Source organism: Diuraphis noxia, unplaced genomic scaffold, assembly GCF_037042655.1.
Source record: "Diuraphis noxia isolate RWA-SAM2 unplaced genomic scaffold, SU_Dnox_SAM2 contig0002, whole genome shotgun sequence".
Lineage (NCBI taxonomy): Eukaryota > Metazoa > Arthropoda > Insecta > Hemiptera > Aphididae > Diuraphis > Diuraphis noxia.
In genome coordinates this window covers 4,464,929-4,528,957 of record NW_028301712.1, presented here as the reverse complement: position 1 = coordinate 4,528,957, position 64,029 = coordinate 4,464,929, and the positions used below count along the sequence as shown (strand labels likewise).

General features: G+C 31.5%; 7 protein-coding genes and 2 pseudogenes across 7 annotated transcripts; 1 reads left to right on the top strand and 8 right to left on the bottom strand.

Moving 5' to 3' along the window:
* Positions 1 to 5,952: 5,952 nt before the first annotated feature.
* Positions 5,953 to 10,770, bottom strand: LOC149057952 (uncharacterized; annotated as a pseudogene).
* A 2,202-nt stretch (positions 10,771 to 12,972) lies between these two features.
* LOC149057951 (uncharacterized) lies at positions 12,973 to 13,866 on the bottom strand. Its single transcript, XM_089221560.1, has 2 exons — positions 13,819 to 13,866; positions 12,973 to 13,725 (listed from the first exon to the last, which is right to left on the bottom strand). Exons 1-2 carry the CDS (start codon positions 13,864 to 13,866, stop codon positions 12,973 to 12,975), a joined length of 801 nt encoding a protein of 266 aa, XP_089077686.1.
* A 2,514-nt stretch (positions 13,867 to 16,380) lies between these two features.
* On the bottom strand, positions 16,381 to 21,298 carry LOC149057950 (zinc finger MYM-type protein 1-like). The gene is made up of 6 exons (XM_089221554.1): positions 19,815 to 21,298; positions 19,136 to 19,685; positions 17,394 to 17,742; positions 17,061 to 17,321; positions 16,861 to 16,983; positions 16,381 to 16,466 (listed from the first exon to the last, which is right to left on the bottom strand). The coding sequence occupies exons 1-6, from the start codon at positions 21,296 to 21,298 to the stop codon at positions 16,381 to 16,383; spliced, it is 2,853 nt and encodes a 950-aa protein (XP_089077680.1).
* Positions 21,299 to 26,176: 4,878 nt separating this feature from the next.
* On the bottom strand, positions 26,177 to 27,239 carry LOC149057949 (uncharacterized). Its single transcript, XM_089221552.1, has 5 exons — positions 27,221 to 27,239; positions 27,033 to 27,161; positions 26,842 to 26,970; positions 26,358 to 26,779; positions 26,177 to 26,287 (listed from the first exon to the last, which is right to left on the bottom strand). The coding sequence occupies exons 1-5, from the start codon at positions 27,237 to 27,239 to the stop codon at positions 26,249 to 26,251; spliced, it is 738 nt and encodes a 245-aa protein (XP_089077678.1). The 3' UTR covers positions 26,177 to 26,248.
* Positions 27,240 to 28,337: 1,098 nt separating this feature from the next.
* Positions 28,338 to 29,141, bottom strand: LOC149057948 (uncharacterized). Its single transcript, XM_089221551.1, has 3 exons — positions 29,066 to 29,141; positions 28,507 to 29,002; positions 28,338 to 28,446 (listed from the first exon to the last, which is right to left on the bottom strand). Exons 1-3 carry the CDS (start codon positions 29,139 to 29,141, stop codon positions 28,338 to 28,340), a joined length of 681 nt encoding a protein of 226 aa, XP_089077677.1.
* A 7,772-nt stretch (positions 29,142 to 36,913) lies between these two features.
* LOC149057947 (uncharacterized) lies at positions 36,914 to 40,861 on the bottom strand (annotated as a pseudogene).
* A 717-nt stretch (positions 40,862 to 41,578) lies between these two features.
* LOC149057946 (histone-lysine N-methyltransferase Suv4-20-like) lies at positions 41,579 to 44,228 on the bottom strand. The gene is made up of 6 exons (XM_089221578.1): positions 44,170 to 44,228; positions 42,499 to 42,840; positions 42,170 to 42,430; positions 41,970 to 42,092; positions 41,782 to 41,901; positions 41,579 to 41,695 (listed from the first exon to the last, which is right to left on the bottom strand). Exons 2-6 carry the CDS (start codon positions 42,836 to 42,838, stop codon positions 41,607 to 41,609), a joined length of 933 nt encoding a protein of 310 aa, XP_089077704.1. The 5' UTR covers positions 42,839 to 42,840; positions 44,170 to 44,228; the 3' UTR covers positions 41,579 to 41,606.
* A 10,255-nt stretch (positions 44,229 to 54,483) lies between these two features.
* LOC149057945 (uncharacterized) lies at positions 54,484 to 56,232 on the bottom strand. Its single transcript, XM_089221550.1, has one exon. The coding sequence runs from the start codon at positions 56,230 to 56,232 to the stop codon at positions 54,484 to 54,486; it is 1,749 nt and encodes a 582-aa protein (XP_089077676.1).
* Positions 56,233 to 57,603: 1,371 nt separating this feature from the next.
* Positions 57,604 to 60,283, top strand: LOC149057944 (uncharacterized). Its single transcript, XM_089221549.1, has 4 exons — positions 57,604 to 58,206; positions 58,618 to 58,910; positions 59,211 to 59,946; positions 60,200 to 60,283. The coding sequence occupies exons 1-4, from the start codon at positions 57,604 to 57,606 to the stop codon at positions 60,281 to 60,283; spliced, it is 1,716 nt and encodes a 571-aa protein (XP_089077675.1).
* The last annotated feature ends 3,746 nt before the right edge of the window (positions 60,284 to 64,029 follow it).

Here is a 64,029-nt window from a genome sequence, read left to right as displayed (position 1 = left end):
CAACACGTGACCTAGAAACCTGAATAATTCCTAAGAATGCGGCCTGGCAAACTTGAACAGATTTCAAAGTTCCATTATCTTGGTGAAAAGGAACATAGTACTTAGTATGGAACTTTTTACTCGCGTGTTTATCATTTTTCGGGCGATGACGTTTCACCGGGCCGAACTTTGTAAATTTTAATATCAAAACATCTTGTTCAGTCTTAATATTTGATGCATAAAAATTGTAATGAAAGTTTTTTATATCGCGCATTCGTAAAGTTCGACACTGAAATCCATTCGTGTTATGTTCACAAACAGGAAATTTGGGCAGGCTTTTTGGTTTGTATCTGTAATTTATGTTAATATAAGTTCATAATATTATTATAATAGTTTATTATTTTAATCGCGACATCTGATTTAAAAACGATGATTTAACTTTAGTTTTAAAAAAATAATTGCATAATTTTTAGTTGGATGGCATAATAAATTATTTAAGCCTAATTAAATAAAAAAAAACTTGTTGATAGTAAAATAGATGAAAATATATAATAAAGATTTCCAGCACTACTATTTATCGATTTATGATAATATAATATTTTACCGTATTAGTAATACCAATGCTCAGCAGATTTACCTTACTATTTGGAGAAATATTAAGTAGGTACTAGCTTATAGTTACGTACTGGATGATACAAAAACCAAAAATACATAAAGTACTGTAGTACTTACCGAGCAACTTTAGCAATATTGCGTTTCCACTCATCTGGGTTTCCAACTTTCTTTCGTGCATGCAAAGGACTTTGCACAACCGCAGGATTCATTTCAATTAAATTTAAATCAATAATTTATGAAAATTATTACTTATTTTAAAAGTAACCTCACGTTTTTTAAATAATAATTATTGTAGTGTCTCATATGGCGTATAAAAATAATAATATCACTAATAGTAAAACTCTTTCACTTCTAAATTAAAATAAATGGAGATTGCTGTATTTGTCACGGTATTATTATTAAAACGGAGATTGCTGTTTCTGCCGTGGTATTATGATTGGAGATTGCTCTCTTTGCTGCGATCAGCTGGTATTAAAACATTTTATCTCGATGGGAGATTATATGTGATGAAAATCAGTGTTACCAATCGACGCAGAGTAAAAAATTGTATATGAATATTATCAAAACATTTATTTCAAAAAAAGTGGAGATTGCTGACTTTGCCACTTAGCGCCTCATATGTTTAATTGATGCAAATTAGGACATAATTTTTAGTTGTAATTCACAATATTATAACTTAAGAGTTAAAATTTAAATTATTTGATTTCTCTATTCAAGACAAGATACGAATATGGTAATATAATGATTTATTATTATTTAATATTTATGGTGATAAACTGATAAAGCCTATGATACCAATATTCAGTAACCTGTGCTACATTTTGTAACCATATTGGTAACTTAAGTTCTCTTCCGCCACAGATGAGAACAATTATAGCATGGCCCATCCATTTCTTTATTATCTATGGGTAAATGTTAACTTTTGTGTACACCAGATTACTGATTACCTATGAATACCAATGATTACCTTTGATTACCAATGATTACCAATGATTACCATTGATTAGCTATGATTACCAATAAAATCTAAATATTTTTAGGTCTCACATGTCTTCGGCCATCACTTAACACCAAATAAATCTATTCTTAGAGTAGGCAATACAATAATAAAATTTTCAAAAACAAAACCAAGATTATTCATAATAAATTAGTATTTAATTCAAAAAAATTATTTAAAATACCTAATTTTGAAAATACTTTGAGGCTCATAATATTTAAAAACATATTCAATACCTACATAAAAAAGTATTTGAATACACACACACATTATATAGGTACCTATGTACATTTATTATTTTATAAAATTTATACCCTCAATAATACCTATATTTTAAAATAATTAAAATATTTTTTAATATAAAATTACAATAAAGTACCTACCTACCTACCTACCTCGGTACCTACACATTAATATTATACATAATAAATAAATTAAAACAAAATATATTAAAATTAAGTATGTAAAAATTATTTTTTGTTTTTAATTAATATTATTTTTCATATATATCAATGTTTTTGGAAAAGACATACAATAATTTTCTATTGTCTTGCACAAGTATGGGTTCGGGAAGAACTGTTAAAACCATATCCATACTAATACACGAAGTGTCATTTTCTTTCATAGAGAAATGTTTGTTTGTTTTTTCATTTGCCATGCCTTGAACTTGTATGATACCTTCATCTTCATCAGTTTCTACTTGAATCACATAACAAACATACTGAAATTTTGTTTCTTCTCTACGAGGTTTTTTTATTGTATCCCATAAATCTTACTAATAAATAAACTCCTGGTTTAATGTCATTCCATGCCGGTTTTTTATATTCTTCTTCGGTGTTAGAAACTTGTAACTCTTTTGAATCCAACAAAACAACATCATTATTATCTGGTCCATTAACACATAGTTAATTTTAACTCCACATTAGAGTCTTCTGAATCTTGAAAAAATACTTAGGTCTTTTGTTTTTTGCTCGGTTTTTTGTAAATGGATTTAGATTTATCTTTGTGTGAGGGTACTTTTTGCTTATTTATTTTGTTTGTATTGTAGTTATTACCAGGCTTATTATTTATAAACCTTTGTAGCCGATCATTGCTTACTTTTTTATTTTTATTATCAAACAGCCAGCAAAGGCTAGATTTTTTTACTACTGTCATTGAATCTTCATCTAATGATACATTAATACTCTGTTGAAGAATTAATATTATCGCTGCCTAAATTTTTTTTCTGATTTAAATATAAAGGGTAAGAATTTGTCAGATATTGAAAAATCTTTTAAATTTAAAACACTACCAAAATCACCAAATTCTGATATATTACTTAAATCCTTAAATGTATCTTTCTGAAATGTCATAAACTAATATTGAAGCTGTCATGCTAACAGATGATGATAGATTTTCATCCATAAGTCCATCTAAATCTTCATTTACATTTTGAAGAACTGCATTTGATAAATACGGAGGTCTTAACAAACAATCTTCATATATTTGTATACCTTTTTTCCAGGGACTTTTTTTCCGTTTACCGAACAAACTTCCACAATCACTGAGCACAGTTGGAGTGACTTAACCGATTTTTTTAATAATCATACTATTTTTACAATATCGTGGTAGGTAATTATTATACTTTTTTCCGAGCTTTTTTCAGTATAAAAAAACTTTACAATTATCAATGATCAAAAACAACGGGAGAGTCGCTCTTTTTGTGCAGTAGGAGGTCGAGTGTACTCGTCTTTTCTGTGTTAAGTGGGGTGCGTGTATTAAATCTTAAAGCAATATAGTACATCATTTCTTCAATAAAACGATTTTGAGCGGAGCAACAGTAAAACGTGTTTTTCCTCATACATTATTGGAAAAACCTCGGTAAAAACTTTGAACCGAGGTTTGAACTTTAGAGAAAAATTACCTCTTTAAAGTACCATTTTGAGGTACATAGGGATCCAAATTGGTGATAGATAAAAGTTTCGGACCAAATCTACAACCCGAAAAAATGTTTCCAGACAAAAATAATAATAAGGTTAAGTGGGGTAAGTGTGACGCAAAAATGCAAAGTTCATATTAAATTTAACATAACTTTTTTGTTTTTAACTTATAATTTTTATTGTTTCATAATGTTATACCTTGAAATGTACACAATTGGAATGCATAGTCAGAAAAGTTATTTTATCACTCACTTTAGAATATATTTTTTAAACGTCACACTTGCCCCTTTCCATGGGGCAAGTGCAAGATCGGATTGTTTCTTCTATATTAATTAGATATAATGATATATGGGGCTAGTGAATAATAAATATTAAAATAAGCTTTAATTTGATTTTTGTTGCATTAAAATATCTTGATTCATTAAGAATTGACAGAGCATTATTTAAATTGAATTACTTACGCATATTGCACAGATCAACTAATTAAGTACTTACATATTATAAACAAATTAAAAAAATTAATTTTCAAATTAATTTAGAATTTATAATTGATACAACAAAATAAATAAGTACTTATACAATATTTTTCAACTTTTCTTAAAATTAGGCCTAATTAACAATTAATTAACAATGTTAATAGGAATACAAAATTAAGTTAAAATTTTTATTTCAGTGTTTAAACATAACATAAGAAAAAATAAGGTTAGCATATTATAATTATCAGTTAAACTTGTTCAGTCTTATAAGTTACTTATTATATTGACTTTTTTTAATAAGTACAACTTAACAATTGAAATGTAATAAGTAGGAATTTAGAATTAATACAACAAAGGAAATATACAATATTTTTAAACTTTTCTTAAAATTAGGCCTAATTAATTAACAATCTTATTAGCAATACAAAATTAAGTTAAAACTTATTTCAGAGTTCAAACATAATATAAGAATAAGTAAGGTTAGTTAAAGAAATAACCAAATATAGAAAATAGTGAGCAACAGAAGACTGACTTTATAAGGATGTGTTCCTATATAAGTATTAAGTTTTTTATAATTTAAAAGTTACTTAATTTTAAAAAAAATCTAAATTTTCATAAGTACTTAAGTAGGTACTTATTACATTTTAATTGTTAAGTTGTATTAAAAAAAGTCAATATAAAAAGTAAGATAAACATATAAGACTGAACAAGTTTAACTGATAATTATATACTGTATATAATTATAATTATATTATATATTATATATTATATATTATATATTATATATTATATATTATATATTATATACTATATATTATATAATTATAGATGGATAAAGGCTTTTTTAGGTAAACACCTAACTACTTCGGCAGTAATCAGGTCAAAACCTGGAGATTTTTTAAGGGAATATTTATTTATGAAAAATTTTATATCATTTGGTGTGAAATGTTTGATAGGATTAGATGGCAAGTAAGATGGGGAATTAAGAAAATTGTCCACAACACTAGTATTGGTTTGAGAGTAAATATCAGGGCAAGGTTGCTCAAAATTGAATCGTTTAGAACTTTAGTAGTGCTTGAGCAATGGTTGCATACAGGGTCATAACAACGGGGAAGTTTTAGGGGGTTCAAATCCCAGCCCCTTTATCAAAGTATAAAATATAAAAACGTCTAGTATCTTATAAAATTAAAAATTTTTAAATCATTTTTATTTTTTAACTTAATAAATACTTAATATAATATTATAATAAATTTATGATATAGTGCACATGGTGTATTGTTAGTGCCTGTAGTAGTGTAGTGCATCAGTATAGAAAAAATGTATGCAATTTTTATATAATAAACATAATTATATTTTAACATTGTTTTTTTATTTATTTACTTGCTAACATACATTTATATTATCATTTACAAGGTTAAATAAATATGTATGGGCTTATATCTATCTGAAATAGAAAAAACATGATGAATTAATACAATATATCTTAAAAATATAACAATTACATGGTAAATTATGGAATTCGTATTAAGTATACATAATAAAGGCCATAAAATAAAAATATAACAATATAATTTAAAAATCTAACAATTACATATAAACATTGCATTTACATGAATATTTACAAAGTATACAAAGAGTATAAAAATAATACAAGCTATAATATAATAATCTATCTTATACAACAATTACATTTACAAAGTATTTACATAAACAAATTAGTCGAGTGATATTTACAAGTTAACAAAATATACAATAACAACAAATATATACAAAGTATTTACAATTTATATATAAAATTATTTAGACATATGACAAAGAAGCTCTCTCATTAACTCTTTGTCAAAATCTGACCATTTCCTCCTTCTGTATCCACCTCATCATCAAGCTCGGGCCAATCAAGATCATCTTCCCTATACAATTAAAAATATTAGTACAATATTTTAAAAATATATATGTTTGTAATAACTTAGTCTATACTATAGTGACCATGGGCTAGTGTATTTTTTTATCTTGTAATACTATCCTCTTGTCATCGTAACTGTTATACGTCAATTTCTTAGTTTTTATGATCATGATTTGGTGGTTGAACGATCTAATTGAGACATTCTCTTTATACATCTTTACACCTTCTTCATCAAACAAACACTTCTTGTGGTCCTCTAGCGTCATATGGTTTTTAACCACATGTTATCGGATCCCCTTAGCCTTAATCCTCTCCCCTCCTACATTACTTTCATTCACCGGTCCGGCATAAACGTTGAAAGCATACGATTTTGCTCTCAATGCACAAAACTCTGTCACCACATTGCCATCAACTTCGTCGGAAAAGAATCCCGGACTCTTCTTCCTATTTGCCACATAACACGGATGGTCACTGGGGAGGTTAGCAGTGTCCATCCGGTCCAACAAGCTAGGGTTAGCAGCCAAGTCCACATAAAAGTCCTCAGTTTCAATATGATATACCAAAGAATCTAGAAAAATAATGATATTAATATATTATATACATGAGATTATTTTAATTATATTTACCTGTGTCAGTGTACATTAGCTTAATTTTGTCTCCATAGTGCATCTGCATCACATTATAGTGTTAATCGTACATTAAAGTTTTTGAAATGTCCAACACTGCAAATCCTGTAAAAAAAATGTGTTAATAAAATGTATGATAAAAATTTAAAAATATACTTACCAATATAGATAGGTTTATCAAATTTAATAATTTTGTTCTCCAGAGCGACAGCGTTCAGGTCCTCATTGTAATTAGTACAGTGTTTAAATGTACTCTTATTAATTAATTTCTGCAGCCTCCTCTCACATGCAGGGTTTGAAGTACTGGGTCCAGCCCATTAAAACCCAGTTAAAAACCCAGTAAAAAATTAACAAACTTTACATATTGCATATTTATTTTTTGTTTATTTTCAATAACAATACAAATATATGTAAGCAAAAACATTTAATATAATAATTTGAAATTTCATAAAATCTTAATAACAAACAAACAACAATATAAATTAACTATTAAGTACCTAATAATAAGAAAACAAATAATACATTTTTAACGTTTACTGATAAATGATAAATGATTGTGAGAATGTGGGGTTCTTGACACCCCACAAACCACCCACGGTTCCACGGGGCATGGAAACCGTGACCTGCCAGCCGTACCGCGTGGTAAGTCGTGAGACTTATGTCGGCAGAGCTGACAGGTTTTTTGAACACGCAGTGACAAATGAATGTCAAAGATTTATAATATAGTACAATATAGGTTACCCTGAATAATAATTTAAAATATGGCTTAGATTATGGTAATAAAGAATAATATATTTTAGTATAGGACATTTAAATAATAAATTTAAAACAATAAGACATATGTTAAGATAACTAAAAATAATTAATAACTTGTAGATATATTTAAGGCATTCATTCAAGGCTTGTGTCCCTTGTGTTTGCCTTACAATTTATTCAGACCAATTCATCTCCCATAAATAAATAATAAATAACTACATTACTATATTGAATAATATTATATTGATATCATTATTATTAATTTTATTTCTAATATCTTACTCTAATTAATATAACTATTGGCAGGAGCCTTAGTTATATTTATTAGCTGTATTATATTATTATCATTATTAATTTTATTTTCAATATCTCTCCCTCCATTTTCCTTTTCCTTTTTTTTTTTCTTTTCTTTTATTTTTGTGTTATTACAGTTCCTTATGAGTTATTTTTATTGTAGTTAAAAAAAATCAAAAATCTTTAGTCACAATTTATTTTTATACGTGTTTATAGTTCAAATTTTTACGAAATAACACTATTGGAGCAGGTTCGTCGTGACCCAACTATAAACTCAGAAACACATTTAGTATCTAGACGCAATAACAGATCAAGAACGGAAGTATACATAATACGTGATACTTTTAAAGATTATTTCACAACTGTTGGATCTATAAAATAAAAGTAAAAATTGTTAAATTTGACGTATAATATATAATTAATTACTTAAATTTGTATTTTATTTATTATCTATTTATCAAATTTAATTCAGATTTACCACCATCACGATAATAATAATAATAATAATAATAAACAATAATCTCAATAACAATATTTTATTAATTTTCAAATTAAATTTATGTACTTTTATTTTTATATTTACTTACTTTTTACCTGCATTTCTTTTTCAATCTCCTGCCACAATTACCTGCCACATTTTCCTGGTTATATCTCTATTATGGTGTTTTTTGCTAGTAGAATCCCATATAGGTTCTCTTTCAAAAACTAAACTAATTAGTCGTTCGCAATCAACCATTATTTCAAAATTCGAAGATACGTTTTTAAATTAAAAAATACTCAATGAAACACAAAAACTAGTGACGTACCGTCTTCTTACTAGTGTTTGATGTAAATGATGAATAATAATACTACAATAAAAATTGTTAAACTATATTGGTATTATTTCCGAACGATGCGCAGGAAATATCCATTTTCGGCTTCAAACGGCCGATAAAAACAAATAATATTGTTTTTGTCCGTTAACGGTCGTATATGGCCGAACTAATTAAAAACAAACCAATTATTGACATCAGCGCAAGAAGATTTGATATTTGGATATCAAATTTTCTAAATTAATTAATACAAATCAACCAATTAAAATTGGAATCAAAGATTAGTTAATTTACAAGTAGTTGATTTTTTACAGATGTTGTTGACCTACAAACAACATATTTAATTTCTATGAATAAAAAGTATATTTTAAGTTATTAAATGATATAATAATATATGTAAAATAAAAAATGAAAACAAATGTGTTTTTACCTGGTAAATTTAATGTTGGCACAGCATTTGCATTCAGCCTATGTAATCCCAAACTTCTATAGCAAGGTTCAAAATGTTTGTCACACATGACATAAGATTTATAAACATCATCAACAGTCTTGTTCAATAACTTATTGTTGCCAGACCTCTATACCCAAATGTTAAACCTAATCGTATCCTTAGGGAAACGATGTCGTCTTGTTACTTTATCAGTGTACGCGGAGTCACAATTTATAACAACACATGCAGTAGAAGGAATTTTAAAACAAATATTTAATATAAATTTATACAAACAAATAATAAATAAATTTATTTTTTATTATTTATTTGTTTTCATTTAAAATAGAAATGTATACATACATGTAAATTATTACAATATTTATACTTAATTATTTAATGTAATTGGCATTATATATAAATGATTGTCTCCGTAAGCTAGGCTTGTTGTGGAGTCAAGGTTCTTAAAAATATCTCGTACATTTACTAAATAATTCAATTAACACATTATAAGTTGATCATAGTTGATTAAGTGAAAATAAGCTATCATAAATATACATTTTTAAATATTTTAGAATTATATAATAAATATAACAATTTGACTGGAATACAGATATAAAAAAATTATCTATGTTAGTAATTAAATTTTTTCATTTACCATTTTCTTATAAAATCTAAAGATTCTAAACAAACCAACGTCAATATTTAATTCAATAGCCATCTTAATTCCAGCATTCAAGGGGTTTCTTTTTCCAAATTCCGTTCTACACTTAGGAATTAAATACATATTGGTTTGCTTAGCTCTTGTACAGTGGTTATGTTTAAATTTAAATTTTTGAACATAAACATAACAAGAAAAACATATTCGATAATATAATATGCTGTGCATATAATTGATTTAAATTTAAACGATTACATTCTTTATATAACAATACAGTGCTCATTCTATAGGTTTTTTAAAAAGATATTTTAATAAGAGAATTTATAGTGGTTTCAAGTGAATTTAGATGTATATTGTAGGCACCACCCCAACTCCTAATACCGTATGCATAAATTGACTGAGCCATAGCTATGAATACCATTCTCATTGTGATTGGTGATAGTATGTTGCTAATAGTTTTAAATTTATAGAACAACAGTCTGAGCTTTCTAGCTGTATTAATAATAATATGATTTTGCCATTTAAAATATCAATTATTAAATAAGTAATAATAGGTAAGTAGTAGGTAGGTACATACTTCGGATTTTGTTCTGTGGATATTGCAGACATTTATTTAAATGGCTACGAATTCTTTTTATTTTAGCACTTATTATTTCATTACAGTGTTAACACTTGCATTTTGAGTCATTGTCGATTTTTAAAACTTCAGACCACCCTGATGCAATTTTGCGTCCTTTCGACATAACGAATCAAGTGTGTTAAATTGAAGTACAATTGCCAAACGATAAATAAATCATAAATCGAAGGTAAAAACTAAAAAGTGAAAATAATTTAATAATATTGTTATTTGTTATCACTTGACACTTATCAGTTATAACGAAATTAATTCAATTACGTCAAGGGCCGTTCTCCGAAAAATGATAACAACCAAACATCCATTAATTATTACATTTTATTCCGACAGTCAGAGCGACCAACCGTATAATGAAGATGGGAATATAATAATATATTATATAATATTTGTATTTTTTGTCAAAACTAAATTAAAACGGTAAATTTATGTTTTGTAGGTTAGGTTTGTAGGGAACATATACCTAGTAAAAATGTAAAATAGTGTCAGGAAACGGAATTCATTTGATAATTTTTAAAACCCATTAAAACCCATTAAAACCCATTTAAACCCATTTAAACTCATTTAAACCCATTAAACCCATTAAACCCCATTTAAACCCAACCGGGTCGGGTTTTTAAACCCTGCTCACATGACACCAACTCCATTTTCATTTCTTTACGTTTAGACTGCATAGTTTTCCCTGTAAAAATAAAATGTTAGTAAAAATGTATAAATAGAATAAATGAAATGACATACCAAATACAGCGTTATTCATAAGCTTAAAAAAGTCTTTTTCAAAATCGTTCATCGCCTTCTCCTTATCTCGGTGTTCAGATCTATGCATTTAGCCAGCCAGTCCGACTGATTAAATTGAATCACTCTATGTACCTGTAAAAATAAAGTTTTTTATTAAAATCTTATAAAATATAAATATTTACCTTTTCAACTATTAAACCATTTTTAATCGCCTGTTGTAGGTTCCTGTAATGTACTATATAATTTTCTTTCTTTTCAAATGTCCCCATCAATTTCCTAACCTTTGACCCTCGCGGGACGTTCTGAGTCAGGAAAGGCAGGTCTTTATGTAGGCTATGCAGCTCTTTCGGGTAAGACACATCCACCTCATATACACGTCCTATGGGTGATGTATCTTCTAAATCATTCAACCCGTTTGATGTGGGTTCAACCTACTTGAATCCACCGTATGGCATGTACTGCGACATTGCCCACCCATAAAGGTTATTACCTATAAAGTTAAAAAAAGTTTAAGTTAAAAAAAAAATGTTAAAAAAATCTTACATTCCTGATATATAATCCATGATTTCTCTTTCGTCTCGTCGTAATCCGGGGTCTTGTCATTATTCGCCTTTGCATACCGTTTGCTCGCATGCACCAGCCCGCCGCGTATACCTAATATAAAAATATAAGATTATTATATACACATTTTAAAAACAAAAATAATATACTGACCATTCTCATACATTTACAACATATCGTATTCGCTCAGCAGCTCCAACTTTTGCCCCGTAAACTTCAACATGGCATCAAAACTTAAGCCGGGGGTGGTGAAGTAATGGGCTGCGTCTAAGTTGTATGCCCTCACACATACGTCTCTGAAGTTGTGGCGGTCCTGGACGGATCCCACAAAGGTGAGCGTGATGGTGGTTTAATAAAAAAAAAATAAGCACACGTTTTATTGGTCGCAGAGGTGCGATGATTAGTTTTATTTTTTACAAAAAAAAACTACTGCGACAAACAAAAGATAGAATGCGCGATAACAAAAAAAAAAATCACAATGTATTGTTTGGTGAGGTGTGTGTGACCCGGCGAGGACGGTGGGTGCGTGGTGTTTTGTCACTCGAAGCGCGGTCGTAGAAGTGAACTTACTATACTAAAGCCAACGAGAGAGTACTATTTCTTCGCGCATCCAAATGATCGAGCTCCGCGGTTTCGTACCCAAATTTCTCCCACTCTACCATCTAGTTGCCGCCGTAAATACCCCCACTCACTAAACGGCGGCTGTCGACTAATTCCACGGCCGCCGCCAACCACTGGTTGTATACACCGGCTCAAGTAACACACCACCCAAAAAAAATAACAGCTGGCGTCTGCCGTAGTGCCGAACCTATTATGTACCTAATACAGCAACAATACAAATAATGTGTGTGTAATATCAATATTTTAATTATGCAATTATTTATTTTAACAAAAATGTCCAATTGTGCATTACATAATTTTTATACACATAAAAAAATCATTAAATTACAAAAAAAAAAAATTATAATAAAAAAATATTTGAATGATAAAAAAGTCTGATTCCGAACAACTCGTATCACCTGTTATCGTCATGATATGACGTCCTTCTGCTTCGGGAAGTTCGTCAAATACTTCATCTGTTATATGTTCAATGTTCAAAAACTTTTCTTCCTCCTTGACGACATGTCCCACAAAATTCGTCCACATTTCCGCTGTCACATGTTCCACGCCTTTTTTTAATAACTCCAGTACATCCTTTATTTTAAACGTATTATTATGTGTCCGGACATAGCTTTTTACAGAAGACCACGCGAGCTCGATAGGGTTTAGCTCGCAGTGGTATGGGGGTAATCGCAATACGATTTTGCCATTGTCTTTTGCGTACTCGTCTATTACGTACTTGTCGTATTGGTTTTTTATTTTTTTAACTCTTATTATTAAATCATTTTTGACTATTGGATGGTTAACGATTTCACCTTTCATTTCAAGCCAATCGATAATATCTTTTTTTTTCCAAGACATAGTTGGTATTTTGCATTTCTTTACGGAGTGATACGAAGCATTATCCATCACTATGACGGCGTTTTCTTTTAATAGTGGAAGAATTCGTACAAACCATTCATAGAATGTATCGCCATTCATCTCGTCATGGTAGTCCGTAGAATTGGTCTTTGATTCGAAACACAAAAGACCCCCGGGACAAAACCATCTGTCGACCCGATGTGTAAGACGATGAGACGCTTACCTTTTCCCGAGGGTTCTTTTTGTCCTGTGGTTAGGCCCTTGAGGAATGCATCTCGAGATGAATTTATTGTGGTATCGGTCCACGTTCTACTGTGTGTCTCGCCTGCGTTGACCCACGTTTCGTCCAAATAATAAATTGGTCTGTTTTGCTCTCTATAATGCTTTATTTTGACCAAATAACTTCGGCGCCAAGTTATTAAATCTTCTCTTTCGAGTAGTGCACTATTACGTTTTTTTTTTACGTATTGAAATTGTAAATCTTTCAACACTTTTTGAAATGACGACCGCTTAATGTTTGGAAGTGTTTCGTCTTCATTAATGGCGATTAACATTTTATCGACTGTTGGTACTTCGCGGTTCCTCCAAAAATTGTGTATTTTCTGTCTTATTGCATTTTTATCGAATTCATCGATTTTTTCGATTATTGTAGGTCGAATTTTTTTCTTGTTCGGCGATGTAATTGTACCTTGATTCTTATACTCCGATAATATGTTTTGAACTGACCGCTGTCCAATACCCGAAGATTTTGAGATATCGACGATCATTTCTCTTAAGGTCATTCGAGGGCTGTCAGGATTTTCAAGCTGGTGTTTAACTATTTTCTTATATAAATTGACAATAACTTTCCTTTGACCAGTGCCGATGAACTAAAAAAAAAATTAAAATTTAAGAATTTAAGAATTTAAAAAATAGTATAAAAAATAAATAAAAAAATAAATAGTAAAAATACAAACACTTACTTTTCCACATGGATTTTTTTTGGAAGGAGACACAGCTGCGACATCCATATTGTACTTATTGTTATACGTAAAACTATTAAACAATTGTTAAGTAAAAAACGTAAAAAAAAGTTAAATAAAACCATATAAAACACCGGGGTGCGCGAAAAAACAAAAATGTTGTGTTTAAAATATCGGAGATGCTATTATAGTTCACGCTGTATACAAACACTGTCACCGTTTCCTGGTCGGCGGCGGCGACGTTGGTGGCAGCAGCGTCGGCGATGGTGGCGACATCGGTGTCTGCGGCCAGCGTTGACGGCGGCCAGCAGTTAGGGAGTTTTAGTGGTGGGAATGCGCGAGAACGGATGAGTTTTGGTCGCCGCCCAATAGTACTCTCTCGTTGGCTCGACTATACAAGCCGGTTCGCGGTACCGGCGGTCGACATTTCCAGGCGCGCTTATCGCGTGTCGGTGTCGGCCGTCGTCGATTGGCGGTTGACAGAGGAAATAGACGGCGCGGGTTTCCGCGCAAAGGCCGTTTGAATTCAAACGACTATTACGCGGGACCGCGTCAAAGTTTTCAAATACGTTCTCTAGCAGTAACACGTCGATTTTAAGGTATAAATCCGAATAATTTCCGAGCGTCGTTCATTTAAAGTGGTCCCAGACCAACTTAGCGTGCTCGAAATCTTCCTCATTTATCCCGGTCTCCGTCAACGTACTGTAAAAACTTATCTTGCTATGTAACCTCGTTTCCTCCAACCTTCCCCAATTATCGGTGTACTCGTACGGATACACGCCCTTACGTGTCACGAGCGGCATATCTTCCATGGCGGACACTAAGGCGGTTTCTCTGAAGTTCTTTAGACCCGGTGTTATGAGATTTTTGGCCAGAGTCTACAGTCCTGAAGCCATGAATCTGAATGTGTCAAAAAATCGCATGCTGAAGGTGTTTGACTCGTATTTTAGTGAAGGAAATACATTTTTCTTCACTGTTTGGTATTACTCTAAATAGCTTGGGTGTCGTGGCCTAGTTCCGTCACTATCAGGTGCGCGTCATAGTTGGATAAGTTGTTGAAAAATACGTGGACAAATTTAGGCTGTTGTAACACCAAGTTACACTTCGAACACAAAGTCTGCCTAAATTTTCCCGTCAGATGGTCATGATCCCTAACCTTAACGCCACCGGCTAAACTACATTTACATAAATTACACTTGGTACACTCTTGATGTGTTTTTTCTTCGTCCTCGCTCATAATAATCGTCATGTTCTCAATCATCAATTTCTCTATCTTCAACGCTAACTCAGTCACGGTTTCAACGAAATGTCTAGCCACATCCGTCTTGTTCTCGCTTCCTTTGTATAATATCGGTTCCGTTGGTATGTCGTACTCCTTTAATAAATCTATCGGCACGTCCTCGCTCGCCTTTACAATGAGTCCATAACTCATCGACTCATGTTTATGGATAATTGTCGTGTTTTTACTCTTCTCTTCATCCGTCTTCACCAACATTGCTTCGAAATCCGCGTAAATAACAAAAGGGCGTCTAACAGTTTTTTGCCACGCTTCAAATTGTAGGCTCTCACCCTCTTTCGGCATCTCTGGTAAAATCAGCTTATGTGCCCCCAAATAAGTTTATGATGAACTAATGCTGCCTGTCTGCTCAGCTTGAATTTATTCCGTCTATCATCGTAACTAGTAAAACATCGTTTACAGAACACGACACGTCCGTCATGTCCGGTTTTCTGCTTGCGCACGAGCCGTGAAAAATTGGAAATATATACGTAATGCGACCCGCTGTCGTCTGTCACCAGCAACAGGTCGAAATGATTATCCTTTTCCTCATCGGTTAAACGTAACGGGTACATCTCATACGTGGGGTACTTACGAGGCGGTTGAAACTTTTTTTCTGAGCCGTAAACATTAACGAACACGTTCGGATTATTTTTTTCAAATTTTACTATATCTGACATCGGGGTCGGGAATGATATACCATAGAAATTATATTTGTTTTCGTGTTGCCTGTAATTTTGTACATTTAGCTATTATTTTACAGAAATATATACGTTAACATGGATATTTACAAAGTATACATTAAAAAGTGAAAATATTACATTAATCTGATAAAATATATATATATTATTCTTTAGACTGAAAATAATAATGAAATTACTCTTTATATTGCATTGTTTAGCTTGTTATAAATAATTTATTCCTAAATAATAATAAGATGCTTTTAAAATATTGAAGATCTAAGATCTAATAAAATTCAATTAAAAATTATAGACATAGTCTTATCGAAAATAAAAACACTTGATGAAAAAATAATATAATAGGTATTAAAAAAAAAACATATTCATATTCTTATCTTTTTACAGGATAGTTTATTCATAATATATTTTACATCAGCCACAGTTTATTTTACAATTCATCTGAAAACACTTATAGTATCATTGTATCAAATATTTGATCATTTACCTCTATTAAACTGATATCTGAACTTATCTCCTCATAAATTTTACGTAACTCCTGTTCACCTATCCATACCTGTAAACGAGATCCACAAACTTCACATTTTTTTAATCTTTTAATAAATCTAATAACATTTCTTTATCTTTTACAACCATATGACTTTTTTTATTTTGAGATCTCATTTGCATTTTATCTAAATTATCACGAATGAAAGTCGTTTTACAACGGAAATAATTATTAATGCAGAAGTATTTTACTTTTTAATGTTATATATATTAAATAAATCACAATAATATGTATATTATATTAATTTCCACTATATTTTGTTCTGCTCGGTGTACTACTATAAGTTAAGCAAAATAAATATTAAAATTGTCAAATATAACACAATTATATTAGGATACCCACACTACCTTATTAATATAATTAAATATATATATTTACAAAATTATTTTATCAAAAAAAGCTCAGAAGTGTTTGTATTATTATAGTACTGGATTATTTTTGTTTTAGTATTAATATTTAAGTAAAACACTTTTAAAACAAAAATTAAAAAATGTTTTGTACATTTGTACTGAAAAACTTACAGTCTTTGACAGCATCTGTGACTTCATGACTACTGCTGGGTCCTGTGACCATAAGTAGCTCATCATCAACTTTCACACCATCATCACTGGAGGCATTGCATTGTGTTATCATTTCTTCAACCGCTAAAAAAAAAAAAATGTTATATATATTAAATAAATCACAATAATATGTATATTATATTAATTTCCACTATATTTACCGTCATGGACTGTGCAGCACACATTGCATAAACATTTTGCATTTTCGTCCCCAAAATATTCTGTACTATATTGAACTGTTATTTCTTCACCAGTTTTAATGTCATGGATAGCTTGTAAATAAATTTTACCTTGTTCTCGGGCTACGAATTTGCAGTTCGGAAAGCAGCTGTGGTTTACAAACGCTATTGGGCCCAGAAGTAGGTGCGGTTCTTCTTTTTTGTTTGACTTGGCTGAGTATATTATTGAGAAATCATTAACTCCTGTAATGAAAAGTAAAAATAATTAAGTACCTACTTTGAAAATGTTAAAATATTATAAACAATGTAACGTACCAGCTACGATGAGCTCTTTGGATACAGGAAAATGATGACCACCGACATCATACAGGACAGTCCCTTTCTTTATGTACCACTTACTTACCACCATGACTTGTTTATAAAGTTCATGATGTGGTAAATAATCGCACAATGAAAAATGTACTTTTGATTTTTTGGCAACAGCAGCCTCATACATGGCCTTGTGCATGGACCTAATACGGTTGTACATTGGTCTATCTTCAACATCACCTTCCTTAAGCACCATTTTGTGGGACTTTATGCCCAAAACACTATCCACATAAGTCTCAGTGCAAAAATCGTCGATGTTTGATAAGACAATCGACTTCTTCATGACTGGGTATACCTTTAAAAAAAAAAAAAATTAATTAAGTTGTTTGCATGCATATAAATGAGACGACGACGTTTGTACTTGAACGTATGAAAAATATAGTTGTAAACGTGTGTATTTAATATCGTTTCGGTGATTTAAATTAATATTAAAATATAATTTTATTCAGGTGTCATATATAAACAAATTGAAAATAGACGTAAATTGTACATTAAATATCGTTTTTCTGTAATTTACATCAATACGAAAATATTATTACGACCCTACAATCTACATAATTAAAAAAAATATTAAAACACGAAAAACGTGGTCGGTATCTGGTACAAAAAAAAATTATGGAAATTGTGTATTTTTGATCGGAAAAAAAAATTTGAATTTATCACGATATTGCATTATAGCCCTGCCGTGAATCGCGTGTGACAAAGTCGTGTACGACTTTCATAAATTCATATGAAGGAGGTGGTGTGTGCGCATATTAGACGAGACCACGAGGTTTGTACTTGAACGCAAAAATTAATTGAAAATATGCATAAAATATCGTATTATCAATTTAAATTAAAACTAAAATATTATAACGGCTCTGTATTATAATATTAAAATAAAATAAAACTCGAAACATGTGGTCGGTCTCCTGTATAGCAAAAACGTATGGCAATCATATATTTTAGAACGGAAAAAACTTACGATTTACCACGATATTGCATTACAATCCAGCGGTAAATCGTGTGTGCAAGTCGAGTACGATTTATATAAATGCAAATAAATTAATTGGTGTGTGCGCGCCATTGACGAGACCACGAGGTTTGTACTTGAACGCAAAAATTAATTGAAAATATGCATAAATTATTATGCATTTAATATCGTAATATCAATTTAAATTAAAACTAAAATATTATAACGGCTCTGTATTATAATATTAAAATGAAATAAAACTCGAAACATGTGGTCGGTCTCCTGTATAGCAAATTTTTAAACTGAAAAACTTACGATTTACCACGATATTGCAATACAGCCCTGCGGTAAATCCATAGGCGTGCGCAGACCTTGCTGGCAGGGGGGGCAGAATGTATAATATATTACACATTATTATATATTATTATATTATACAGTAGTGAATATTATACTATAATAAATTATATAGTATGTTATATACTATATAATATATAATTGAATATTATTTTGGTTATTAGTTAGGTAGTTCAATCAATATTAGAAATGGCAGTATTTTATTTTATATATCATTAATTATTTACAAATTTAATAAAATAATTGACACTTCAAAGTTTATTTTTAATGTATTAGTATACAAATTTAATATGAAATATAAATAAGTAAGTCTTACCTCTTTATTTCTTTAGAGTACCATTCTTCTTTCAGAAGGAATTAATATTTTAAATTGTTCTATTACTTCGTCAATGTTAATATTATAGGCTAATTCCTGTTCAATTGACATGGTGAGTAGTCCATCTAGTCGATCTTGATGCATGGTACTACGTAATTTTGTTTTAATTAAGCTTAATTTTGAGAATGCCCTTTCACAAGAACAACTAGTCACAGGAATAGTAACAAATATTTTTAGCATTTTTAATATATTATTGAATATAGTTTCCCTTCCACTGCCAAACTCTGTTAACCATTTTATCCACGTGTCACAATTTTTTATATTATTTTTGGGTACATTATCTGTATGTTTAAGTAGACTTATTTCACTTTTTAACATTTCTGCTTCCAAACCAAAAGCATCAGTTAAAATGGTGATATCGTTGTCGTCAACATTTAATTCTAGTACATTGGAAATACTCTTTATCATATTCAAAGTTTCCTGGCTAAATCTCAAATTAATACCATTAATCATTTGGTCTAATGTTGCATTATAAACTGTAATCTTCATTTCTTCCTCTTTAGTATCCATGAAATGTTGGGTATTAGAAAAACAATCAACTTTACTCGAAACTTTTCTTTTTTTAACTGGTGGTATTACAATTTGATTTTCTTCACATAATTTAAATACTTTTTTGTAAATATTATTGAAATTAGATTCAGTATTTCTCATAGTTTTCAGTGTCTTTTTCAATGATTCAACTAACTGAACTGCTGTTAATAAATTAATATCAGATTTTTGCAAATATGAACTCACTTTTAATATTGAACATAATATAGGCTCCAGCATTTCCAACGCAAAAACAAACTCGAAAGTTTTCATTTGGTAAATAATCCCCAAACCTTTAGCACGAATATCAGCTTGTCTAGTGGATTCTGAAATTTCATTAATGGCAATAAGTAGAGCTGAGTAATTTACTTTGACCGCACTAACGGCTTCGTAGCGACAAGCCCATCGTGTTGTAGAAACTGACTTCAACGTTTTTAATTTTATGTTAACTGAATTGGCAATTTTCTCCAATACTGCATGTCTAACGCAGCTGCCTTCAATAAAATTATAAATGAGCTGGATATTTCCAAAAAAATCAAACGTTGTTCGATTATTTCTCCCAACAGAATCGACTAGAACGAGGTTCAAGCAATGCCCATAGCAATGAACAAAAAATGTGTTTGAGTTTTTCTCTTTGAATTTTGCTTGTACTCCGTTAGTACACCCTGACATAGTTGACGCTCCATCGAAACAAACGGAAACTATATTTTCCCATTTAATACTATATTCTTGAATAATATCATGTAATGAACTAAAAATACTTTGTGCATCTACTGATGTTATTCGTTTTAAACAAATAAATTGTTCTACAGTACAGTTTGTATGTTTGTTAAAATAACGTATCACAATAGACAATTGCTCGTGGTGGCCTATGTCACTCGTCTCGTCTGCTATTAAAGATACTTTTTCATTAAGTATTGCATCTTTTAATTGCCTTTTGATAACCTGGTTAATAGATGAAATTAGATCGTTCTGTATATGATTGCTTGTATATATTGCATTTTTTGGTCCTGATAAAAAATGTTCATTAAAAATTGGATCATATTTACGCAAGAGACATACTATATCTAAGAATAAACCTTTATGAACATCATTTTTACTTTCTGTATGTCCTCGGAATGGCTTACCACCAATACCTAAACAAACAGTGATATCAATTAATCGTCTCATAATCTCTCTATTTTTTTGTCGAGTTAATTCCTTCACACTGTTAATATTTTTTCTCTGGTCATCTATAACTTCATCAATAGGCTTTGAATTTAAAAAATTTGTCAGTGATGTTGAACTATTTAAATGATTTTTGGATTTTTCATGTGCACTAAATTTGGAGGTAGAGGCTTTCCAATTTTTAAATCCGATTTTTGAATATACCAATTCTGATTGTCCAATATTAAGTCCCGTTGATCCGCTAAACATCCGACAAGGGAAGCAAAACGCTAAATCATCCTTTGGGCTATACTCTAACCAAGTAAACTGTTGGTACCATGACTTCTGAAAACTACGTTTTACGCCACTAAAACTGGTTCTCGGAAAAATGTCCAATACAGGTTGAAATGGGCCTTTTAAAAGTCTTTGTCTAAATTCAATCTGATTTTTAGGAATAGAATTTTTAGGATCTTCAGGATGTATATCAGGGACCATTTTATTATGACCTATGGGCAATAGGTATAAATGAGATTTTATCTTTAAAAAATTGTACTAATATGTAATAAATAAATAATAACAATAAACAAAAAATTTACAAAACTAAACATTTAATATTGATTATCTGACAACACGACAAAGCTAACAAAAAATATCTATTAAGCAACTAAACAAAAAAAAACATATAACTATTAACTACATAACAAAAAAAAAATGCTAGCTTATTACAAGCACCATTGTCCATTAACTTTACTTACATATTTGAAATATTTATAAAATTCTATACTTACCTAAGTTTTTAGGAATGTTTAATCAAAAAGTATATAGTGAACATTTCTATATTATATATTAGTAAGACACATTGCTTATAATGTAATAAAATAAATAACATAAAAAATTAAACCCAATCAGTTAACACAACACATTTATTTAAATAACCACACAATTTTAAAATATAAAACAAATACCTAATGAATCATTGGAATTTTTCATCAGTGATGAAATTCCCTCAGGCATTGGCTATTCTGAATGTTTTGATATATTGTCCTCATGTAATGGAACTGGTAGATCATCTGGATTTGGAACAGCTTTGTCTGATAGAAGCATAAATAAATGTAATTTAGTAAGGATCTAATGAGTAATGGCTAATGTAAAATTGTATGCACCTATTGTACCTATCCAGAACTTACATAAAAAACTAATGAGTGTTCTTGTAACAAATTAAAACTTAATAATTTACAAAACTATATTATTATATAATATAATTTGTATTAAGTAGGTATTTATAATATACCATATTATAGCATTACCTATGTATATTTTACAATGTTACTAATTACTATTAGCTGACATAAAAGCCATTCAATAATAATAAATAATTTATATACTTACTAACTAAAAATTTTCTAATGTCCATGTTTCACAATTTGACAAACACCAATTCATCAAACATCAAATATTAATACAACGGTCTTGGATTAATACTATCAAAAAGTCACGTTATCGTAATTAAAAACAAATGAACATTAAAATTGATAATAGAATATATTGGCGTGATTTCGGCAAGGTTTATAGATAATATTATCTATAAACCTTGACCACCACGGTATAAACATGACCGTGATTACCGCGTATCTATTAACACACATTATCAACGCGGTATCGCTTGTGGTTTTAACAAAGTTGGACTTTTGACAACACAAAATTATCGTGCACCATAAATGCTTAAAATGTATTCATTGTAATATAAAATTAAATTATAATGTTTTTTTTTTAAACTATATTTGGGAGATAAAATTTAGCCCGCAGGAGGGGCAGCTGCCCACCCTGCCCCCCTCGTGCGCACGCCTATGGGTAAATCGCGTGTGACAAAGTGGTGTACGAATTTTAGAAATGCAAATAAATTAAGTGATGTGTGCGCGCGTACAATTTAATAATTTATATTACCTTCGTGATGCAAGTGCAGAACTGAAAAATAAGCTTAGGTACCTTCACGAATAACGGCCGTAGGCAAAGTGAATTGTTATCCCGAACGTCGACAGTAACCACCACCGATTACGGCGAGCATTAGGCGAGGTGGTGGTCGGGGTACCAGTGCGTCGGCAACAGCCGAATGCAATCTGGATTTCCAACACGCAATCCTTAAAATAGACGTATAATTCGAGATAAAGACACTGCAAGCCGACGGTTATCGATGATCGTTATCGACTATCATAAATGTTATAACGAACGACAATGCAAGCTTGCAAACCGAATACACAATAGTCTCCATTTCATCAAAATAATATACCGATTACAATTTATAATATTTAACTTAAATATATGGTTATTTGTTATATCGGTACCCCCGAACTACAGGATAGCCGGGCCCGGAATGTTACAAGCAAGCTGGGTCCGGTGACTCTTTATGTGAATGTAACGTAATCGGATGGGTGACCGATTACTACATTTTATATTTTTGTACTTTTTACCACATGATTGCAGTCATAAGTCCTGGACACCGTAATTCTGAAGTCTTATTTTTAAAACTTGTACACCTAGTAGCCAACGACTATACCTATCTAACGATGTGTTTTTCATAACGATAGTACAAGAATTGGATTTATGGTGAATTATCAAAGCAGACGTACGACAAATAGATATGTGCCCAATACTGGGGTATTCTAATTATTTTATGATATCCGTGTATAATCGTTCTTGTTAGTTTGAAAATCGTTATAAATCATGGTTTTCGACTTAGGGTTATTAAAGTGGTATCAGTACATTGCTACGCACTTCTACTATCGACCTATAGGGGGTTTCAAAGACGACAAGTCCAAATTACGGCCACCCGGGAAGTAAGTTTGTGATTTACCGCTGGTTTGCATTGCAATCTGGTGGCAAATCCGATATGTCCCAGTTCAAAAAATCGTTATAAATCATGGTTTTCGACTTAGGGTTATGAAAACGGTATGAGTGCATTCCTCGTCACCTTTACTATCACCCCTTAGTGGTTTTGAAAACGACAAGTCCAAATAACGGCCGCCCGGGAGGTAAGTTTGTGATTTACCGCTCGGTCGCAACCAAAAAAATCATTCTTTCAGTTATAAGTCCTGGACACCGTAATTCTGAAGTCGTATTTTTGAAACTTGTACACCTAGTAGCCAACGACTATACCTATCTAACGATGTGTTTTTCATAACGATAGTACAATAAGTTTTGCAATCACCAGCAATCACCTGGTTGTTTTGCAATCACCAGCAATCACCTGGTTGTTTTGCAATCACCAGCAATCACCTGGTTGTTTTGCAATCACCGGCAATCACCTGGTTGTTTTGCAATCACCTGGTTGTTTTGCAATCACCAGCAATCACCAGCAATCACCTGGTTGTGTTGCAATCACCTTGCAATCACCTGGTTGTTTTGCAATCACCAGCAATCACCTGGTTGTTTTGCAATCACCGGCAATCACCTGGTTGTTTTGCAATCACCGGCAATCACCTGGTTGTTTTGCAATCACCTGGTTGTTTTGCAATCACCAGCAATCACCAGCAATCACCTGGTTGTGTTGCAATCACCTTGCAATCACCAGCAATCACCTGGTTGTTTTGCAATCACCAGCAATCACCTGGTTGTTTTGCAATCACCGGCAATCACCTGGTTGTTTTGCAATCACCTGGTTGTTTTGCAATCACCAGCAATCACCTGGTTGTGTTGCAATCACCAGCAATCACCTGGTTGTGTTGCAATCACCTTGCAATCACCAACAATCACCTGGTTGTTTTGGAATCACCAGCAATCACCTGGTTGTTTTGCAATCACCGGCAATCACCGGCAATCACCAGCAATCACCAGCAATCACCTGGTTGTTTTGCAATCACCTGGTTGTTTTGCAATCACCTGGTTGTTTGCAATCACCTGGTTTGTTGCCGATCGCCGAGCAATCACACGGACGTCATGCAAATCTAATATGAATTAATTAATTAAAAATCGAATAATTGTGATATCGACATGAAACTTGTACCATTGTATTATACACATCTCCAGCTACCATACCTGCTATTTTCGTGTATAACACTTTAAAATCTCGTTGTCCAGTAGCGGACGGCTGGATTGTTGCCGATCGCCGGGCAATCACACGGACGTCATGCAAATCTAATATGAATTAATTAATTTAAAATCGAATAATTGTGATATCGACATGAAACTTGTACCATTGTATTATACACATCTCCAGCTACCATACCTGCTATTTTCGTGTATAACACTTTAAAATCTCGTTGTCCAGTAGCGGACGGCTGGATTGTTGCCGATCGCCGGGCAATCACACGGACGTCATGCAAATCTAATATGAATGAATTAATTAAAAATCGAATAATTGTGATATCGACATGAAACTTGTACCATTGTATTAAACACATCTCCAGCTACCATACCTGCTATTTTTGTGTATAACACTTTAAAATCTCGTTGTCCAGTAGCGGACGGCTGGATTGTTGCCGATCGCCGGGCAATCACACGGACGTCATGCAAATCTAATATGAATTAATTAATTAAAAATCGAATAATTGTGATATCGACATGAAACTTGTACCATTAGATTACATACATTCCAGACTACCATACCTGCTATTTTCGTGTATAACACTTTAAAATCTCGTTGTCCAGTAGCGGATGGCTGGAGTGTGGTAATCACTCCCTTATCACTTAACAATTACAAAGTTATCCCTAAAAACGTATTCACAGGATAGCAGACTACCAACCCGTTGCAGGGATGTATTTCTTCGATCTACTTGACCCTTTTTTTTTTATTTATATTAGGCAATTTTTCAGTTTGCATTGAGATATGTATTATGTATTAATGTACCTAGGGAACGTTCAATGGTAAACTATTCATACATTTTTTAGATAATCTGAGACTTTAATTTTACTTAACTATTATTTTTGTAATATTGCCATTACAAAATGGTATTTATATATTTTTAATAGAATGCATTTAAGATGATTTGTTTGTCAATATTGCAATTCCCCAATGATGTAATTACATCAACAAGCTTATATTATAATAATAGAAGTTTTTGTTGTAGAATGTAATGCGCTGATGCATTAATTTTTTTATTCATAAAAAATTGTAATACAATTAAGCATTTAATCAATAAACAACTTTATGTATGTAACATTTATTTGAATATGTTTATAATCACACAAATAACAATTATATCACAAGTCTATGGGAAACATTATAAAATGTGTACAAGAGGAGGAACATGAACAATATATAATAAATAAAGAACACAGTGAAATAAATGAACTAGCATCAATAACACAATTCATATATAAATTTGATTATTATAACATAATTTATAAAGAAAACTAATTGTAATTAAATTGTCAAATGCCTTGCAAACATTGATGAAACTTGAGTTTTGGAACAGAACACAGTACCGACAATTTTTGGTGTTTTTTCTCTCAAACTGTTGTCACCGAGGACCATACTAACAGGTATTGCTATAAAATAAAAATTATGATTTAAATAATTTAAATATAAATAATATAGTATTAATAGTGCATTTCTTACCTTAAAGCAATCATGCTTGATTGAATGTCTTTTTAGCCAACTTTTGTACTTGATAGTAATGGGACAATTAGGGCACGGATACATTTTGCCATTGTTATCACTATCTTGATCAACATCTCCTTCTTCTGGTTTTTTGTGGTTATTCTCAAACTCATCACATGACTCGTCATGTCTGCTGGTATCAGATTCAGACAAATTATCTGGTTGCTGTGCAGCAGCATTAGTTGAACGACACTTATTTATAAGGGTTTTAAGTTTTTTTCTTTTCCGTGAAGCATTTGTGGTGTCCGGTTCATTTGAATGAATGGTTGTTGTTGATGTGCAAACATTGACGATCGGTCGTGTAGGTGGTTGGTGGTCGTCTGACGCGTCTTGTACTATTTTAGCAGCACTCTCGGGCGGCGTCTTACTAACGTGTGTCACTATAAACAAAATTAAGTTTAAATAATTTAATTATTCCATTTATAAAACATGCATTACTTACACTGACCAATGACATCTCCCACATCCTGAGTACTTTCGACGATCGGTTGTACAGGTGGTTGGTGGACGTCTGACGCGTCTTGCACTATTTTAGCAGCACTCTCGGGCGGCGTCTTACTAACGTGTGTCACTATAAACAAAATTAAGTTTAAATAATTTAATTATTCCATTTATAGAACATGCATTACTTACACTGACCAATGATATCTCCCACATCCTGAGTACTTTCGACGATCGGTTGTACAGGTGGTTGGTGGACGTCTGACGCGTCTTGCACTATTTTAGCAGCACTCTCGGGCGGCGTCTTACTAACGTGTGTCACTATAAAATAAAATGAAGTTTAAATAATTTAATTATTCCATTTATAAAACATGCATTACTTACACTGACCAATGACATCTCCCACATCCCGAGTACTTTCGACGATCGGTTGTACAGGTGGTTGGTGGTCGTCTGACGCGTCTTGCACTATTTCAGCTTCAGCAGTACTCTCGGGCGACATCGGGGAAACGGGGTTGCCAAAGAAGTTGCAATCTAAAAAAAAAAAAAAACATTTTTATATATTGCATTTATTAGTCATTCAAACTAATAAGTTACCAGTTTCACTTTCAGGTGTTGCTACAGTTATTTGTGTGTCGTCTGAATATGTACTGTTCGCCTCTGAAATTAAAATATAAAAAAAGAAAATTAAAATTAATCAAGTGCTTATGACTCTATAATATACAAAATTCAAAAAACTCACTTCTATTGTCGAAACAAGTTACACAATTACAAAGCGTGTTGTTGTTTTCGAAGTAGTGTCGACCATAAAAAACTGTGATTTCTTCACCTGGATTAATTTGTCTTGTTGCTACAACTCCTGTCAGTTTTTTATTTATGCATTTTAACACTGCATTTGATCGGCATGCGTGGTTACAAAATGCAGCTGGCCCAAGGAAAAGCATATCCTTTTTAAGTCTATTGCTGTATATTAGAGAAAAGTCATTTTCCCCTGGATATATGTATTCATTTTGAATAACGTATGTTGCACCAGCCAATCCCGGTATGATAGTGCCTATTATCAAAAATTACAAGATGGTGTAAATTAAACTATTAAATTTTTTTTTTTTATTTATTTGAAGAAATCTACAATTAGACCCAATATTTCAAACCTAACTCAATTTGGTCGAAAATGGAAATAGGCAGTTTTGGAAAATAACCCCTCAATTATGGAATGTGTATGATAATAATATTGATAACTCTGTGGCTATTGTTCCCATACGCTGATAAAGAATGTTGATAACGATAAGTGTTGTCGCATGCTCGCTATGTGTTGGTTACGAGTCGGGCGAACTCGGTGGTGGTCGGTGGGGGAGGGGTAACGTCGCACACGTAACGAGTTGGGCGGTGGTGGTAGGATGTACATAAACAAATTAGTCGAGTAATATTTACAAGTTAACAAAATATACAATAACAACAAATATATACAAAGTGTTTACAATTTATATATAAAATTATTTAGAGATTACAAAGAAGTTCTCTCATCAGATCTTTTTCTTCATCGTTCCATTTTCGTCCTTCTGCATCCACCTCATCATCAAGCTCCGGCCAATCAAGTTCATCTTGCCTATAAAATTATAAATATTAGTAAAATATTAAAAATATATATATGATTGTAATAACTTACTCTATACTGTAGTGACCATGGGCTAATGTGCTTATTTTATCTTCTAATACTACCCTCTTGTCGTCATAGCTGTTGTACGTTAATTTCCTAGTTTTTATTGTCATAATCTGGTGCTTGAATGACCGTATCGACACATTATCTCTATACAACTCCAGTCCAACTTCTCCAAACAAACACTTCTTGTGGTCCTCTACCGTCATATGGTTTTTAACCACATGAGCTCTAATACCCTTTGCTTTGATTTTTTCCACTCCAACTCTGTCCTCCTGTCCAGTATACACGTTGAAAGCGTACAACTTGGCTCTCAACGCACAAAACTCTGTAATAATATTGGAGTCGACTTCATCAGAAAAGAGTCCCGGTTCCTTCTTTCTCTCTGCTATGTAACATGGATGGTCACTGGGCAGGTTAGCAGTGTCCATCCGGTCCAACAAGTTATGGTTGGCAGCCAAGTCTGCATAAAAGTCCTTAGTACTAATATGATATATCAACGAATCTGTAAAAATAATGATATTCAATTAATATATTATATACATGAGATTAGTTAAAGTAAATTTACCTGTATCAGTATACATAAGTTTGATTCTGTCCCCATAGTGGCGCTGCATCACATTATAATGATAGTCATACATCATTGTTTTTGATATGTCCAGTACTGCAAATCCTATTAACATGGTTTAAAAATGTTTATTAAAATATAATAAAATAAACTGAGTTGTATATGAGTAAAATACTTACCAATATAGATTGGTTTAAAGAAATCTATGATTTTATTCTCCAATGTTACAGCAGTTATATTTTTATATAAATACTCACTCAAGACCAAATCATTCAACACTTTTTTTAGCAAAGGTTTGTCTATAAAACTATACCTCAAAACACACATTACAATCCGCACATGATCAAAAATGTTTGATAACTAAAATTAATGCCATTAATAAATTTCAAACAATTATATGTAATAAATTTTAAATATTTTTAGGGCATACTGTGAGTTTGGTCTCTATAGTCATTAAACAAGCCAAAACCAAAAGATTATTCATTTGGATGTTGGTTGGTGAGTATAATTGCATCACAGACTTATCATCAATTAATATATTGTGAAACATGATTGTAGATGAATGGATTCTATTTATTTTAAAATTCATATTTTACATTATTTATTTTAATTAGTTAAGTGATGTTGGAATAAATGTTTACCGTTTTGTTTCATATGCCATATCAATGATTTTGTACTGCCACCATGAATCCAATTCATCCACAAATTGTGTAAAAAATTTGTCTAATGCATAAATGTTATTATGATTGACAAATTCTAAGAAATTTATAATTGTCCTGCTGTTCTTGTCAATTATACCATAAGCTATATCTTGGAATTTATTAAAATTGACCAAGACAATATATAATTTCATCAAATATATTTTTTGTTGAAATAGAGATTTTATTATAATTTTATCACATATTTGGACACTGAAAATTGAAATGTTAATGTTGTATTACTCATTACTAAGTTATGGTATACTATTTTACTTACTCATCAACATTTTGCTGTAGGTTATTGTAGAGCATCGCATCGGTTATTAAAAAGTCAAGGGACTGTATGTTGTGGATGAATTGAAGGCTGTTGTTGATTTCAAAATCTTTTGGAGACGGAGTATTTGGCATGTTTTTAAAAAATTGACTAGGCATTGTATATTTATAATTATATTCTAACTGTATATTAATTTTTTGCTTTGATTGAACTAAATAATTTGAAAAATGTTGTATTGTATGACTTTTTAAAATTTCAATGGTCTTTTTCCTATAAGAAGCTATTTTTTTCCCCTAATTTTTTGCTGAACGTTTCAGATACATAATTTGTAGAAATATTATTTACTGCAGCCGAAGTTGCCTTTACAATGTCGTTTTCAAGGTTTTTTGTTTGTATATACTCCACAACTTTATTAATATCTGTATATCTCGATAGAACCTGTAATTAGTTAATGTATAAGTTTTGTGTGATTGTATTATTGTATAAGTGTGTTTTGTGTGATTTTATTATTGTATAAGTGTGTTTTGTGTGATTGTATTATTAGCCTAAGTGTTTATTGCACAACACTGCAGCCAAGCCACATAAATATTTTATAATGTAAAAATTATTACATACGTTAATTTGAGAATTTAGCATGAATTGTATTGCACCCAAGTTAATAATCAAAAATTCATTGAAATCCTCTAAATTAATACATGCCCCATAGCTGCATATATAATTCATCAAGCAAACACTTGTTGTTGCCCCTCCTACAGTGAATTTTTGAACTGCCGATGCAATCATCATTACTAAATCCTTTTAAAATAAATTTGATTTTATATAAATAAATGAATATTATAATATAATTCTAGACAGCATTTGCAAAATTGCTATTTTTTAATGTAAGAATATAATGCATTGTTTACTTTTCGACAGCGTACTCTAATTGATGGGCATAGAGGTTCGGTACAATGTTGACGAAAAATGTGATATAGCAATGAAAATTCTAAAATAAATTAACCTAACCATACAAAATGGGCATGGTATCATCAGTCGATGTTCATGTGACTTATGTTCTGTATAATTTATTTTTTGTATAATATTCGATTTGTCTATAACTAAAAAAATACAAATATTATGTCTTTCGAAGTTGAAATAAAATGAGTTCTATTAGATTAGGTCCGGGTGAGTCTATATAATGTGCCGGATGAGTAATATATACTTAACCGAATGAGTACAGGGTGTAACAGAAAGAAATTAAAAAAAATTTAAAAATATTAATTAGAACAAAAGTTATTCTAAAAGTCAGTTCTTTCTGTTACACCCTGTATATTTGAGTATCAAAATAATTTTAGTTTCCATTGGGGTGGGTTGTAAAAATTATATTTTTTAAACATTTTTTATCATAATAAAAAACTTAAAAAATTATAAGGATAAAAAATGTTTAAAAATATAATTTTTACAACCCACCCCTACACCTAACTACTGATTAAAGAAAAATTTTAAAATTATATCTGTGAAATTGTAACAACTAACTCCGCTCTCCCTTACCTGTTCCATAGGATTCTTCGAAAAAATCAATGGGTTCTATAGATTAAAAATGAAATACTTACCATCACCAAATGTAGGAAAACTTTGAATATTGCCATTCATCACCTCGACGCCACGACGTTGTAATACTTGATGGCTGTTAGCCAAGCTACAAATAAACTCCGACCGTTTGGACACCATCACGACAGACGACAAACAAGATTATTAAATCGGAGAATCTCGGGTGAACGTTAAATGTGAAACAAAGAATGCACCATAGACCAATTAAATAAGGCAGAAAAAAGCGTTGTGAAAACTCCGTGGAAATCTACATCGGTGACGATGAGGATTTCGCGAAATCATAAATCGCGTTCGGCGAATTCCCTCGCTCGTTAAACTACCCCACCCAACAACATCACAGATATGTGATTACTATTTCCCATGAACTTTGATAGCAAAAACCTGGCCAAGTTCAAAAATTCGTATAAAATCAGGGTTTTGACATAGAGTCATGAAAATGATATGAGTGCATTCCTATGCACTTCTACTATTGTTCTATAGTGTTTATAAACCGTACAAGCCCAAATTACGACCACGCGGGTGGTAAGTTTGTTATTTACCGCTGGGATGCATTGAAATCTAGAGGCAATCCGGGTATGGCCAAGTTCAAAAATTCGTATAAAATCAGGGTTTTGACTTAGAGTCATGAAAATGATATGAGTGCATTCCTCGTTACCTCCACTATCATCCCTTAGTGTTTGTGAGAACAACAAGTCCAAATATCGGCCGTCCGGCAGGTAAGTACGGGATTTATCCCAGAATTGCAGATCGAAAAGTTCGTTTTTCAGTTATAAGTTCTAATATTGTAATCTAATTCATCTGATATTGTAATTACCATGACAACTGGGTTTGTTGATGAACCGCGAACATTCATTATAATTTTTAATTTTTATGATAGGTAAAATTTTTTAAAATTTTAACACTGAATAACACAAATAAACAAAAATGAATAGGAGTAATGGACACTTTAAACATTTAGTTGCACTGGTCGTGCGAGAAATTGTTGCAAGAACCAAAGACAAACTCGTTAACGAGGTATCAGCTGAAGACTTTTACCATTACGCAGACATTTTGCGACACAGCAAAGGGCTCTCATCTGCGGTTCGAGAAGTCTTCGACATTTTGTTTGGTAACCCACCAAAAAATCAATCTGTTCGTGATTTTGTTGGTTCGTGGATCATATCTATAAGTTCTGGCCGCCGTGATTCTCAGTCCTTATTTTTGAAACTTCTACACCGAGTAGCCAACGCTTTTAATGCATTTCCGAAGAAGCTGTTAAGTTTTTCTCTATTTCTGATAGTTTTGTATGGTTTGGTTTGGCAAAGTTTTGTCTCACCAATGTTACAGAAGATTTCTCAATGTCAGCCACACTGGTTGATGCTTCTAAATCTAAAAAAAAATGTATTATATGTAATGTACATGACGCCACGACATGACAAAAAAAATAGATCATACATTCGTATAGTATTTTATATTTACCTTCAGGCAGTGAAATCAGCTCAACCAAAATATGTGTAGTAGGGCGAATTGAAGATATCCTTTGATGTCCACAGTACACACATTTCTCTTCAGATTCTTTGAGATATTCGTTCAATTCTACTTGGATAGAAAACTCGTCGTTAAATTTATTCAACGACATCATAGTAGAAGTTGTCTCAAGATTTTTGACAGAACAAAAATTATTTTGGCATCTGCTGTTTCTGATAAATGATGGCATGTCTGCCATTAATTTACTGGCCGTCGATGCTGCTGTGTCAGTCATGTCAATACATTTTAGCCCATCAACTAGATATTTTACTTTATCGCCAAAAAACTGCAAAACTAGTAATAATCTTTCGTAGTAAATATCCTTAAAATCATTTTGTGAAATCATCTTTAATATTAACTTTGCAGTTGTATTAGATGATGACTTATTGATAATGATATTTTTGAATTTTAAACTATCGGCAGCTGATGATGCTAAAATTGATAACATAGAATCTACCGAACAAGTGTTACTTAATACCGTATTTCCTACTCCGGGAACCATAATCGCCCTGTTATTAAAACATTTCCATTCTTTAATAGAAATATTGGAGTGATTGAACCTTTTTTATTAAAATCGACATACTCGAAACCTGTCTGTGAAACAAGATATGAATGTGAAGATCTCTTTTTTTTTGATAACTGTTTTTTTTTCCATACTTCTGTTGCATTATTTTCCATCTTTTACGACTTTTTTCTATGACAGTCCTTACATATTCTTTTCTGTCCATAATCTTCATTACCATCTGATATTGCAACTGAACATCCGAAAATAGGAAGGGATTTTTTACAAAACATGCATTTATATAATTCTGTAGGATATTCTTTATTCGTATAATCACTACATGTTTGATTTTCGTTCAATAATATGTCTTGTACAATTGGCTTCTTATAATTTTTTTTTTTTGTTTATTTTTTCAATATTTCTACTTTCATCGATTTCAATATCAGATGCATTTATATTTTTAGAGATCACTAAGATTTCATCTTGAAACTCATCATTTATTTCTCTTTCTGCAGTTCTTTGAATGTCTTGAAATATATTATCATCATAATGTACAAATACTAGGCTATCATTGGTTTTTTGAACATGATCAGGTTCATTTTCAAATGAAATACTGTCTTCTCGAGTGTCACATTGTAATGATGTATGATCATCTATAGAATACTGATCAATCATTACCTCTTGTTCTGTAGGTAAAATATGTTGAACACAATTATTTTCATATGCAATAGTTGACCTATCTAGAATAACTGGATTATGAACTGTTTCATTTTCAGTTGAAATACCATCTACCCAATCTTGATTATCCGCTTGTATCAACAAATGGTCACCTTTATAATACATTAATAATTTTTCCAAGAACAAGTCAATTCTTAAGGGTAAAGATTCATTTTTAAAAAGTCTATTCTTCAACTGATTGAAGTTTCCTTCTATTCTACTACTAGAAGCAGTCTCTGTTCCATATCCAAAAATATCCCTCATAATTCCAGACCAACATGGGAAGAATTTCATGGTATTAACTATACACTTCTCTAAGCTTGGAAGAAACTGTGCATTATCAAACTGACCAATTATATCTTGAGTATTTTCTCTGGCTTTGTCTGCTATTGATTGAGCCCATTGCTTAAAGGAATCCAATGAAGTAGAAGCTGTGTAATTATCATCACCATATCCATCATCATTTGTTTGGCGGTATTCAGTATCTATCTGTTCTACAAATTCCAAATAGTGTTTTTTATTTGAAATGAGTTTTGAAAGGAATTTCTTTTTTTCAGCACATGGAGTATTGGCAACTGAATTACAAGCTTCTGACAAAATCGGGCCATCAAATTTGCTTAAAATGATCGTAAAAATAACTCCTAATATTTTCTCGGCTTCATAAATACATGTACAAAGAATAAGAAGTCCCATCCCCCTTATAATTAACTCTTTAGTTCTAACAAATTTGGAGTCTTTAACTTCTTTCCATTGTGAAATAAGATGTACAAAGTGATTGACATCGTTTCTTATGAAGCAGGTCGGAAGCTCTTCTTCTTTTTTTAATACAACAATTGAATAACAAACTTGAAGATACTGCTCGAGGGATTTATACTGAGTGAAGGTTTGAGTTAAAGCTGACATTAAAGCAAGTGACTGGTCACATATAACGACCTTTGGGGATTTAACTCCACAACGTAGCCATCTGTTAAGCCATGTACTTATAGACAAGGTGTCATGGCGTTCGGAGAGCATGGACATAACAGTAAAGGTATGTTGATCGATACTCATTACACCTTCATATAGAAAAATTGGACCACTACGTATATTTTCATTTCTTTTAATTTTTCTTACACAACCACCTGTGGCATCAAATGGAATCGTAATGATCTTTTCTTTTCTAGAATAATCCTTGTAAATTTGAAGCTGTAAGTTACTCCAAAAATAAACAAACGTTTTATCATAACCAATGTCATGAATTGTGTTTAGAAAATCTTTTAGATATTTCATTTTATTTAAGGCAACTATTAGATCTGAATCAAGTCTATTACTAACTAATGCTCTGTGTTTTGCTACACGCAATGCTCCTAAGTTAGGTATTTGGGCAGGGATAGCATCACCTAAAATATATTATCGTTTCAATACAACTAATTTATCGGTCAGCATAATTAAAATTCAAGGAATACAAGCAACACATTTTAATGGGGTTTGAGATGTTATGAGTTTTTATGAGTTAATGGCAACTTTAGATACTGAACAAATAAACTATGTATTATGTAATATGTACGTACATGACGTCTATAAACATGACCCACCCACTTTATATGATACGATCCTAATCAATACCAAAAGTTAACTAATAGTTAGCAAATATTAGCAAATTTATTGCAGAAGTTAGCAAATAATTTTTGTAGAAATTTCAATTTTTGTTAGGTAAGGAAAGTTCTGGTATGCTTTAACCCTTTTTCCAAACGTTTCAGAACAATCAACGGTAGTTAGAAAATAATAAGTAAATACTAGTAAATCTGTTTTTGAAATTTTTATTTTTCCCGAGTTTAGGGAGGTGTACAAATGTTTAAATTAGTATTACAAATGTGTACAAATGAAATAACAATCGTTGGTACAAGTTTGGAGTCGGTAGGTGCAATACAAGCCGATGGCGGTACTGGGCTAACGTTACGCCAGTACCGCCACGGGAAAACGGATTTTCCCGAGTTTGGGGAGGCGTACAAATGTTTAAATCATTATTACAAATGTGTACAAATGAAATAACAATCGTTGGTACAAGTTTGGAGTCGGTAGGTGCTATACAAGCCGATGGCGGTACTGGGGTAACGTTACGCCAGTACCGCCACGGGAAAACGGATTTTCCCGAGTTTAGGGAGGTGTACAAATGTTTAAATTAGTATTACAAATGTGTACAAATGAAATAACAATTGATGGAATTTTTTTGACCTGTATTTATACTTTGGTGGTACTGGGGTAACGGACCTGACCAAAAGTTGAAGTTTTATGGAGGTGAATTTCAAGCACGCATCGAAGCTTAATCCAGGAGCCGTGTAATAAAAAGCCGCATCAAGGCTATACGTTGCCAGACAAACATCTCTAAAGTTTTCGAATATATCCGCCAGCAGTAATACATCTATTTTCAAATATAGATCGCTATATTCTCCCAGCGTTTTGCAGTTGAAATGGTTCCATACTGTGACTGCGTGTTCGTATTCCTTTTCTTTAATATTTTCCTCGGTTAGCGTGCTGTAGAATAACTCTTTTGGTGGTAGTGATGCTTCATTCAATTTCCTTCAACTATCTGTATACTCGTACGGGTACACCCCCTTCCGCGTCGCTAGAGCCATATCATCACGGGAAAAATGTTTTGAAGTTTCTCTAAACTTGTCTAATCCAGGTGTCATTAAATTTTTCGAGAGAGAGGATAAGCTTGAAGCTATGAATCTAAAAGTGTCTATAAATCGAAGGGTAAATTTGTTTGAAATATGTTTACTAAATGAGATAAATTTCTCCTCGCTGTTAGGAATCAGTGTTGTACTGCGTTCATCATATCCCAGCTCTACGGAAATGAAGTGTGCGTCATAATTACTTAAATTGTGTAGGAAACAAGGTACAAAATTTGGTGTTTGTAATGTTAGGTTACATCTGTTGCAGATAGTTTGACGATAGTGACCGGATGAGTGACAGTGTTCTCGTACTTTTCCATTTAAAATTGTATACTCTTTTTTACACAAATCGTATGCTGTACTCCTATTATACTCGTTTTGTTGTTCCTCACTCATTATTATTGTCCTGTTAGTCTTTAAAAGGTTTTCAATTTTTCTGGATAAATCTACAACTGTCTCAACAAAATGTTTTGCCACCTCCGTATGCGTCTCTGAACCTCGATGAATAATTACTGATGTAGGTATGCCATGTTTTTCAAGCAGTTCGCTAGGTACATTTTCCGCCGCTTTCACATATACACCGTAACTCATAGGTTCATGCCTATGTATTACTGTCGTGCTTTTTCCCTTCTTCTTATCCGTCTTCATCAGGATTGCTTCAAAATCCGCGTAAATTACTATGGGATGACGCTGTGTCTTACCCCAACCTTCATACTCCAAAATACTCCCCTCTGCCGGCATCACTGGTAATATTGGTTTGTGTTCACCGCATATCTTCTTATGCTGATCCAAAGCCTCCTGTCCACTCAACTTATATTTATGACGCCTGTCATCAAAACAGTAAAACACCTTTTACAAAATACTAATATGTGCAGTTTTCTGTTTACGTATAAGTCTTGAAAAATTCGAAATGTAGGTATAATGCGAGTTGTCACCGTCAGTTACCAACAACAGGTCGAAATGGTCCGGTTTCTCTTCATTCACCACACGCAACGAGTAGACCTCATAGGTTGGATATTTTCTAGGAGGCTGAAACTTTTTTTCTAAGCCGTAAACATTAACGGATACGTTAGGATTATTTTTTTCAAATTTCGATATATCCGACATAGGCGTTGAGCACGAAATGCCATCGAAGTTATATTTGTTCTCGTGTTGAGTATAATTTTGCCCAACACGATATAACGGTGGTCCTGTCACATGTCTCACTAGTATTGCCCACTTAAAACATTCTTGATCACTGTTTTGGGGGTTTATTGTAGCTCGCATTCTGTCAATGAATTCCGGCAATTGTATTTATGATGACCCGCCCATGGGTATATATTTATATACCCCCACCAACAGCCCGTCTATGGACTCTATAGTAAATCCACTACCACGGGATTTATACTCTTCCGCCTCGGTCATTAGCTTCATATACGCCCTCTCCAATAACTCGATAATATTACTCTCAATAAAAATTTCAGTCGCTGAGGTCTTAAACGCCCGATTCTTCGAGGAGTTTGCCACATGCGGACGGCTGTATGTTGCTTCGAGTTTTTGGTTGAATTTAATGGGGTATTTCTGTACGGAGGTCTTTAATAAATTTTCAAGATCAGGCATTAGAAATCGAAGGAACTCATGATATGCTTGAAAGTTGTCTAAATTTTTGGCATAGTACCAAACTATGTTGCGGTGTGCAACCGACGAAATTTCAACAAATCCAGGTGACTTTACCATTTCCATCCTAGCTTTCTTTGCCCTAGCAGCTGATACGGTGTTGGCGGTCGAAACACGTTTACCGTTAGCTCCCGTAGTTGTATAAGAATCTTTAAAAATAAAAAAAACCTAATATCAATATCTAATAAAATAAATTTAATGGAGAATCTATTAAAAATCTAATCAACCCGTGACTGAAAAAATAAAATCTAAGCAACTTATAAAATAATATCTGTCTTTTAAAAGTTAAAATCTATTTATCCCACATTGAATAAAAATAATTTAATGTCATGAAGTTTAAAAATCTAAATCTAAAGATATAGATATAATATATAATATATACATCTTAAAAAGATCTAAGTAATTGATAAATATTGAGTGTTGTACGGTAATTTGATGTTTGTATTTTTAAAAATCTATTTAACTATAATACTTGTTGGTATATCTTTTAAAATGTAACTAAAATCAACGGGTTTTTTAAAAATCTAATAAATTCTAATAAATAAAATAAACTAACCTGTATCCTCAAATTCGTCCATGGCTTGTATACACATATCGTCTTCGGTTAACATGCTCGAACCACCGGCCGGGACATCAGGCACAAATATCTGTGGCGTGATTTGTATCTGTGGAGCGGTACGAGGTGCGAACTGAATCACGCTTGTTCGTGCTGGCTGTTCAATGATCCGCGTAGCCAGTCTCAAATGAGCCGAAACGTTTTCGATACCTTAGGAAAAAATAATAAATTAATATTATATAAGATAGAAATAAAACTTAAAGTTTGATATACATACCATGAGCGTTAGTAGTATCTTTTAGCCGATTCAAAAACCGCATCCCACCTCCCGCATCCCGCATCCCGCTCCCGCGCACGTGCGAGTCATATATTACCGTTATCACTTATTATGTTATCACACGTTATCATATTATTGTTATCACTTATCATGTTACCAATTATCATATATATCCGTGTAATTGATATATGACGGGAAAAAAAACTACAAAATAACTAATCGAGGATCGAACCCTTGACCCCCATCTTATAACATAGACGCTTTAACCCACTAGGCCACATGATCACTTATAACCTTGGCGTTATTTTCACTCAAATAACTAGACGAGATTTAAAAATAAAAATATATTTATTATATTATAAGTTTTAGTGTAATACAAAATCATAGTATAAAATATAAAAAAATAATATAAAATATTATGTGTAGTGTCAAATATGATATTATCATAATAAAAATATATTTAAAAAAAATTAGTTTTCATAATTCACCTTCGTGGTATTCAAATGCATCCATATGGAGATTCAACACCTCTTCAGCCCCGTCATTGTACCATTCATCCTCATTTGTTAACATATGATTTGCCAGGATATCATTGTAGCCATCCTCTGCCCAACCAGTTTCATTTTGTGTTGTGTTTAATATCCTCCCGAAAATGAGCAAGTCACTTTCAGGTACTATCTCTAACAAACTTGGTGAAATCGGAGTTGATCTAAGCCATTCGTCTATTTGAGATTGTCGTGGTGGCGAGGGAGAAAATTCCAGGGCATCTATCAAATTCAGCGCGTATGGTCTCGGTGTTGTAGGCGAAAACATATCGGGCGAAGCATCCGACGAGCACGAACGATTTATCTGAGACTCTCGATCACTATCTTCGGATTGAGTCTAATTAAAAAATAATTTTATATTATATTGAGTTTAAGTAATAATTTTATTTAAAACTTACCATCTCAGAATATCTGATGGGAGGATCCCGTCTCACAAGAGGGCTCATTGGTGAGAACACAAATCGTTGTCCGCACTGGCTAAAATCTATGACGGGACTTGATGGCGGTCTTGGCGATGGGCTATTAATCCGCTAAAAGCAGATTATGTAATGGATTAAAAAACTATAGACTTACTGATATAAACAACTTACTGTTTCATCTGCTGAAAAAATATCGGGCGAAGCATCCGGCGACAACGAACGATTTGTCTGTGAGTCTTGATTGGTGAAGTACCCACTATCTTCGGATTGAGTCTAATTAAAAATTATTTTATATTATATGGAGACTAAGTAATAATTTTATTTAAAACTTACCGGTGCGAGAACTCCGATAAACTCATCTCCTCTAAACCACGGCATACTTTGCGATGAATTATTAGACATCTAAAAATCAAGTTATACGTAAGCCTTGAATAATTTATGAATAATGTAAAAAAAAAAATACTTACGTTTTTTCTGGCGAAAGATGCGATAATCACAAACAAAATAATTTATATTGGCGATAAAAAAAAAAAAAAACGTATATATGTTTATGCGTATATGACTGAAAGTAGACTAATGAACGAAAAAATAATTTTATATGAAGAATATAACAAGTCTATCACCACTGCGCTACGACTAAAGGGCAATACATATTATACCATGTACCTGAGCACACAAAACTGCAAAGTATCCTATTATCTGATTATAAACTTAAATATCGATTAAAGGACAATACATATTATACCATGTACCTGCGCACACAAAACTGCAAAGAATCTTATTATTTGATTATAAACTTAAATATCGATTAAAGGACAATACATATCCGTTCACACGCGTGATGTCTCGATATTGGGGATAGATCAATTAAATATACTACCTTGCAAAATCCATTATTATTGAAAGATGCTATCACTGTATTGAAAATAATAAACTTTTCCTGCCATTAGGATTATTATCATCACAAATAAATGCCCGACCGGTGAAAAAAAAAAAAAAAAACCAATTTAACTGAGAAAAGCTAAGTTATTTCAACTGTAAGTTCATAAGTTAATTAGAAAACAAACTAACTTAAGTTAATGCTTAATGTTAAAACTAATGGTGAATTAATGCCCATAACTTTAATTAAGAAACAAAATGGTTTTAATTATTTAATTTTACAATTTGCAAGCATATTACCTTGTAATTTGTTGATGTTTTCTTTAGCCTGTTTTTTGAAAAGCAAGTTTTTTCTATCTAAAATGTATTACCACATATTGATTTGGATGTTGTTAAACTTAAAAAAAAAAAAAATAAACTCTTGTTTAAAAATTAAAACTTACATTTATTACGTGCATTAGCCATATGATCATAAAATTCTTTATCATCACTAGATGAACTTTGTTCTGTGTTTAGTTGTGCAGCACCCTCATCGTCATGACTGTCATTATTAATACTCAGCTCTAAAATATAGCAACAAAATAGTATTTATTATTTAGTTATTAAGACTAACACGCATATAGTATATTACCATGTAATTTTTTGACATTTTCGTCTGTATTTAGTTGTGCAGCACCCTCATCGTCATGACCAACGCCAGCATAATTAACACAACCACTACAAGCAATGGATGCTTTTATCAATTCTTCAACCACTATAAAAAATAAAATGTTATAGATATTAAATAAATCACAATAATATGTATATTATATTAATTACCACTATATTTACCGTCAGAGACTGTGCAGCACACCATGCATAGACATTTAGAATTCGAATTTCCAAAGTAAGTATCACTATACTCCACTGTTATTTCATCGCCGCATCCAATATCCTTGATAGTCTTTATATAAATTTTACCATCTGAATGCGCATCGAAAATGGAGTTGGGATAACAGCTGTGGTTGACATACGAAATTGGACCGAGGAGCAGGTGTGGTAAATATTTTTTATTCGACTTGCCCGAATATAAAAGTGAAAAATCATTAACACCTATAATGAAAAGTAAAAATAATTAAGTACTTTTAAAATGTTAATATATTATAAACAATGTAACGTACCATCTATGATGAGTTCTTTTGAGATAGGGAAGTGATGGCCACCAACATCATAAAGTACAGTATTTTTTTTAATAAAACACTTGCTTATTACCATCATTTCCTTATGATGATCGTTATGTGGTAGGTAATCAGACACCACAAACTTAACTTTCGAGGCCATTGCCGTTGCTGCCACGTACATTGCTTCGTGTACCTTTCTTATGTGTCTGTAGATCGGCCTATCTTGTATCTCATATTCAAGATTCAGTGACATTTTGTGGGTGGTTGTGGCCAATATGCGGTCTATATATTCCTTAGTGCAATAATCATCAAATCTAGCCAATACTATTGATTTCTTCATGACTACGTATTTAGAAAAAAAAAAAATTAATTAAGTGGTGTGTGCGCGCAATTGACGAGACCACGAGGTTTGTACTTGAACGTAAAAATTAATTGAAAATATGCATAAATTATTATGCAATTAATATCGTATTATCAATTTCAATTAAAACTAAAATATTATAACGGCTCTATATTATAATAATTAAATACAATAAAAGTCGAAACATGTGGTCGGTCTCCTGTATAGCAAAAACGTATGGCAATCATATATTTTAGAACGGAAAAACTTACGATTTACCATGATATTGCATTACAATCCAGCGGTAAATCGTGTGTGCAAGTCGAGTACGATTTATATAAATGCAAATAAATTAATTGGTGTGTGCGCGCAATTGACGAGACCACGAGGTTTGTACTTGAACGTAAAAATTAATTGAAAATATGCATAAATTATTATGCATTTAATATCGTAATATCAATTTAAATTAAAACTAAAATATTATAACGGCTCTGTATTATAATATTAAAATGAAATAAAACTCGAAACATGTGGTCGGTCACCTGTATAGCAAAAATGTATGGCAATCATATATTTTAGAACGGAAAAACTTACGATTTACCACGATATTGCATTACAATCCAGCGGTAAATCGTGTGTGCAAGTCGAGTACGATTTATATAAATGCAAATAAATTAATTGGTGTGTGCGCGCAATTGACGAGACCACGAGGTTTGTACTTGAACGCAAAAATTAATTGAAAATATGCATAAAATATCGTATTATCAATTTAAATTAAAACTAAAATATTATAACGGCTCTGTATTATAATATTAAAATAAAATAAAACTCGAAACATGTGGTCGGTCTCCTGTATAGCAAAAACGTATGGCAATCATATATTTTAGAACGGAAAAAACTTACGATTTACCACGATATTGCATTACAATCCAGCGGTAAATCGTGTGTGCAAGTCGAGTACGATTTATATAAATGCAAATAAATTAATTGGTGTGTGCGCGCCATTGACGAGACCACGAGGTTTGTACTTGAACGCAAAAATTAATTGAAAATATGCATAAATTATTATGCATTTAATATCGTAATATCAATTTAAATTAAAACTAAAATATTATAACGGCTCTGTATTATAATATTAAAATGAAATAAAACTCGAAACATGTGGTCGGTCTCCTGTATAGCAAATTTTTAAACTGAAAAACTTACGATTTACCACGATATTGCAATACAGCCCTGCGGTAAATCGCGTGTGACAAAGTGGTGTACGAATTTTAGAAATGCAAATAAATTAAGTGATGTGTGCGCGCGTACAATTTAATAATTTATATTACCTTAGTGATGCAAGTGCAGAACTGAAAAATAAGCATAGGTACCTACACGAATAACGGCCGTAGGCAAAGTGAATTGCAATCCCGAACGTCGACAGTAACCACCACCGATTACGGCGAGCATTAGGCGAGGTGGTGGTCGGGGTACCAGTGCGTCGGCAACAGCCGAATGCAATCTGGATTTCCAACACGCAATCCTAAAAATAGACGTATAATTCGAGATAAAGACATTGCAAGCCGACGGTTATCGATGATCGTTATCGACTATCATAAATGTTATAACGAACGACAATGCAAGCTTGCAAACCGAATATACAATAGTCTCCAATTCATCAAAATAATATACCGATTACAATTTATAATATTAAACTTAAATATATGGTTATTTGTTATATCGGTACCCCCGAACTACAGGATAGCCGGGCCCGGAATGTTACAAGCAAGCTGGGTCCGGTGACTCTTTATGTGAATGTAACGTAATCGGATGGGTGACCGATTACTACATTTTATATTTTTGTACTTTCTACCACATGATTGCAGTCATATATTTCTTCAGTTATAAGTCCTGGACACCGTAATTCTGAATTCTTATTTTTGAAACTTGTACACCTAGTAGCCAACGACTATACCTATCTAATGATGAGTTTTTCATAACGATAGTACAAGAATAGGATTTATGGTGAATTATCAAAGCAGACGTACGACAAATAGATATGTGCCCAATACTGGGGTATTCTAATTATTTCATGATATCCGTGTATAATCGTTCTTGTTATTTTGAAAATCGTTATAAATCACGGTTTTCGACTTAGGGTTATGAAAGTGGTATCAGTACATTGCTACGCACTTTTACTATCGACCTATAGGGGGTTTCAAAGACGACAAGTCCAAATTACGGCCACCCGGGAAGTAAGTTTGTGATTTTCCGCTGGGTTGCATTGCAATCTGGTGGCAAATCCGATATGTCCCAGTTCAAAAAACCGTATAACATCAGGGTTTTGTCTTAGAGTCATGAAAACGGTATGAGTGCATTCCTCGTCACCTTTACTATCACCCCTTAGTGGTTTTGAAAACGACAAGTCCAAATAACGGCCGCCCGGGAGGTATGTTTGTGATTTACCGCTCGGTTGCAACAAAAAAAAAATATTAATTATTATATCAATTAAAAAATATTTAAACCACACGGACTATACAGGTCATTAGTTTGTCATATTATGTCCAGCGGTCATTTGGATACTAATAGCTTGCAGCTGTATACACAAAGCATCCTAATGAATGATCCATCTTAACAATAGGAGACATTTCCTGCCATTAGATCGGATATATTAAATTTTTTCGATATTAAAATACCTATTAGTGAAAAACACATTAAAACCGATATTAATACCTTCCACTAAACCGATATATTTCGTCTATATAAATTCTGAAAAGAACCCACAGTCCTTCAGTACGTTTTAAACCGCTATATACGCTTCGTCTTCGAGTATTTCTCAGTGTTATTAATTTTTTAAACGTTAATCAACATGTTTAATTGTGACTAGTGCCCGTCGACGTTCACGCGTAAAGATAGTTTGATCAGACACAAAATCATACATCAAGGAATTCGCTTTTCGTGCTCTATTTGCAATGCTACGTTAAGTACCAAGTCTAATCTGAACAGACATATGAACAATTTGCATGGTAAGTGTTTATTTTAATATATTTTTTTTTTCTCCAAAAATTCAATTTGATATTTGAAGGGGTCAGTGGATAAAGGTGATAACTCACAATTTTGTAATTATTCAGGAGGACAGTATTAGTAGTTATAATACATAAAGGTTTGGAACTTTTTAACTGTTCAAATGCTAAAAAATCCTTGATAACAAAAATTATGTGTTTTAAAGTTATAAACAACACTCTAAAATTTTATACTCCCACTTCTAGTCAGGAAAGATCTAAATCATTTTTAGTAACTTAACACTTTCATCTACCAAAAAAATTAATATAAATAAAATAAAATATGTAATAAAGGTGTTAGAAAAACATGAATTTTTATTGAAATGTATAAAATACTTTTTGTTTATAATAACTGTTCATAAAACCACTTATATTCTTCAGGAATAAACTGTAATTGAGATTTCAAATTTTCAATTTTTTCATTTGATATTGTAGTGGACTTCTTGTGTTCAGTCAATGTAAATTCTTTTGGGGCATTTGTTTTATCTTTAAATATATTGACTGTTATAAATGGTGTTTCCTCATTCAAATTGTCTTTATACTGATACATGCCAACAGTAGTAACACGTAACCATTTAATACCATCACGAAAACAAATTTTTTCACCTTCACAGTTTTTTTTCTTATTTGTCAAACGTAATTTTGTTGCAATATTTTCTATACTCTTAAAATGGTGTTCCATGTCACTAATAACTGTATTTTTCTTTGAAGCTTCTTTTATTATATTTCGGTACTGCTCGGGTGTATAAATATTTTGATATTTTCTTAGTCGTTTTTCTATCCTTCCAAAATCACGATCTGAGTCCAAATATGAATGACCTACCTCTGGAAACTTATGGTCTATAGTATGAAAATAACCTTTCATAATCATATATTGGTACAAACATATAATATTGAAATTTTTATTTTGCCCAGCACATGAGTCAGACCAAATAATAAGGTGTGTTATATTTTTCAGAGCTATAGTTTTCATAATTTGAGTAAGATATAACAAACAACTGCCAACTTCATTACTTCCTTTGCCTCCTATATTTTCTGTCCATGTAAACATAAATGGTTGGTGCCCATTTTCGGCAGATAATGTATGAACACCAAAGTTATAAAACCATAATTGTCGAAGATAAAAAGCTTTTGATGTTGAAAGCTTAGGTAGTGGCATGGTTTGTTGCAAGTCCATAGTTAGGTAGCAAATGGAAGAGTCTAGCAATACCTTTTCTTTGTCTTTACGTTGGGCTTCAAATGCATTTTTATATCGTTGAATGTGATTAATATCACTTATCTGGCCGGAGTCACAACGACTGCATGTGTCACTCTTTGGGTTTCCAAAATTTAAGTTAAACCTAATACAAAATATATTTCTATAACTGTCTTCTTTTACTAAAAAGGAACTTGACATGTTATCTTCTTTGCATTTTTCTATGTACCATAAATACATTTTTCTTATGTTCAATAAAGGTGATAGATATTTTCTGTTGGGGTTATTATTTCTCGAATAATGTGATGACTCAGCAGGAAAACTATCAATATGATTCATAATGTGTTTAATAGTTAAGTCATATATCTTATTTGGACGATTTTCATGTTTACCTTTTCTATCTAAAGGAGGTGAAACATCACATTTCAGTTGGTTTTGAATCAATTCTATTTTTTTGCGACCAATTTGATAAATTTCACAGAAAGCAGTTTTACATACTTTTACATCCTTTACTTCAGTTTTCACAAAATACTGGAATGTGTAAGATCTTACTTTCTTTGGTGTACTATTAACTGTTTTACGGGCTGTTTCCAATTTTTTTATACTCTTAAAAATATATGCATTTTTTACATTTACATTCATTTTATAATATGCATTAAATAAATTATTTCTTGATTCAATATCTATATTTTTAGAACATTGCAAACGGCATCGGAGCTGACACAATTGATGTTTATTAACAGATTTTGCTGGAATAATTTTTCCTTTCTGAGATATATATTCTTTTCCTTGAGATCTCTGTAAGGCTGCTTTATTCTTCTTCCAATTTTCTATATTTTTCTTTCTTTTCCTACTGTTTTTTTGTTGATTAATTTCATCTTCTATTTGTAAATCATCTTGGTTATTATCTAAAAAATAATTTTTATAAAATAATATTAACATAATGTCTAATGTTTAAAAATGTATCTATATACATATAAAAACAGCCTAATATTATGTCTAGAAAAAAAGAAGCATATAAATTATAGAGGACCATTATACTTGGATCGGTTTAGTATATTAACATTAAACTTTGAGTTGAAGGAAATATAGCATGACAATATAAAACATTTTACAGATAATATAATATTGAAGAGGTAAAATGTATGTACCTATTTCAAAAATTAAATATAATAAATTATATAACTAAAAAATCATATACATTAGATTAACATGTTAACTGTAACATGTATTATAGTTTTATTTAAATCAATTTTATATAATATACTTTTCTTTAATAAAAATGTATTCATTAATGTACCTCAAATCACTTGTAAAATATTACTGATTATTATAAACTATAATTTAATTAACATTAATAAATTATAATTTTTTAGTATTTTGGATTAAATAAAAAATTAAATACCATAATTAGTGATGCCAATGAGTCGAATGCACACGTGTTATTGAATATAACTCTGCCTGGAAATGCCTTTGTTTTACATCCTTTTAGTTCTTCGAATCTTGATCCATTTTTTAATATAGGCATTGTTTTTTTACTATTTGAGTTGCTTAGGGTCAAATATTTTAAATGGGGATTTGGAGTGAGATAGGAATTGTTTTTAAGCTGCCTTTTATTTTTTCGATTCCATTTTTCTTGAGCTTTATTTTCATGACTCATGCTATCTGCTTCTAATAAAAAGCAAACCGTACATAGACGCTCATTTTCTGTTCCTGGTTTATGAGTTGAACATGTTGAGAAGTTGTGTACACGCTTTTTGCAAATGGAACATTTATTTGCACCAACTTTTGGAAGATTTCCTAAAAATATTAAGGAATGAATAAAATAAAATAATTAAACAATAATTCAAATTTTAAGCAGAAGATTATCTAATGTTCTTCAAAAATGTATAAATATTATTGTATATTTACACGAAGACTGTTATTTTCTGGAAATAAGTTATAACAGTTTAAAAATTAAAGATATTCCTGTTTTTTATTAATTGTTATAAAGTTAAACTATAAAATTAATTAGTGAATTAATTACTTATCTATATATTGAATTATTTTTACCTGCGCTACATAATGAACATTTGCTCTTTGGTATATACATTATATCCTCAGAATCATAGTCTACGGAAGGTTCTTCAAAATCTTGTGACGACAAAGACGTTTGGTGTATGGTATGGTCTTGATTATGAGTTTTTAAATCTGGAGATTGCATCGTTTCTTTATTTATGAAAGTGTCTTCGTCCATTTTTTCCGACACTGGGAATGAAGTCGATATTTGATGTAAGTCGTACTCTTCATTATTTTCTTCGATATAACCTGGGGATAATGTTGGCGTTTTATAATTTTCTTCAGATGCTCGGAGACAAATTGGTGGGTGGTGTTTAGCTGCTCGCAAAATAGAAGCACTTTTTAATGACATTATATGATTTTCTAGAAATTTTTCTATATTTGTCGGCAAGTCAATATGTTTTAATGTCACTGTCTTAAGTTTCTTAAAGCTTGACTCTACTGCTGCTGAACTAGATACCTCTTCGCCATAACCAAAAATTGGTACCATAACTCCCGACCAAAGTGGTAATAGTTTAGTACATTTGATTAAAAGTGGAACTAAATTAGGTAAATATAATGGATTAATTCCGGTTCCTTCTTTTATTAGCATTTTACTTTCATCATAAATTTCATTCGCCCATGATTGAAATGGATTTTCGAACGAATCCAATCCTTCGTTTTGTTGTTCATATTCTTCTTCGATGATTTTCCTTGCATCATCTTCAGATTCTGCAGAAGCTATTAATTCATCAAACTGAGTTTGAAAATCAATAAAACCATACGACGTAGTTGAAATTAAAATTGTTCTATGTTTTTCACATGGAGTATCTTCACCATGAATATCCACACCATCAGTTTCATTAGTTAAAACCACAAATAATGACAGTAAAATTGACCGCATTTCTATAAGAGATTGGCTTTTAATTAGAAAACCCATTGAACGAAGAATGACTTCTCGAACTCTTCGTACAACAGATTTTAATGGTATCCATTTGGTAATAGTTTTTATAAAATGTGCAATATCAATTCGTACGAAGCATCTGGGGACCCAATAAGATTGTGATGTGAAATCTCCATTGAGTAAACTTGCACATGCTCTTATATAATCTTGAAGCGAAGAATATTGGGTAAAACATTTAACAATGGCGGATAAAAGTGCTAAAGATTGATCACAAACTGTCTGTTTTGGAACAGGTACATCACTATTCAACCAATTTAAAAGCCAATTTGAAATTGCTACGTTTGTATGCCTTTCGCCTAACATATTTGTTGCCGTAAAACTATATTTTTTTTGTTCATCATAAACAAGACCTTCGTAGAGAAAAATAGTTTTAGTTTTCTCCGAATTTAATTTCTTAAATGGTTTAACTACTGAACCGGTCGCATCTATAATTAATTTTGGATATTTAAAACTGCGGCAATATTGTCTGTAAATATGTATCTGTTCAGAACAGTAGTAATGCAAAAAAAATGGATTACATCCAATATCATGTAAAACATTGAAAAAATCTTCTTCTTTTTGCATAAGAACTAAAGCAGTTAAGGTATCTTCATGCCTTCGTTCAGATGCTAACTTTCTAGCCTTCAAAGCGCGCAATGAATTTCCTCTAGGAATAATAGGTGGTTCACAATCACCTAAACATAATATTTAAAAGTATAAAGTATTAAATGAAATATTATTTTTACTTTATAATTTATAGTATTTATCTTATTTACCTATATACAATAACATCTGATGTTTAAAATTTGTTTTAGTTTTTTAAATAGGTACTGATATTAATAAAAAAAAATTGTTCATTTTATAAATGCTTGTTAACCCTTTGAGCCCGGCTATTGGAAAAAATGAAAAAAGTTAAAATTTTTTTTGACAAAATTTTTTATTGTGGTGCAACTAAAGTCTATGATTTTTTTCAAAATTTTTTTTTAGGCCCTTCACTTACTTTTTTGTCCGGGACTTCAAAGTCCCGTCAGGTTGATATGCATTACAATGAAAATTAATAGCAAATCATTATTTGCATTAAAAATACGAGAAATCTACTTCTGATAATATAATTTTATTTAAATCGTAAACATAAAAATGAACGGACTTCTTGCCAATTTTTACTTTGTTATTTTACGTAAAAAAAAAAATAATACATAGTAGTAAAATTATAAAAATTTTTGTAAATAATTAAAAAAATTATACAATGTCAACTTGATGGTATTCTACAAAACAATTTTTCCTTTCATTGCAACACAGAAATACTCGGCAGTGGTTACACGAAGAAAGTGGCCGGGACTCTACTCCTCGAACGCTGCAAAGTTCACATCTACCTCTCTTTGTACCAAAACTTGGCCAATGAATACCCCTGTGATAAAATAAAAAATATAAATAATAATAAAAAATAATGATGAAATAGTTTTATTATACCTGTTGCCTAATCTGACGTCTTTGGAGTTGGATAAAGTTTTCTTTCTTCGATTTGATGGCGTTTGTGGAGCTGATCTTTTCAGGCTTATAGATTTTCTTGATGGAGTATTTCGGGCTGTCATCAGACCAAGGGCAACTGATCGACGGAAATCAAATACATCCGTTTTTTCAAACATTTGGCAATAAATGACATATGCGTTTACAAACGTTATGTCTAACAGTCCCCAAAAAATCCTAAGCCACCACTTTTTGGATTTACGGTCAACGTTATATAATGCCCTCAATCTGTCTGCGTGATCAACTCCACCCATATATTTGTTGTAGTCTTTGATTGGATTTGGGCACGATATGCTCAATCTAGAGCCATCTTTCATAGTCCTATCAACAGATGTTATTTCATTACCGTGATAGTTTGACCCAATATGTACCACTTTGTTATCTTTCCATTTGAATATTCCAATACCTGAAGTAGAAAATCGGTAGTCAAATTCTCCCCGAGGTATTTCAGAATCTTTTTTGAAATTTTGTGGCATCCCTTTACGATTTTGTCTGATTGTACCACAAGCTAGTGTTTGTTGCGTTCTCAACTTTTCAAGGAGTGAAATAGTTGTAAAATAGTTATCGAAAAATACAAGTCTAGATTCGTTCCAAAATGGTTTTGTCAACTGCAATACAATTCTTTCTCCCAAATTAGTGTTCTCGAACTCTTTTTCTAACGTTTCGTTTTTTCCTTGGTACACCGAAAATTTCATAATATATCCGTTCTGGTCTGCAATACACCACAATTTGTAACCCCTTTTTATTGGTTTCATTGGGTTATATTGCTTTAACGTACTGCGACCCTTGAATTTAATCATAGACTCATCAACACTAAGTTCACGTGTTCCAGATGAAGACTCAAAAAATATTTGGTTCAAACTATTTATCATAGGACGTAATTTGAACAATTTATCTTTATTGTTCTGAGGAATATTTTCATTATTATTGACGTGAATATTAGATAGTATTTCTACAAATCGATCTCTTGTCATAACTTCAGAAATAGCTGGCACATTTAAATCTTTGGCCCCCTTCCAATAATGTTTATATGAAGGTAGTTTATGATACCCCATACAAAAATTAATTCCAAAAAAAGAGAGTAGTTCATTTTCTCGTAGTTTGAGATTTTTATTTTTTTGAGTTGCGTACAGATTACTTTGGTCCAAAATATTTTCTATGATAGGATTAATAAGTTTTAAAAATATATCCGTTGCCGTTTTACAGTTACCAAACATCACTTGGTTGTAACCTAAACTTTTTTCATAATCTGGTAAAGCTGCTGTAATTTCATTTTTTTTACGCCATTGCCTATTAACTTCAACAGGATCTGGAGTATTATTAACAGCAAATTCTATAGTCGTATTATTATCGATATGTTCTGGTGTGCGTGTATTATCAAGTATAACATGGTCAGAAATAGATTTATTGGACAAATTAGTTGAATTTGATACTCGTGGTCTCAAAGTTCTAGAACAGTTTGGTGTATTAGTGGTTTTTAGACTTACGTCCTCGGTTTGATGGGAAAAGTCAAATTCCGGAAAATCAAAAATAATAACATCCGAATTATCAATTATTAATGGTTCTTTGTCATCTTTACCGGTTTCACATTCACTTTGCAAAAAAAAATTACCAAATTCAATTACCTCTTGTTGGGCTTGCTCGTCGGTATCACCATCATCTACATTGTATTCGTCCTCAGATTCTGGATCATCCGGAACATCCATTAATAGCCAATCTTCGATATCTTGATCTTTTTTACTTGCACTCATTTTGAAAAAAAATAATTCGAACAAATATTTTTACGATAAAAATTGACGACGAAATATACGAGACGTGCGTACGGAAGACTAAATTATATTATATTATATTGCGAACACACGATCGGGTGTTTTACGACTGACTAATACTGACGGGATATATGAGTCCCGCGACAAAAATGTTGATTAATTTCGTAAATATTGATAATATGACGACCAATCATATTTTATTTCATTATTGAGAAGTATTGAAAAATAAACAAACGATTAGCGTCGTCTGCAAGCAGATTATATACGCAGAATATAACTAGAAAAATACAATTGGACGGTGTTTGTGCAAAAGGGCTCATGTCAGAAAACACGATTTTACAGTAGACGTAAAAAACGTGTATTGGCCATTTAAAACAATAAATGAATGATTTTTTTTTTACAAATAGGTAATTTAAACATCTAAACTTTGAATAATTAAGTATTACATACCTTAAGTATTTGAATCATTATTATAATTGACTTATGCCCATGTGCACGAATATATTAATACCACTTTTACGACTTGTGCCCTTTTTCGCAATATACAGAAATGTAGAAAGTACCAATGTGCCATACAAAATAGTACCTATATAATAATTTGATTTATCCAGTGTTCTCGTAGTTTTAGAATTTTTAATTTTCTTTTTTTACTAAGCCTAAATGATTAATTAATTAACAAATAACTCATTTTTATTAATTATTTATTAATGATATTAAATTGGTAGGTATAATAAAAATGAGCAATATTTTTTTCATAGCAAAAAATTAACCTAATTATGTTATTTTTCAGGTTTAATAGTTTAAAATAAAAATAAATAACAAACTTTGATAGTTTATACACAAATAAAATTATAAGCAAATAAGACTTCATAAGAAAAATAGTTCAAAATAAGAATAAATAACAAACTTTGATGGTTTATACACAAATAAAATTATAAGCAAATAAGACTTCATAAGAAAAAAAAATAGTAAAATATTACTTTTTGAACATTTAAAAATATAAATTATAATTGTTAATAATGATATTATAGTTTAAGAGCTGTCATCTTCAGAAGATACAATCGGATCTTGGATATCGGTTTTTGATTTTAAGTTTTTGTAAAAATCGTGATACACATCTGGTATTAAATTTAATAGAGAAAGAAGATCTTTTTTTTCTCGTCAGATATTGCAAGTGTTTTACTATATGCTTGAGGTAATAAAGAACTTCTTACACTTCTGCGAGCCATATTAAAGTCAATAAAATTATCTTCTGTTCTTAATGATTTTTTGTATTGTACCATAGTATTGTTTTCTTTCGTGTACCTGAGCCATTTTACATCACGAAAAACAAATACATTACCAGCTTCATCTTTTTTTTTTATTTGATATTTATTTTTTAACAGGCTATTAAAATCAAAGTAATCATTTTGTTTCATTTCAACGACTGTAAATTTATCTTTTCCTGCCCAACTTGTTAAATTTGCCCATTCGTGGGGATGGTTTATAGGAAAAGGATAAAGTTTACGAGCTTTTTCAATGCGGGCGTGGTCAGAGTCGCATTCCATCCGTGTATGCCCAGGCACCATAAATTTATGATCAATTGTTTTTATTTTATCTTGATTCTCTAAAAAATAAATACACATGGCTATAATTATGCTATTCTTGTTCTGCCCTGGACAACAATCGCTATACATTATGACATGCGAAATATCTGATGACAAACTTTTCAAATAATGAAATAGGGATGAACCAATATCATTTGCCCCTCGTTTGGCTATTGTTTCGTTCCAAATATAACATACAGCTTTTGAGGTAAAAGTGTTATGGACAGTGAAATTATATGTCCATAATTGTCTTTTATAAAAAGCAACCGACGATTCTAGAGATGGAGTAGGAAGACATTGCTGGAGGTCAAAAGCAATAACACATGTATTCTCTGTAGATGTAGAAATATCATTTCTTTTCGAATTAAAAGCTTCTTCAGCTTCAGCGTGATGTAGCGTTTGTTGATTAATTAGTATGGTTTTTTGTTCATTAGAGCAATTAGTATTATTAATTTGGATTTTTAACCTGTCGCAACAAGAACAGGTATCTTTTTTGGGATTTTTGACTTTTAGACCTGACAACTTAAAATATTTTACGTATATTGAGCGGCTTACTGGGTTTTCAACCGTTTTAATATATTCATTATAGGCAAGTTGCAATGTGAAATATGGAGGTAAATACTTTTTACTGGTTTCTTGGCGGCAATAATGACTCTCATAAGCTGGAAGTTGATTTATATGATCAATAACACATTTAAGAACTTCAGCAGTTATTTTATTGCGAGGTTCTGCCCTTCCCCTTTCATCAGGTGTACACCGACTGACAGGAGAATCAACTTTTTTTGAACAAATAGTTCTAGTGAACTTGGCTGTTTCACCAAATATTTTTAGGAAACAAATTTTACAAACTGAAATAAGTATACCATCTTTTGGAACAGAATAGTGATAAACCTTTACTCTATTTTTCTGTTTTTCTGGTGTGCACTCTTTTTTGGTTTGTGTTTTTTTGTTGCTACTAGTTATTAATCCAGATATGTATGACACTCTTTTATTATAGTTTTTCATTGACCAGTAATTTGTGAATAACTTATCTTGTAACTCAAGATCAATTTTGTTTTTGCAATCAGCTCTACATTTTGACAAAGGTATACACTTTCGACCGAGAACAATCTTTCCTTTGTTTGTCACATACTCTATTCCAGAATTTCTCTTATGTTTTATTAAATCTCTATATTCCCTTGAATCCCCTTTTATACTTTTTCTTTTTTTCTTTAAATTTTCAACAGGGAAATCACCCAAATCCATAGATATCTCAGTACCAGACACATGACTTATATTTTCATCTGTGCACATATTATTTACTTGATTTTGATTTGTGAATGTATTCTATATAATTTTAATAAAATATTCCCATGATAGTATTAAAAAACAAAAGCTAATCTATACTATTATATAAAATTGTAAGGGTTTTTCTTAGACCGCGCTAACCGAGAAAACTACTGAACCGATTTGGTTGAAATTTTTTTTGGCTGAAACCCGACACTCCGCTGAAGGTTATAGTAACACTTTTGTCAATAAAAAAAAAGTATAAAGTTCATACAAAATCAAAAACAGAATCAAAGTAGTGGCGCCCTCTTTCGGCCAAAAAATATACTAAATATTTTTAGTTGTTACGGTTCTATAGGTTGCAGATCCAAAGAGGATGAGTTGTTCTTATATAAAATGGAAACATATTATGGTAAACTTATTGTATGACATATAGTTACTATTGGTTACTGATAGGACAACGTTATTATGAAAGAATATTTTATGAAAATCCACCCGAAATGTAGGAAATGTGTATGTCAAAAATACAACAGTGGCGCCATCTGTCTAGAAAAAAACAAACTAAATTATAAAAAATTTAGTTTATTGTTGCAGATTAAAATAATAATAAGTAGTGTATTATATAGTGGTTGCTATTGGTTTATCGGGCATGTTTGTATATTATACCCGGCCACGCGTTGCTGTGGCTAAAGTTTTTGTAATATTACATTATAGTAAACAATCTAAGAGAACATCAGTCACTGGCATCAGCACACTGGCATAATTTGTACTTAGTTTTTTTACCTTTTTTTCTTACCCAAATTTTGAGTAAGTGGCCAATTCATTATCATGCCGAGAGCGCAAAGAGCACGCATTAGCAGAAGAACTGCCAATGCATCTCGAATGTATAACAGAAGGCAACAAAATAACACACCAGAACGTTCTCAAACACGTGCTCAGGAGCAACGTAACGCTTTGAGTATGAAATCAGCGTTTAATTATCAATCCGAGATTGATTATTTAAATATTAAAGCGCTTCAAATTGGACGAATGACTATATTATGTCCTAAGTGCCATGCAAAAAAATGGAAAGATGAAACCCATGGACTTTGCTGCGCTGACGGTAAAGTTGTTTTACACCAATTTGAGGATCTTCCAGACCTAATTAAAAGTTTAATTGATAATTCTCACCCTCTATCAAAACATTTCTTTGATAATTCTAGACGGTATAACACTCTGTTTCAAATGACATCGTTTGGAGCAAACGAAATAAGTGAAGGGAACTTCATGCCCTCTTTTAAAATTCCGGGTCAAGTGCATCATTTAATAGGTAGTTTATTACCCGAAATTGGAAATAATGCTAAATTTTTACAAATATATTTTATGTCAGAGTCGGATCAAATATCTATTCGAACAAATATGATTCCAAATATGAAAAGAGGTCTCATTGAATCATTGCAAACAGTTTTGCGTGAATATAATCACCTCATACAGAGCTTTAGATCTAATCTGGAGTCGAGGTCTTTTGATGAGTTGCAAAACTTTAAGTTAATTATTCATGCTGACAGAGTTCCTCAAGATGAACACAGAGGTCAATATAATGCACCTACCATCGATGAAGTAGCTGTATTATTAGTTAATGAAGATAAAGGTCCCAGAGATATAGTTCTGCACGGTCGGAGTGGACAATTGAGTCGAGTTTCCGAATTGAATAGATCTTATGATGCACTGCAATATCCATTGATGTATACTAGAGGCGAAGACGGTTATCACATTAATATATTACAGGAAAATAACCAAAATCGAACCAAAACTGTATCCTGCATGCAATTTTATTCTTATAGGTTTATGGTTAGAGAAACAAGTCTAAATCATCTACATTATTACAAAACATTATTCAGCCAATTCGCCGTAGATATGATGGCAAAATTGATTTCTGACAGACTACACTTTATTCGTAACCATCAAAAACAACTACGTGCGGATGATTATGTTCACCTCCGAGATGCTGTTAACAATGATGCAAATATTAATGCTAATAACGTTGGGCAACAAGTAATTCTTCCTTCCTCTTTTACTGGCTCCCCACGTTACATGCATGAAAAAAATCAGGATGCCATGACTTATGTTCGTAAATCTGGCCGTCCAGATTTATTTATTACTTTTACATGCAACCCGGAATGGCCGGAAATAAAAAATGAATTAGTTCAAGATCAAAAGTCGTTTGATAGACACGATATAATCTCTAGAGTTTTTCATCTCAAACTAAAAAAGTTTATGCATGTATTAAAAAATAAATATATTTTCGGAGATGTAAATTGTTATGTTTACAGTGTTGAATGGCAAAAACGAGGTTTGCCACACTGCCACATTCTTTTGTGGTTACAAACGAAAATTCAGCCAGATGAAATTGATAAAATTATTTCTGCCGAGATACCAAACAAAGACAGAGATCCTATACTTTATGAAATAGTTTGCAAGAATATGATTCATGGCCCATGCGGCGAGTTAAATATTAGATCGCCATGTATGAATATTGGAAAATGTAGTAAGAAATACCCTCACAAATTGGTCAAGGATACTCAAACTGGAGATGATGGTTATCCGACTTACCGACGGAGATCACCAGATGATGGAGGTTATACTGCAATATTAAAAGTTCGTGGTAAAACAGAAATCGTGGTTGACAACCGTTGGGTTGTACCGTATTGTCCAGTGCTATCTAGGTGCTTTAATGCGCATATTAACGTAGAATACTGTCATACGGTTAAAGCGATAAAATACATATGTAAATATATTAATAAAGGATCAGATAGAGCTACTTTTTCTGTTAATCGTGAAAACGATGAGATTACAAATTTTTTGAATGGTCGATACATATGTACTTCTGAAGCGTTTTGGAGAATTTTCAATTTTGAAATCCATGATAGAGATCCGACAGTTCAGCACTTGGCTGTTCATCTAGAAAATGGACAGCGTGTTTTCTTTAATGATAATAATCTTCATCAAGTTATTGAAAATCCAAGAAAAACGACACTAACTGCATTTTTTGAACTGTGTTCACATGATGATTTTGCGAAAACACTGTTCTATCATGAAGTTCCTTCTTATTACACCTGGGATAATAGCAGAGGCTGGTTAAAGAGAAGACGGGGAAAAGATGTTCCAGGTTGGCCAGGAATAAAAATGGACACTGCCATTGGTAGAATTTACACGATTCACCCAAATCAAAGTGAGTGCTTCCATTTAAGATTGTTACTAAATTATGTACAAGGCCCTACTTCATCTGAAAGCTTGAAGGCCTTTGATGGAGTCATTCACGCGACTTTTAAAGCTTCCTGTTTTGCTCTTGGGCTTTTAAAAAATGACGAGCAATGGAAAAATACTCTAGCGGAGGCAACTCTTTCAGAAAGTCCTTCAAAATTAAGAGAATTATTCGCAATAATCATAGTTTTCTGCCAACCGTCTGAACCTCAATCTTTGTGGGAACAGTTCAGAAATGATTTTTGTAAAGATATTCTTCTTACAGAGCGCACTCGATTAAATGACTTGCAATTTACTTTTTCTGATGAAATATTTAATAAAGGTTTGATTGAAATAGAAGATACAGTTGTTTTTCTGTCTGAAAAATATTTAACTGAATTTGGAATGAACTCACCTGTTCGAAATGAAAATGCATCTGATCCTTTTGAATTCTCAATTTTGCGTTCTTACGATAATAACCGATTACAAGAATTTGTAGAAATCAATTTACCAAAATTAGTAAATGATCAAAAATATGCTTTTAATGTTATTACAGAAAGCGTAATGAATCATCAAGGAAGAGTTTTTTTTTTAGATGCTCCGGGTGGTACAGGAAAAACATTCCTAATTAATTTGTTGTTGGCTCAAATTAGATCCTCAGGTAAAGTCGCATTAGCAGTAGCTTCATCTGGTATAGCAGCAACTCTCCTTAGTGGCGGCAGAACTGCTCACTCGACTTTCAAGTTACCGTTAAATGTATTATTTGATACAGAATACGTTTGTCCGATTCGTAAAAGTGGCCCTCATGGAAAAATTCTTCAAAAAACCTCATTCGTTGTGTGGGATGAGTGTATAATGAGTCACAGATCACATACCGAAGCAATTGATCGAACATTAAAAGTCTTAGGTGTAATAATAAGTTTATGGGTGGCATAACATTCGTTTTCGCTGGTGATTTCCGTCAAACCTTACCAGTAATCCCTAAAGGTACTCGAGCTGATGTCGTTAATGCTTGCTTAAAATCTTCCCATATATGGAACTATGTTGAAAAACTTTATTTGCGAACAAACATGAGAGTTTATTTATGAGGAGGGGACGATATTTTTCCAGCACAGTTGTTGAAAATTGGAAATGGAACTTTAGAAAATGAAAATGGTTACATTTCTGTCAATCACACGATTGGACGGGTGGTCAATAACGTGTTAGAGTTGATTTCTACAGTTTATCCAGACATTTTTAATCTGTCCAATAAATCAGATCAGTGGTTATGTGAAAGAGCTATAATCTCTCCAAGAAATGTAACAGCAGAAGAAATTAATGATATCATCCTTCTAAAATTCGATGGACACTCACGTGAATATCTATCTATTGATACAGTTACATCAACAGATGATGCTATTCATTATCCACAAGAATTTCTCAATTCTCTTTCTCCTTCGGGATTTCCTCCTCATAAACTAAAATTAAAAATTGGTGCTCCAATTACATTATTACGTAATCTTCAACCACCGAACTTATGTAACGGTACAAGATTACAAATAAAATCGTTGCGAAATAATATTATAGAAGCCGTAATTCTTACAGGGCCAGCGAAAGGAGAAATTGCATTTATTCCAAGAATTCCCATGATTCCCTCTGACTTGCCGTTTTCTTTCAAACGGCTTCAATTCCCGGTTAAAGTTTCTTTTGCCATTACCATAAACAAAGCACAAGGTCAAACATTCAAGTACGTTGGCGTAGATCTTCGTACAGAGTGCTTTTCACATGGGCAATTATACGTGGCATTTTCTCGAACTGGAGACCCGAATCATCTTATGATTTTAATTTCAACAGGAAATATAACAAAAAACATCATATACTCAGAAGTCTTATAAAATTCATATTTTAATTCTTTTTTTTTCTTTAATAAATTTTAATAAATCTTTAATAAATTTTCTTTAATAAATCTTTATCAACCATAAATTATTTCTTTTTTATCAGTATTTATTTTTATCATTTATAACGCTAGAAACCGTTTTTTATATTTACTAGCCGATCACAATAAACAATAATATTTGAATAAAAAATTCTACATATCATGGTCCGAAGGCAAAATAAACAACCAATCACGGGCGAAGCTGTGACGGGTCGGCTAGTAGATAATATTTGAAAATAATACTATAGGTGCAATTTGATATTTACCTTAATTTCAGGAGTTCCTAATATTAAACTATTGAAACTACTCAATTCACTTAACACAATATCATCATCAAATAATTTATCTACACTCTAAAAAAAAAAAAAAATAAGCAGATACCTACATTATTTAAATAATTATAAAATAGCTTAGTTGGATTTAAAAACTCACCATGCGTTCAATGGTACCATTGATAGATACACTTTTATTTGTATTAATTGAACCATTATTAAGACTTTTAGCATCAGCAATCGCAAAATTAACATTAAAAGCATTGTAAGCATGATTAGCATTAATATTTTCAAGTCCATCATTCTTAAAATAATCAATAAAAGCAATATTATGTTAAATTAAAAAGCTAGGAATGAGAATTAATATTAAAAAAGAATATTTACTTTATACAAGGATAAGATATCATCAGGAAAATTTGATTCAATATTTTCATTACATTTTTCTAAAACTTTATCAATGCAATACATACTTGTATTTTCTAGATGATCATTTATTTTGCTATAATCCTGATAGTTAAAACATGTTTTAAAATAAAATTGGAGTAAAATTAATTGGTGAGTAATGACTAATGAGTAATGAGGTATAATATAATATTAATAGATAAATATAATTAATTTTTTAATGTAGGTATAACAACAACCTAAGATTTTAAATATTAACTTATTTACTAGGTATCTAATAACCTAATAACTGAGTATCTCAATAACAAAATAACATAATGTATTCATGAAATACAATATAATATTATAAAATTGAAAATTATTTATATTATTTTCAAATTTAATTAAGTAAATGAGTTTTTTTTTATCATAACAAATAATTATACTAACATCTTTTGAAGTTAATTTATTAACATTATTAACATCTTCAACCCATTCCTAAAATAAAAAATATGAAAATAATATGAGTAACTTGCTTAATAGGCATATATATTTTTAATCATGTAGATAAATTTGAACTAACCATAATTGTTTGTTTGCTTTCATACAAGTTGGATATCTTAGAAGCATTTAGCTCATCATTTAAATTTCGTCTAACAGTCAATATTTTCTTTGTACGATTATTCAGACAGTTATTGCTATTACTATCATTCCCTTTTAGTACAAAATAATACAACGTAATTTATAAATTAATATTTTACATATAATTTTTACTAACAACATAGGTAGGTAAATAATAAAATATAGAAATTGGTTTAAAATAAATACAAACACACAACACTAATGCAAAGTGAATAACTTGGTTTCTACCTTCTTTTAAGTTTTTACTATTGTTTGCTAATGAAACAAGATTTTCAGTTCTTCTTGAAGTCATCTTTTTGAATTAAAAAAGTTAAAAATTGATTAATAAAACGTTTTAACCACAGAACGTATAAAAATATAAAGACTTGATCCCTTTTACACAATTAAGTATTAGACTTGTGCCGTTTTACACAAAAACCAATATTTACGTATGCAGTTATGTCCTTTTTCACAAACAAAATTTAGTTATTACGACATGTGACAAAACGCACATATCAATAACTTGATAACGGTTCTACGTCTGTCCAAACCAGTGGTACCAGTAGACGCGGCGCAAAATTGCGTATAAAATTAATGTATAATATGAAAAATGAAAAATTTGGACTTGAGCCCTTTTGCACAAACACCGTCCAATTGCTGGCAGATAAGAGTACGGTTGGGTTTCCCCTGTTACAGTGTAAAATAAATAGTCTATGAATAAGTATATTTCACTTTTTTTTTTTTCAACGTATATTAGACGGGACTCAGATGTCCCGCCAGGCCAGAACATACCGATATCTAAAAGCATATATTTTCTATTACCGATTAAAGTGTCCGGGACTCAAACTTCCCGCTAGTACCAAAAGGGTTAAGTTAATGCAAGGTTCCCTAAAGTCTTATTAGAGCAATTAAAAAATATTAAAGCTACATATGATATTATTTTAATTAGAAACATTTGGAGTGCAATTTTTTATTTAAACAAACATTTTAAAAAAACGGACACAATTTTTTTAATATGTAGGCATTTAAAGTTAAAATAGAAGAAATTTAATATACCTACCTATATTTGAACGAAGATTAAAAACGTTAATTACTTTTTCAAAAACGTTATTCGTGGGGACTTTTCGCAGATTATAATTTTTAATATGTGCAATGAAATTTACAAAATATGTAAATTAATTTTAAGATATTATCGAATTATTTATCATGAATCAATACCATATAACTGGAAGGTGGTATTTACTCAAGATTTAATGAAAATTGATAATAATATAATAAGACATAAATACACTATTATAATAAACAAATATTAATAATATAATAAAATAAATGTATTGATTTTGGAAAAAAATGCAATTAATCTCACGTAATATTAATAATTCTATGTTAATATCAAAACTTCCGATTAGAACA

What these genes read in the sequence shown, in the direction of transcription:
- LOC149057951 (XM_089221560.1), bottom strand. Translation starts at nt 13,866, where the DNA reads ATGGATGTCGCAGCTGTGTCTCCTTCCAAAAAAAATCCATGTGGAAAA. An exon ending in AAAAAAATCCATGTGGAAAA is followed by an intron (nt 13,726 to 13,818) that starts GTAAGTGTTTGT and finishes TTTTTTTTTTAG; the next exon opens with TTCATCGGCACTGGTCAAAG.
- LOC149057950 (XM_089221554.1), bottom strand. Translation starts at nt 21,298, where the DNA reads ATGGTCCCTGATATACATCCTGAAGATCCTAAAAATTCTATTCCTAAA. An exon ending in ATAATATTAACATTGACGAA is followed by an intron (nt 17,743 to 19,135) that starts GTAATAGAACAA and finishes TTTTTTTTAAAG; the next exon opens with GTATACCCAGTCATGAAGAA. An exon ending in CACAGATGCTGTCAAAGACT is followed by an intron (nt 16,467 to 16,860) that starts GTAAGTTTTTCA and finishes GTGATAATTTAG; the next exon opens with ATAAAATGCAAATGAGATCT.
- LOC149057949 (XM_089221552.1), bottom strand. An exon ending in GGGAGATATCATTGGTCAGT is followed by an intron (nt 26,971 to 27,032) that starts GTAAGTAATGCA and finishes TTTTGTTTATAG; the next exon opens with TGACACACGTTAGTAAGACG. An exon ending in GGGAGATGTCATTGGTCAGT is followed by an intron (nt 26,780 to 26,841) that starts GTAAGTAATGCA and finishes TTTTGTTTATAG; the next exon opens with TGACACACGTTAGTAAGACG.
- LOC149057948 (XM_089221551.1), bottom strand. Translation starts at nt 29,141, where the DNA reads ATGATGTATGACTATCATTATAATGTGATGCAGCGCCACTATGGGGAC. An exon ending in ACTTATGTATACTGATACAG is followed by an intron (nt 29,003 to 29,065) that starts GTAAATTTACTT and finishes TTATTTTTACAG; the next exon opens with ATTCGTTGATATATCATATT. An exon ending in CATGGTCACTACAGTATAGA is followed by an intron (nt 28,447 to 28,506) that starts GTAAGTTATTAC and finishes ATAATTTTATAG; the next exon opens with GCAAGATGAACTTGATTGGC.
- LOC149057946 (XM_089221578.1), bottom strand. Translation starts at nt 42,838, where the DNA reads ATGAAGAAATCAATAGTATTGGCTAGATTTGATGATTATTGCACTAAG. An exon ending in AAAAGAACTCATCATAGATG is followed by an intron (nt 42,431 to 42,498) that starts GTACGTTACATT and finishes TTTTCATTATAG; the next exon opens with GTGTTAATGATTTTTCACTT. An exon ending in AAATGTCAAAAAATTACATG is followed by an intron (nt 41,902 to 41,969) that starts GTAATATACTAT and finishes GCTATATTTTAG; the next exon opens with AGCTGAGTATTAATAATGAC.
- LOC149057945 (XM_089221550.1), bottom strand. Translation starts at nt 56,232, where the DNA reads ATGTGCACAGATGAAAATATAAGTCATGTGTCTGGTACTGAGATATCT.
- LOC149057944 (XM_089221549.1), top strand. Translation starts at nt 57,604, where the DNA reads ATGATTCCAAATATGAAAAGAGGTCTCATTGAATCATTGCAAACAGTT. An exon ending in GAGATGCTGTTAACAATGAT is followed by an intron (nt 58,207 to 58,617) that starts GCAAATATTAAT and finishes ATTTCTGCCGAG; the next exon opens with ATACCAAACAAAGACAGAGA. An exon ending in TATTGTCCAGTGCTATCTAG is followed by an intron (nt 58,911 to 59,210) that starts GTGCTTTAATGC and finishes TGAAAATCCAAG; the next exon opens with AAAAACGACACTAACTGCAT.